The 72,089-nt window shown below is 41.6% G+C and overlaps 4 long non-coding RNA genes across 4 annotated transcripts; 2 read left to right on the top strand and 2 right to left on the bottom strand.

The window, feature by feature from the left end:
- Positions 1–42,932: 42,932 nt before the first annotated feature.
- LOC144988348 (uncharacterized) lies at positions 42,933–43,301 on the bottom strand. The gene is made up of 2 exons (XR_013652219.1): positions 43,201–43,301; positions 42,933–43,110 (listed from the first exon to the last, which is right to left on the bottom strand). It is a non-coding gene; the product is annotated as an uncharacterized LOC144988348 (long non-coding RNA).
- A 5,531-nt stretch (positions 43,302–48,832) lies between these two features.
- Positions 48,833–53,181, bottom strand: LOC144988340 (uncharacterized). Its single transcript, XR_013652211.1, has 3 exons — positions 52,751–53,181; positions 52,428–52,572; positions 48,833–52,214 (listed from the first exon to the last, which is right to left on the bottom strand). It is a non-coding gene; the product is annotated as an uncharacterized LOC144988340 (long non-coding RNA).
- Positions 53,182–60,296: 7,115 nt separating this feature from the next.
- LOC144988273 (uncharacterized) lies at positions 60,297–61,944 on the top strand. Its single transcript, XR_013652130.1, has 3 exons — positions 60,297–60,432; positions 60,550–60,662; positions 61,883–61,944. It is a non-coding gene; the product is annotated as an uncharacterized LOC144988273 (long non-coding RNA).
- A 97-nt stretch (positions 61,945–62,041) lies between these two features.
- On the top strand, positions 62,042–62,692 carry LOC144988276 (uncharacterized). Its single transcript, XR_013652136.1, has 3 exons — positions 62,042–62,094; positions 62,422–62,520; positions 62,648–62,692. It is a non-coding gene; the product is annotated as an uncharacterized LOC144988276 (long non-coding RNA).
- The last annotated feature ends 9,397 nt before the right edge of the window (positions 62,693–72,089 follow it).

Raw genomic sequence — 72,089 nt, 5'->3', positions numbered from 1 at the left:
GTGCTGGATTTGGGATGGAACCCTCCATGCATGGTAAGGAGCTTTCGTGTCTTAACATCCGTGGTCTGTATCTCTTCCTTTGGCCATCTTATTATTCCTGCAGGGTATCTGATAACTGGCAGTGCGTAGCTGTTTATTGCCCGGGTCTTATTTTTGCCATTGAGCTGGCTTCTCAGGACTTGCCTTACTCGTTGGAGGTATTTAGCTGTTGCAGCTTTCCTTGTTGCCTGCTCCAGGTTGCCATTTGCCTGTGGAATTCCAAGGTACTTGTAACTGTCCTCGATGTCTGCTATTGTTCCTTCTGGGAGTGAGACCCCTCCTGTGTGGACTACCTTGCCTCTCTTTGACACCATCCGGCTGCATTTCTCGAGGCCGAATGACATCCCAATGTCAGTACTGTAGATCCTGGTGGTGTGGATCAGGGAGTCAATGTCACGCTCGCTCTTGGCATATAGCTTGATGTCATCCATGTAGAGGAGGTGACTGACGTTGGCCCCATTTCTGAGTAGTGTAGAAAATGTATGTTTTAATATCTTATTCTTTATTATGTTACAGCTTTATCCTTAGTGTGAAGTGAACTTATTTTGAACTATCCAGATTTATGGTCGTGTGACATTCCTTTTTGCTTTATGGTTGCAGCATCCTGTGAAGACATAGGATGTTCTTTGTGCAAACTTAGGTGTTTTTCTTAGGTGCCATAAATATGCCATGGGCGATATCTGTACCATCTGGGTTGAAGATTCTTCCCCTGGGAAAGTGTGAAGATTCGTGTTCTCATGTGGAGGTTGAAGCTGACCTTTGCTCTGGATACCGGTAAAAGGAACCTTGAGTTGTCCAGGAATGATTTACTCTGACCAGATGGGGACTCTCTTGATCATCGGACTGTGTGCGCTGGTGAAATGGCCCCCCGAGAGGCGGAGCGGATCGGAAGCTGGCAATCGTCAGCTATTGGCCAGAGGAAGCAGGCGGGCTATCAGCTGACGAATCAGAGCGACCAGGGGCGGAGGACCAGCGACCATGATCTTTCCGGAAGGCGGAGATTCAAACACATCTTAAAAAGACTGTTTTCAAAGTTTTCCATTGTTCTTAGGAAAATCTACGAGTAATTCGCATGTAACTTGTGCGTCAGTAGATCTTTACTTGAGAATCCAGATATATCTGCATTAATGTTTTAATCTGTGCTTTAGAACTATTGTCAGGGAAATAAACTCCGTGTATTTTTAAACCGGTTGAATCCTTGTTTGTTTTACCACTCTCGACTATCGAACACGCATGGATGGAAAGAACCCAAAAACGGACGATTCTCTTTCCTTCAATTTGGTGACCTCGAGACGTGAAGTCGGGGGTGAATAGGAAACGCGGACCAGACCGGTTGGACCACATCATAGTGGCTTATTACGAGATTTCTGAGACTTTCGACGTAAAGTCTGGGGATGCTTCCTGCCATGCGGTCGACTTCTTCAGAGGCCTCATTCATAATCATGGTGAGCAGAGCCTTTTGTAAAGTCTGCGTATTGATGATCTCAAATTAAAGGAGAAGTCGATTGTATGGGTGGCACAGTGTACCCTATACGAACGAACGGGCGAGCGCACCCCAGTAAATAAGTGTTGGGTTCACCCTCCCTAGAACAGCGAATTGAACGGTGGCAAAATATACACTTTGGGCGGCAGTAAAAGATTTTGAAAAATTGGACAATTATAATTATGCAGGTTTTTCGTCTGTTCGGCCTGTACAAAATTGAACGTTGGCAAATTGGGAGCTTGTGATATTTGGAAAGCAGCAAATTGACTAGGTTTGCGTCTGTTCAACCTGTTAAAAAATCCCTTACGAAAAACAGAGTTATTATAGGAACTAATTTTGCGCGTCTAGGATTTTCGGAAACACCAAGGAGGCTTCGGCCTCTACAAATTATTTTTTTATACGCGGAGAGAAACCAAAGAAGGATTCAAAATAAACATGAGCGCTGAATTTGACAGAAGATGAGGAAAATTGTGCATTTTGTCAGGACAAAAACGACAACATGACTTGACGACTGACTGATGACAATACAGACGTGATCGCTGATGAACGGACTGAATGTATGAGATTTTGGAGACGTGACTGCTTATGAATGAAATGTATGCATGAGATTTTGGAAAGTATGGGATGAAAAACTGTTTGAAAGTAGCGAATTTTGGCTTTATTTTCCATGTTTCTGTGTGAAATGTTTTCTCTATGGACGTGGCCATCTTGTTTCGAATTAGCCAATAACGGGACGTTTTAGTTTCTTTCGAATGCGTCGACAGCTCTGATTGGCTTTGTTTGTACCATGTGGTCGGCGTGACGGCGTCCATGGAGACCAGAATGTTCAACCTGCGCTAAACTTTCACGTAACAAGGCTTAAGAGTTTGCGAACTAATTTGTGGTAAAATAACAACTGACATTGTAGTTATTGAGCGTGGTCATGACCTCGGTTGTAAGACGTCGATAAAAACAAATTTCAGTGGTCTTAGTTCGACGAAAAAGATTTTTAAGTAGAAAGGAGTCTATGAGCAGCGCTTCCGATGGAAGTTTCAGCCACAACAGCAGCTTGACTGCAGCCTGCAGCAACGGTCTCTGTTCTGCCTCTGTCGAACGTAGCCTAACTTTCTCTGGAATTTGCCTAAAGTTGGGCAAATCTTTCTAAAACACAGTAAGATAATATCGGTCCAATATATTTTGTGTAAAATGATTTTGCAATTATTTCGGTTTTCTTATTTTGAATAAATGTCTCTACTTTATTTTGTAATTCCTAATTACCATGATTTAGTTAAGTTTTGCTAAAAAGTAATGCTATTGACACTAATTGTAAGTAATTGTTGGTTTAGATCCGGACTCCCTTTAAAAGAATGTTTGCAATGTTTAATTTATTTTATATGTTTATATGTTTTGATATTTCTCAGATTACTTAGTGTTGGTGTTAAAGGATTTATTGGTGTTTAAAGATGAAAGTTGAAGCAGATCCCATGTTTTGATGTAATTATAGTTTGAAAACAGTGTAAGTGGATGTTGTACAGAATGGGGAAAGGACAAAGCAGTGAATTAAAGTAGAAATGAACGGCATTGGAAGTGATAGAGGGTCTGTGGACACAGATAGGTATGGTAAGGAAAGGTGCTGGTTCTAGTAGAACAGAAGAAGGGGGAACATGAATCTTAATGCTAGTGATAAACAATTCATTTCAGTGAAATGGTTTATCTTGTTTATCTGTAAGGTGCCTAATTTGTTGTGTTATGTCTTTTGGTGTGGTTTTGAGAAAACGGTTAAAAGTTATTGTCTGCGTATTGATTGTCTGTGTTTTAACGAACCTGTTGTGGTTTAGAGTGTGAATTGTGTTTTTAGTTAAATAAGGAAAAGCTTAAATTGTGGAATTTTGTTGCTTTTAGCACTTCTCAGAATTCTTTTTGTAGGACAGCAAGTCCTTAATGGTAAGTCAAAACAATTTGTCTTTGTTTCTGGATTAAAAGTGAATGATTAGCTGCCAGTATGCATCTAAAACAATGTATTTTTCAAAGATTTTGCTCCACATCCATCATATAGTTCAGAGAAAAGTTTAAGGTTTTTTTCCTTTGCTGATTTTCATCATTGATTAACCAACTTTAGCATCCATAGAGTTGGTGATGGTGAAAAGAAAGCATGACAGTAACAAATCTGCTTTAACAACATCTGCAGTAACAACATGTTTTTTTCCAAGCAGCACATAGCTTTAATGTTGCAGGAAAGGCGCAGAGCCGTCCTGAGACCTCATAAATCTTTACACAGAAAACCCCCTCTGCTTCATTGGGTGAGTGACAAAAAGAGCATTTCTCAGTTCTTTGGCTTCACAGGAAGGAGCCGTGTTAGGGGGGTCTGACCCTCAGGTCAGCTCCGCTAATCAAATGAAGCCATGACTGCATGCATGGAGAATGCATCGGAGCGTCTGCGAGGTGATAAGAGTCGATTTAAAATACATCTGATTCATCACTGCAGAGCACATTTGAAGAAAAAGGACAAAGGGAGGAGTTGAACAACTGAAAAACAGTTATTTATACTGCAGGAACAATCCACTCTGGATAATGAAGGTGTTTAAAAAAAAAAAAAAAAAAAAGCACATAACATGATGAGTTTAAATACCCTCAGGACCTCCCATGGAGGAGATGGAAGTAATTTCCTGAATTACGTTTGCTGTTATGTTTAACAATTCTGTTTTTCTTTTAGTCATCTGTGTGATTTTGTTCTGCCTTAACATGTCTCGCTTTCCTCCCCCTTAATTCCAGGTGTTCTTTTGCTTTACAGGAACTGTTATCTTTTTTACGGTTATGCTTTTTTTTTTACTATTTGACTTTGACTTACACTGAATTAGACTTTGAATTGGTTTTTTTACCTTGTTTACCACTTTAGTTTTTGTACTATGTAACTTTACTTAATGACATTGTGCCAAGGGGTTAGGTCGATCTTGTAAGCATGGGCATCCTTCGGGGTGGTTGTCGCAGGAGCACGGAACCGTCGCGAGACTTTTCCTGTCAGACTACACACTGAATGTTTAACTGATGCTCCAGACAGGTTTCGCTCGCACGTTCATGCATGGACGCCTAACTCCTTTGAAATATTTTGTGTTCCAGATTGTGCGGGCTTTAGACCACAGCTGTCAGGTTAGGTTAGGTTTGTAATGTTTTGTTGTTTTTGAGTGTTGTAGTGTTAAGTCTTTTAGGTGATCACATGCAATTCCATCCGGTTTGCGTTTAGTTGGACCATCATTTATTTTTCAACAGGACAATGCCCCAAACACACCTCCCGGCTGTGTAAGGGCTATTTTAACAAGGAGAGTGGTGGGGTGCTACATCAGATGTCCTGGCCTCCACAGTAACCGGACCTCAACCCAATAAGGATGGTTTGGGGTGAACTGGGCCGCAGAGTGAAGGCAAAAGGGCCAACAAGTTCTAAGCATATCTGGGAACTCCTTTAAGACTGTTGGAAGACCATTTCAGGTGACTACCTCTTGAAACTCATCAAGAGAATGCGAAGAGTGTGCAAAGCAGTAATCAGAGCAAAAGGTGTTTGCTCTGAAGAACCCAGAAAATGACATATTTTTAATTGTTTCACAATGTTTTGTTATGTATATAATTCCACGTGTTAATGCATAGTTTTGATGCCTTTAGTGTGAATCTACAATTTTCATAGTCATGAAAATAAAGAAAAATCTTTGAATGAGAAGGTGTGTCCAAACTTTTATATATGTGTGTGTATTATATACACACACATATATATACATGCAGTGTAGCTGCATGTATATATATATATATATATATAAGTGGCTGGGTGGCTCGGTTGGTAAGGTGACAAGCTACCATGCAGGAATCCAGGGTTCGATTCCCAGAGGGGGATAAGCAATGGTACTGGGGGGCAATTACCATATCAATGGCGAGCCCCCATCACCCAGTGGGGGTCCTTAGGCAAGGCCCTTAACACTACTGCCTCCCGAGCGCGGTTCAGCTGCAGCTCACCGCTCCCCCAGGGGATGGGTCAAATGCGGAGAAGAATTTCCCCATTGAGGGATGAATACAGTATAAATTTATTTTATTTTATTTATTTTATATATATATATATATATATATATATATATATATATATATATATATATATATATATATATATATATATATATATATATAAAAAACAAAAAAACGCCCCTCTCACCCTCCGCGGGTGGTTTTCTCCTCCAAGCTCGGGTCCTCTACCAGAGGCCTGGGAGCTTGAGGGTCCTGCGCAGTATCTTAGCTGTTCCTAGCACTGCGCTTTTCTGGACTGAGAGGTCTGAGGTCTTTCCAGGTATCTGTTGTAGCCACTCCTCCAGCTTGGGGGTTACTGCCCAGAGTGCTCCAATTACCACAGGCACCACTGTCACCTTTACTTTCCATGCTTTCTCCAGTTCTTCTCTGAGTCCCTGGTATTTCTCCAGTTTCTCATGTTCCTTCTTCCTGATGTTCCCATCGCTTGGCACTGCCACATCAACCACAACGGCTTTCCTCTGTATATATATATATATATATATATATATATATATATATATATATATATATATATATACATACATATATATATATATATATATATATATATATATACATACATATATATATATATATATATATATATATATACATATATATATATACATACATATATATATATATATATATATATATATATACATATATATATATACATACATATATATATATATATATATATATATATATATACATATATATATATATACATACATATATATATATATATATATATATATATATATATATATATATATATATACATACATATATATATATATATATATATATATATATATATATATATATATATATATATATATATATATATATATATATATATATATATATATATATATATATATATATACATACATATATATATATATATATATATATATATACATATATATATATACATATGTATATGTATATATATATAACTACTGTACTTTGAAAAATAGCTTTTTGGTAAAATAAAAACTATTGTAGAACTCCTTTACTGCAGTGACTTGAGTGGGAGCCAGCAGGGAAGAGTTAGGGATAATTGCATCCATCTATCACATACCAGGTCAGTGTCACTATTTTATATGACAACATCCAACAGTGTAGCTGCAGAGTAGAGTATTGTCAGCACTGTTAGTATATGGTGCTTTTTGACCGGTGGGTTTGAAATTGGCTCAGAGAAGGAAAGGACATGTGGACCTTGACTCTGAGCTGGCATAAAAGTAGAAACTGCAAAACAGCATCAGGAAGGTTAAAAATACGATGATTCATTTACAACACCAAGGTACTGGGTGGAAAATAAAACAAAAGACAACTAATTAGCATAAGACAGAATTGACAAAACGACAAGGGAAGAAATACCAAGGTCTGCAAAGGTATACTTAAAAAAATGAATGGAAGTATCATTAGCCTCCAATCTGCCTGATGAATAATGTAGTAGGTTAATATTTGAAGGAAATTATTTAATTTTAAAACGCATAGTGAATTATAAAAAGAAGCTGTGGTCTCATGAGTTGTTATCCAGTGTTCCTTCGCTGTATCACAGTTCACCTTTTGTAGTCTTGCTGTTTTTTTTTTACTGCCGTTCTGCATGCTTTTTTTTGGGTCTATTTTTACAGCGCACTGTTTTACGTCTTGATTGGCTGTAGTGCTAGTCAGTCATTATTCCCTGTGTCATTTCTCCTGTACAGAATGCTTTCAGTTTTTTAGATTTACAAAAATCTTTGATCGCAATCAGATCTCAGTTTTCATTCTATAATCCTGGACTTAATTTTTATGAAGGTTTGAACTTTGAGAGTTTAAACAAGAGACAAAAGTGTACAAATGTTTTTATCTCTAGAGAAAAAGTGTATAAATTGTGTAGTGAGGGATTTTATAGTGTGATAATTGTGATTATGATTTTTAACACATAACCTTATGATGTATGAAGTAACACTGCATTTAATTCTAGCTCAGTTATTAATAGGACACACTCACAACTTTTCAAATGCTGCTTTTGATCTGTTGCTAAAACACGTGATGAAATTTAGAATCTTAAGAAAAATGTTCAAAGTGTGCTACTAAACCAAAAGCAGCATTTAGTTAATGTGGAATTCAATTCATTAAAGAAGAGTGCATATTGCACAGATGCTTCAAGTGTAAATAAGGCACCTACTTTGTGTTTCCTCCCATTTGTTGCAAGGAGAAGACACGTGTTGTCCTTGCAAAAAATATAAAAAGATTAAATGAAAAAAAAGTAAAAATATTTCTGAGCTACGATAGCCGAAACCGTTTTCTTGAACAATTTCTTTGTGTAAAATGTCTTGACAGATTATTTCCTGTTGGGAGAACACAGTAGTTGTAATTATTTGGGATGCTAAAGAGTTAATTCTGGTCTACTTCCTTAAAGTTGTTGATTGCTTCCTTTCAAACATCCTTCTCAGTAGAACTGATAAAGTTGAAAAATGCTTCAGTCAAACTGTCAATGACTGAGCTCAAACCAAAAGCTTTCCAGAGAAAGGGAGGGGCAAGCTGGACAGGTCAATATTTGAAGTTATGCCAACCATAACTTAAAATACGAGCGACGGAAGCCCACTCTTTTTCTCAGAAGGTGTGATGCAACGTGGGAACCATATAGGAAGTTCCTCATGTTTTTATCAAATAAAAGTCATTTCAATACTCTGTGACAGTGTCTGGCAAGCCCATCCCCCAAACCAGCTTCAATTTCTCCATCATGAAGCACACGCTTTAAAGAAACATTTGCTTCAGCAACAGCTTCAATTTTGTCCATTAAGCAGCTTAATTGGCAGATTACAATCACTTGCTTTTCTACTATGTTTTTCTGCATTTGCAAAAAAAGTCAGTAGTGTTGGTTGAATCCTGGCTAAAGTATACTAAAGGAATGACATGTTCAATTTCATCTCTCTCTGTTGTTAATCGTCTGTGAACTGAGCATTTGCAGTTGGATCCATATGCAAAGTGATTAAAACTGCACCATCTTGGTCCACATCATCTTCCAAAGAGATGTAAATGAAAGTGTCAGTTTGGTCTTCTGAAGTCACATATAGATTTTCTCCAAAAAGCATAACTCCTATCTCACCTTCTGTAATCAATCTTACTGGCTGATAGACATACAGAAATGGAGAAGTAGCATTTACTTTTCAGATAGTGTAGATGTTGGTGAAAGACTCACATTAAAGATGTGGTAGTAGAATGTGTGTTCATTGGACAAAGATTAGATTGAGCACCTTTCACTTGCAGCTCTTTCAGGATTACCTAAAGTATCATATGAGTGATGTATCAAAGTCACAACCCTCTTTTTTCTATCAAAGATAAATTCTCTGCTGCTTGTGGTTTGTTTCTTCCTACAAAGGTCTAATTGTAATGTCATCTGATAGTGGGTCTGAGACACAACGTGAAGTCAAAGTCCTCAACACACCCTAGTTTTGATTTCCCATTTAGAAAAAAAAGCGTAACCCATGTCAATTTTGTTAACTATGATTTATCTTGTCCCACCACCAGTAGGTCTTGTCACTTGCTTAAATGTATGATTTTGGTAGTCCATCCAACCCATTTCAATTTTCCTTGTTTGTCTCTCTGCATTTCTGTTTCCCATTCTAAATCTTCTGTTTGTCAATTCAGTACCTGCATATGGAGATGGAAGTCTCAATTTACTGCTACTTCTACTTCTAAGTTGATTAATTACTTTGGTCTTTCTTTGTTCATCTGCTTTGCAGATGAGTGTGATTGACATATTTATCAGCCAATGATGACATTTGTTGACCTGACCTTAAATGCACATTCTGCATTTCACATAATCTGTGAGTTCACATTACAAATGTAACCAAAAATTTTGTTTTTGAAGCCTCTTTTGTGAATTTCTGAAACATTTATTGGGTTTTTGTGAAACAAAGCATGCACATTTGTGAGGAAAAGCATGCAAATGTATGAAACATTTTTTGTGGATTTGTGAAACGTTTAGTGTGTGTTTGTGAAACACAGGGTGTCCAGTGGCGGTTTTTGATATGGGCGATGTGGGCGGTCGCCCAGGGCGGCACTTCATAGGGGGCGGCATTTGCCGTGCCTGAGGCGTTACACGTAATGTGCTACATACTATATTCAAAGAGGAAGCTTGGAGCTTTTAATTTGAAATTGCTTCAGCAGCCGACACTTAATGCTTTAAGTTTGACACATCAGACTCTTAAGAATGTCTTCCTCCTATTTGCTCTTCACACTTATGGTGCAAAAAAGAACAAACAAAAAAAAAAGAATACCTCAGAGTGAAACAACGTAAAACAGGCACATGAAAAGGAAATAGGCAGAACAAACACCCGTGCTCAACCCAATTTCGAAAAAAGCAGGCAATGGAGATTATTTCCCACAATTCTTTTCTCCGACACAGCAGACCCGATGCGCACGTGACCACCGCCCTCTGCTGCAAGACGCTTGCGGCCACACCTCTTTGCGGTAGTCTTTGGAACATAAGTCAAAAAACTCGAGAGGGGAGCGCAGCTCGCCGGTGGCTGGCTGAATCACACTAACAGGTGATTGGGAGTCATTTTCTATCTAACAATCAACTCTGAGCCGCAGCTGCGCCTCCCGTCATAGAGACGGAGCCGCGTGTGTCAGAGGGAAGGGGAGGGGGAGGGGGGATGAGCGCGGACCATTTTTAATGGATTGAGGTTTTTTGGAGGATTTCTGCTGTTGGTGTTGCACAAATTTAGGGAAATGCCAAATATTTTTGGAGTAATCCCACTGATGTGTTCTAAGATTTAGTCTTTAATGTTTTATAAGACCTAAACATATTAATCACAATAAGTTTTATTTTTTAGATCTAATCCCTCTGATATGCTTCACAAAGACACACACAGGACGTCACACATTAAGAAATTATTGCTAAAAATGAAGCAGGAGTCCAGCTCTAAAAAAAATTCTCTAAAAAATGATGAAAGAGCAAAAAAAATGGAATTATTTGATATAATTTCTTATTAATATTTCCAGGCTTTCTTTGCTTTTTGTCCTGCAGCATGTTCATATTTGTATAATTTTGACAGAATATATTTATATGGAGAACAAAATATTACAAGTTATTTAAGGTTTAACTTGTGTTCCTGTTTTTATTCATATTTATGTTCAAAAAGTTCAGTTTAAAAGGTTTAAAAGTTTAGCTTTAGTGTGTTCAGTAAACATTTATCTTCTTCGGCCCAAAACCTTAAGCGTGTTTTTAACTTAGGCCCCTGTGTGACTGAGTTTGACCCCCCTGTAATACGAGTCTAGAAAATTCATGCATTTTTTGTGTAAAATGGCTAAATAGAAGATAGGGAACACAGCAGGATGTTGTCAAATTTTTTATGTGTGTGTGTGTGGGGGGGGGGGGGGGGGGCTGGTGGGGTTACTCGCCCAGGGAGTAAGTTAGTGTAGAACCGCCACTGAGGGTGTCCATTTGTAAACCTTTAGTTTGCATTTCCAAATTGATATTGCACGTTTGAATAGAATTACAGTTGTGAATCGGAGTGTGTGCATTTGTGACACAGACTGCGAGCATTTCTGAGTCACAAAATTTTTCTGGCCTCAAAAATAATTGATGGAAATTCCAGAAGCACATTACAGCATTTCCCGCATGTATTTTAAGTGTTTCTTGGTGGTGGTGTTGGCCTGATGTCCTAGAATGGTCAACGCGTTAATACATTGAATGAACCACGTCCTAAATAACCTCAGATATGATTTCTGATTTTGAGAGTTAGGTAAAAGCATTGTATCACTTTGTGACATTGAATTTTCCCTGATGGAATAAAGAAAAAAAGAAATCTCCCCCCTCCTTCAAACTTTCTTCCTTCAAACTGAAGCTTCAGAGTTTTCAAAAATTGCTGTATTGCTGTATTTTCAGTGCTACTTCATTGACAGCTATGTTCCAAATCTTTTTACATTTTACTTTTTTTGTTGTTGTTTGTTAAATTATTAATTCGCCATGGAAATAAGAAATGGATTGATAACAGAAACTCAGCACCTGTTTGTCACCTGGTCAAAACCTGGCTTCAGTTATTAAGTGTACCATTTCCCTAATGGTAAATGAAGTATACTTATATAGCGCTTTACTACCTTATGAGAAGGACCACAGCGCTCTACCGTCAAAGTCCCATTCACCTATGCACACACTCACATTGACACTGGCCCTAACCTATAACCACCAGGACCAATGTGGGGTTCACTGTTCACAGTATCACAATATCACTTGAAAACATGGGCAGGCAAGGCGGGAACCAAACTTATCACATTAAGATCTAAGGCTGACCCATCTACCTCTGCACCACGGCTGCCCCACAAATGAGATTTGGGTCAAAGACAGCCCTTATAGAAACCTAAGACTGTTTTCCAAACCCTGATTTGCATCAATATCAATAAACAATAACATACATTTTCTTATTACTAAGTCCTCCTGTGCTTGCTTTACAGTCTACTGTACAATGGCACATTGTATTTAAATAGACAACAATTGTTGCAATTCAACAGTCATTTGAATTCATGTATTATTTTTCAAGTTGACGTGTGTTTTTTTACAAACACAATAGAGGCCACTTCATTTTCCAGAGCTGGTTGTTACAGAAACTGAATCCTGTTTCCAGTCAAACTGGGTTTTTTCCTCTTTTACTCTAAATCTATTCTTAATAATGAGGCTCATGAGTTATTTGATTAGACAAGCCCTAAACCTTTTTAGATGACATTCAAACATGTTATTTTTGCAAATTCACACAGTTTTGAAGCTTTATTTATTTAAGGACTTAAAATTAGAATTTTTCCATTAACTTTGGTGCATCCTTTTTAAATATTTATATCACTACACTTGACCTTGAAATCCTTTGTGAAATATCAAGATCAAAAATTTCAGTTTTAGAGTTTCTAACCTTCTAAAAAAAGAAGAAAATCCCAGAATGAGAAACACAGTTCAAAAAAAGGACTTTTAATGTTGTGGATTCTAACTTACTATTCTACAATTTAACTGATTACCTTATCTAAATTATCATTAGGTTTTCACATGTTCATTTCTATTTGGGTTGAGCTATTAAAGAAAATGAAAGGATATTTCTGTATATTTACAGCACAGATATTCATCAGCAGTTACAATCACTGACATATCAAAGGAAGGAAATTAGCAAAGAAAAAGTAAGCAACTTAACATCACATAAATGGATACAAAGATTTCAAAGGGACTGGACAGCATACTTCATGATGTGAAATGTTTTATCATCTATGCCGAAATCTGAGTTGGCTGAAGTGTACCATAAGGGGAACCAGATCTGCCCTAGCCCGACCAGCCAGATCAGGAGGGACGGCGCAGGAGACCCCAGGACCCAGAGCACCCCCGGCGACGGCACCCACGCAGCCCGAGCAGGGGGGGACCTCCCACTCACTCAGCCAGGTGCATATGAGGCCCCCTATAGCGACGCTTCAGGCACTGAGGTGCATGGGCGACCCCGTCGTCGGGGCCCCAAGGCCACAGGACAGGCATGTTTGCCATACCGGGCAGGAGCCATTGGGCCTGTCAAGTAACAGACGCCGAGATGCAGGCCAAAGACGGAGCCAGGACGCAGGAGCCTTGTCACCGCAGGCCAGCACTGAGCCGCTGCCGCCACCGCCCCCGTTAAATTTGCGCCCCATGCAATTGCCCGCATGGGGAAATTCCTGGGAGGTCATTATTTTGTAAATATAAGGACCAATCTTTAACAAAATAGTTGATAAAGTTAGGGTCTCTGAGCAACAATGTATCGAACCTCCAGTTCCTTAATGAAGATAGTGATGTTTTGTTTTTTAGAGTCAGGAGAACGTGATCATTGACAGTAATGGGGTGGATCTGTGCTTCCGTAGTTATACTCAACAAGGAGCTGTTGACCAGGAAATAATCTAGCCTGGAGTATAATTGATGAACTATGGAAAAAAAAGTGTAGGCTCTCTTTGCGGGGTGGAAGGATCGGCAAATATCATAAAGATCAAAATCCTCCATGTACTGTTTAACAGTGTCTGTCCTTCAGGGTTTGTAACTATAAGAAAAAGCATAATACAAGCTGAAGGAATGTATGTTTTAGTCTTACTTTTATTACATTGAAGTTTATCTTTAAGGCTTAGTGTGTGTTGTTCCCATCCTTTGAACTTTGAAGGAACATCCCGAAGTTATATTTGTGAGGAGGTTTTATGACTGCAGCTCCAAGCTCATCAGGGGAAGAAGAGACTTTGATCTCCTAATGCCATTTGGAAGACTGGGCTGTAATTCTGTCATGGACCATAAATTAACCATCTCTGGGACAGATTCAATCTGTGGGAAACTCTTCAGGAGTCCGCTCACATGTGGAGTACAAAGCTTTATGACCTTGGGCCTCATTTATAAAACTTTGCGTAGGATTTGCGTCAGAAGTGGCGTACGGATGAAACATAGGACGTGCGTACGCACAGAAATATTCGGATTTATAAAACCGTGCGCACGCACATCCTACACATCTTTCCCTTAATAAGTCACAACCAATTCTAAATGCAGCGCAGCTTTTGCTGCTTCATGACACGCCCATAGTTGCCCATAAATAGTCCGTGAAACGGCCACAAATGAATATTCATTGATTGCAAAACCATGGCAAACACCGAGAGGAAATCAAAAAAACGTAACTTCACTCAATGTGAAGTAGAAGTTATCGTTGGCGAGGTGGAAAAGAGGAGAAAAGTGTTGTTCGGAGGGCACAGTGTGGGCATTACTAATGCCAAAAAGGCATTTGAGTGGCAAACGGTGGCAGACGCCGTAAATACTGTAGCCTCACAACCTCGAACCGTGGCCGAAATAAAAAAGAAATGGTCGGACATCAAAATCGAGGCAAAAAAACGTCTGGCACTGCATCGCCAGAGTGTGTCTGCCACGGGTGGGGTGGGGTGGGGGGAGACACCAGAGCTGACCCCTCTTGATGAGAGACTGGCGGCAATAATTGGGGAATCCCTTTTAAGTGGAGTGGTGACTTAGGCGCAGGGCAGTGCCGGCCCTGGTCTTCCGGGGGCCCTAAGCGAGATTTAATTTGTGGGCCCTCTAACTGATCAGCAGCACCAACAAAACGCAACTGTTGTTGTAATATAAATGAGATATCTAGTGCAGAATGTTGGAAAGAAGTGCCTTCACTGTTGTGCGTGTGTGCACAAATGTATGACTGTCCTTTAAGTAATAATGAAACAATAAGTTTGATTTGGGTTCCATATTGGGTAGATTTGAACTTACCAGCAGCAACATCAACATTTTCCCTTTCAACAGAAGATGTGGTGACAGGAGTTTCCTCTGCAGCTAAAAAACAAGAATTATTATACAATAATTATTGATGAAGTTAATAAAATAACTATAGCAGAATACTAATAGTTTAGTGGTTCAGTTAAAATCTGTGTGCAGGTTTTTCACAATGTCATGATCTTTTTATATATTTATGAGAAATAGTTTGATTATATATTTGCACAAGATCTTATTTATTAAGAACAGTTTGGGGCTCCATACTCTTCAGCCGCTGTTTATGGAAAAAAAGGGGTTATGCAGACACTGTTTTTTAAATTACTTTACATGCCACATGAAGGGATGTGGATGCTGCACCTCCTCCAATACTTTTTGATACTTTTTGAGAGCAGAAGAAAATGTTGGCTGACACGGAACTGTGCAAAACATCCTCATTATGTAAAACCAAAACTGTGAAATACAAATGAGAAAGAAATGTACCTATTTATAAATAATAAATGTGAATAATAATTTGAGTATACATGGAAATATAAGCATTTATACACTCTTATCTTTTATTTTGTATGTTCATAATTTTAAAATGAGTAAATTTATTTTATTTGTCATTAATAAATTAGAACCTTTATTTCCTCAGTTTTGATTCTCCATATTTCATGCCAATGCAAGATTTTAAGACACTTTGTTGAAAAAGTCAGACTACCAGACTGTCTATAACAGATAAACAGCAGTTTCTATACTGACATAAACCGGAAAATGCAGAACGCACTAAATATGTGTTAGCAAAACAATTAAACAATACAATAACGTGAGTTAAACATTTATCAGCCATCACCGTTGTCGTTATTTAATCTTCTCTTCGCCGTTTTGGAAGGTCCTGTCTGACCTCATCCAGGAAACTTGGGTATCAGAATTATTTTAGAGTTTTCCATTGGAAATTACGACAAACGGGGTCGTTTATGTGCAAACTTCACCTGTCTTTCTAACTTTACCGAACTTCGGATCAATTAGTATTTTAAATCGCGAATGCACAGAAATACTGGATAATGTAAAAAATATGGCCCCATCATCCTCCAAACTTACCTTGTGATTGATGCTGAAGTTGTTCATCTTTTTTCAGCTCCTGATGGATAAAGTCTCTTCGGCATGAAGTGCTCTTGTTGTCGCTTTGATCAGCGTGACAAAATGCACTCGTTTTTTTTCTTTTCTCAACTTTATTGAAACAAAATGCGCTCGTAAATGCACACTGTGCCAGGCTTAGATGCAGTGATGTTGGCCAATCGTTGCTGAGAGTGGCGTAACGTCATTATTTGGGTTGCCAGATTGGTTCAGGTGTGTTGACAAGGGGGATCATTAAAGTGCAGGCAACTTTCTTTTGCACAACATTCACAGCTATGAAATAGGTTGCCAGATTTGGGTTTTTTATTTTTATTTTATTTTTTTCGCCACTTCGGGGCCCTGGTGGTGACGGGGGCCCTACGCGGCTGCGTAATTCGCGTATAGGGAGGGCCGGCCATGGCGCAGGGGGAATACCGACCCGCCAGATGCACCGGGTGGCACACCCCCAAAAGCCAGCAGAGGTCTAACAGGACGGCTCGAAAAAGTCGGAACCGGCTCATAAGCCACTCGTCCTCATTTGCCAGCAAGTCTTCTTGCTGTCTAAAGATTGTGCGTCATTACGCATTGTGATGGGGGCATTTTATTTCCATCCATTTAATTGCATCTGACAAGCTACAGATGTCCGTAATAATTCACGTGGAAATGGGAAATTGATCAGCGCAAATTTAATTTCTCGTTGCTTTCTGAATGGTTGAGACATACGCCATACATTGTTTTCTCAAAAATAAAACAAACTAAAGGCATATGCATGAATACCATAATTCCGTAGCTTATGAAGAAATGTTTTACTGTGAGAACAACTTTCCCCAGTGGACAATTAATATGTCCCTCTGTCTGTCTGTCTGTCTAATTGCACATATTGCAATTTTCGTTTGATTTTTTTGTTTGTTTCACTGCTGATTGATCAAATGGGTGTTCGTGTAGGCTGTTAATTGTAAGACTTGCTTTGTGAAGTCTTCATGTTATCTATGAGAGCCAGTATTGTCATTTTCACTTTCACGTGTTTCTTCCATCTGCCGACGGTGTCGCTGTTTCTCATTTCACCCGTTTTTGTGCGTACGCCTGGTTCAGAGCTTGCGTGAAGGACCGCACATTTTCCCCTTCAAGTTTGCTTTTCATTAATCTCAATTATTGCGTAGAGAGTGGTGTACGCCTTCTTTTGTGCGTACGCAACGTTTATAAATGAGGCCCCTGGTGCCTGCGATGGAGTTCCTGCCGTTTATGGTGGACCACATGGGGATTCATTTGAGTGCCGTACCGTGTCCGTCTGTGAAATGGCCCCCCGGACAGGCGGAGCGGAAACCAGATGCTGTGATTCCAAGTATGGACTGAAGGACATAGGCAGGCTCCTCTGCCAGCCAATCCGAGCGTCCAGAGGAGGAGTTTGACCAAAATGTTGTCTCCAGGAGGAGGAGACTGAACCCACAAGTTAAAACGTCTGCACGGAGAAGATTCCTTTGTCTCTCAACAGGGCTGGCAAGTTAAGACGCAGTTAACTTTGCGCTTTGCAAGCTCTGAAGCTTTGAGAACCCGGACGTCCGATTTAATTTTCTTTTACTATGTTCTAGAAATATTGTCAGGGAAATAAAATTTTGTTTATCTTTATCCGAACGAATCCAGTGGTTTTATTCTCCCGACTTTTTTGAACACACAAGGAAAGGATCTGAAAAGCAAATAGATTTTTTCTAACAAAGCTCAAAGTAAAGCTGCAAGCAACATTGTATGGCCCACAGGCGCAACTCACCTGCCCGCCTCTATGCACCACCTCCGCTATCGCTGCCCACCTCTAGGCAGTACAGCCGCCCTCACTGCCCACCTGTGATCAAGGCTAGTCAAAGCTGTATATGCTAAATTTCCTAACTATGCTAGTTGTGCTAATGCTGCTAAAAGTGCTAGCTTTGCGATAAGCATCATCAATTCACTCAAAAAAACACATAACTTAAGCTGCTTATTATGCTAACTATGCTAGTTATATTAATGTGGCTAAAAGTGCTAGCATTGCGATCAGCATCATCAACTCACTCAGGAAAACATATTGCTACATTGGTAATGTAGCAATTATAAGTAATTGGTAATCATAGGTTGATTTTAAAAAATTCCACTTTTTTCAAAATGGTTGCTTTTCTGTTGATTTTATCTCCATAGCAACCATTTTATGTTTTGGTCGCCTGGGGATCACGAACAGATTGACATCAATTTCCACTAATTGGAAAAAGTAAACTTATTCCTTATATAGCCATATCAAGTGTGTTTGAATATGTTCAGTTCCAGACATGGATGCACACATTACATTTTCACAGTATTCCATTGAAAAACATAAGAGTTATAACAGTACGCCGTTTAAAATCTAAAACTTATAATTGCAACATTTTTTCTATAGTAGCATGCCATTGATGCCTAAAAAGCTACAAGATGATCAATAAAAATACCAGCGACAAGTTCACGTTTGTTTCTGATATTAAAAGTGCTTTTTTTTTTTAAATTCAAGATGGCAGCCTTTTCCCAAACTCAAAGGTTTATGAAACTCCAGAGGTGGTTGTAAACTTACACTAGCAACATGTGCATGCAATTTCGTGAACATCGCTCAAACAAAAGTGTCGTTTCCCCATATTGTGGAAAAACACAAAAATCGCCAATTCTCAGAGTTGGCCACAAAATGGCTGCCAAGCCGTAGGTCATGTGGCCATCCCATAATGATTTCAAAACTTTCTTGGGATAACTCCAACACGTGTGTTTTGGTTTCGTAACTAACTTTTTTTTGACACCCCATACACGACTTTGTACTTCATCAAAGTCGTTGTACTTTTATGTTAATTTGAGCTCGTATTGTGGCATTATGTTTAATGTACAGTGTAATGCTGGACATGTTAAGTATCTAAGTGTGTTGTTCAGATCAGTGCTAATGTAGTGTGACGGAGTTATGTGGCAGTTTAGGTGAAGGTAAGGGTAGAATGTGAGAAAAAAGAAAGGGAGGAAAGGAGTTAGCTGCCAGGCAAACTGACTTGCCTGGCTTGGTGGTTTTCCCCATGACAAAGTGGTCATATTGTTGTTGATGTAGCACATCGCTATCCAGATCCTCCTCGCTGCTCTCCAGGACGGTCTTGATCTTCCCTCTGTAAGTGCGTTTATTCCCAAAGAAGAAAAAAAAGGGGGGGGGGGGAGAGATGCTACTTGTTTCTTTTTAGTTTTCAGTCATAGATCATCTTATTTTCCTCCTAGGTCTGCTTGAAGCCTTCCTAATTAATGTCCGCAAACTGTCTACCTATCTACTGGCTACACGGTGGCATAGTGGTTGCATTATTGCCTCACAACACGAGAGGCTTGTGGTCTAAATTCCACCTGAGACCGTTCTTGGTGGAGTTTCTTCTCTTGCATCCCTTGGTTTTCTCTGAGCACTCCAGCTTCCTCCCAGAGTCCAAAAACATGGTTCATATGTTACTCAATGAGTTTTCCCTTGTGCTATCCTAGGCACTTTAACATTGGGAGTTGGGTCATCTAGATCCCACAAGACAGTGTGTTGAACCTTTTTTCTTCAATGATTTGTGATCTTCACTGGTGTCCAAGAATTACATGAAATCCTCTTCACCTTTATCCACCTTTGTCATGGTAGGAATAACACGTCAATGTAAGGGTGGGGTCATAGCATAGCACAAGGGTTAAATTTTCCCTAGGAGTACATGTGTGTGATTGTGTGGCCCTGCAATGCACTAGTGACCTATCCAAGGTGTAACCCACCTTCACCTAACAGTAGCTGGATTGGTTCCCCAGTGACGCCGGAAGGATTCAATGGGTTCAGAAAATGGACAAAAGGACTGTTCTTTCCCAACCTATGGCATATATGTCTGTATCTGCACCTAATGCCTTTGTCACATGCAGGTTTTTTGTTTTTCTGGGCCTGTGGAGGGTTGCAAGAGGTGCAGCAGCATTTTTAAAGGGAGCACAGGTGTGGCTTTTGGGTTCATTCAGCCAACTCAAGGGACGTCATAAAAATGGAATGTACCATTGTCATGCATGTGGTGACTGTAACGTGAAGTATTTGTAAGGATAAGTTACACGCACTTTAAATGTACAGGTGATACTGTCGTACAGAGCAAAAGTACTCTGAAACTAGGAAATTAGACAATCAATCAGTCGGACTGCATGCATAGAGGGTGCACTTATCTCTTGAATTGCCCTAACTGGCCCCTTGCGCAGTACCTGGGTATTGGGAGGGGTTGAAAAATTTGATTTGATTTAGAGGTGAAAACTGAAAAAAAGAATCCCCCAGTTTGGTGACTTTTGAAATGCTCTAATGCAGGGGTGGTGAATAAGTTTGACACCACGAGCCGAAATTTTTTACTGTGAGAGTCAAAGAGCCACACCACACACTGAGCTGCCAAGACGCACACACAAACAAGCAATTAAAGCCATATTATTTCCATAAAACACTCCTCTCCCTACAATACAACAGCAAGTGTTGCACTTGTGTTTATTTCAACGAAAGTGTCCACCCTCAATAATTCAAATTCTGCTTAGCCAGAGTTAACACAATGACTACCCTGGACGTCAGATACTCCCTCCACACACACAGGCACCTCTCTTTCATCTCATTCACACATACACTATGTCTCTATCTCTCCCTTTTCTCTGCCTCAGTCTGACACACACAACTCCTCGGAAGTCAGATTTACGATTATAAAACTGAATATTTCACCATTTATCCTACAGTCTTACACCAACAAATACACAAACATCTGGACAGAGCATCCTTCTGGTGTCTAAGTAATTCATATTCACAATAAACACATTAAATACATTACATTTCAGATGTGTGTAGCATACATTAAATTTTGACCTTCTGTAAAAATGTTTTCCTTTTATAACTTTTCTTTTTTATTTAAAAACTAATGATTGACTTTTGCATGAAAAACTGATAATTGATGGAATGTTAAAATATTCACACAACCATGCTCAGTTAAGTGTGTTTTCCAAACTACATCTTAGAATTTCTTATCTTGCTGCAGTGATGGAATGATGATTTCAGTGGGATTTCTGGCATCTCTTGTTTCTAGTAATCCTCTGCAGATCAGGTTTATATTCAGTAGTAGCCTCTCTGAGCAGTTCCTTTATGTGAGTGTCGGACCAATGGCTTGATTTCACGTGTTTAAAGGTAATAAATAGGGATCTAGCCACAGGGGTTGCAAGCCAGTAACTTCTGTGCCGGTCCCAAGCCCGGATAAATAGAGAGGGTTGCGTCAGGAAGGGCATCCGGCGTAAAAAATTGCCAAAATAACCATGCGAATCATCCACAACACTTTAGACATACCGGATCGGTCGAGGCCCGGGTTAACAACGACCGCCACCGATGCTGTTAACCTACAGGGTGTCGGTGGAAATTTGACTACTGTTGGTGGAAGAAAGAGGGGAGGCAGAAGGGTCCGTGGCCAGAGAGAGAAGGGAAAAGGCAGGAACATAGGTTTGAGAATAGGGACTCTTAACGTTGGCACAATGACAGGGAAAGGCAGAGAGCTGGCAGACATGATGGAGAGAAGGAAGGTAGATGTACTGTGTGTGCAGGAGACAAGGTGGAAGGGCAGCAAGGCACGTAGTATTGGAGGAGGATACAAACTGTTCTATCATGGTGTTGATAGGAAGAGAAACGGGGTAGGAGTGATTCTGAAGGGGGAGTTTGTAAACAGTGTTCTAGAGGTGAAAAGAGTCTCAGACAGGATGATGAGCCTAAAGTTAGAAATTGAAGGGGTGATGGTGAATGTAGTCAGTGGGTATGCGCCACAGGTTGGCTGTGAGTTAGAAGTGAAGGAGAGATTCTGGAGTGAGTTGGATGAGGTCATAGAGAGTTTTCCCAGAGGAGAGAGAGTTGTTATTGGAGCAGACTTTAATGGGCATGTTGGTGAGGGCAACAGAGGTGATGAGGAGGTGATGGGCAGGTTTGGTGTGAAGGAAAGGAATCTGGAGGGACAGATGGTGGTGGACTTTGCGAAGAGGATGGAAATGGCTGTAGTCAACACTTACTTCCAGAAGAGAGAGGAACATAGAGTGACATACAGAAGTGGAGGTAGGAGTACTCAGGTGGACTACATCCTATGTAGACGAGGTCATTTGAGAGAGGTTAATGACTGCAAAGTGGTGGTAGGAGAGAGTGTAGCCAGACAGCACCGCATGGTGGTGTGTAAGATGACTCTGGAGGTCAGGAAGAAGAAGAGAGGGAAAACAGAAAAGAAGACCAAGTGGTGGAAGCTACAGAATGAAGAAACTTGTGAGGAATTTAGGCAGAAGTTGAGGCAGGTCCTGGGTGGTCAGGATGAGCTTCCAGAGGACTGGGAAACTACAGCAGAGATTATCAGGGAAACAGGTAGGAAGGTGCTAGGTGTGTCATCTGGAAAGGGGAAAGACGGTAAAGAGACTTGGTGGTGGAATGAGGAAGTACAGGAATGCGTCCAGAGGAAGAGGTTGGCTAAAAGGAAGTGGGATGTAGAAAGGACTGAGGAAGGTAGACAGGAGTACAAGGAAGCGCAGCGTAAAGTGAAGAGAGAGGTGGCAAAGGCCAAACAGAAAGCTTACGATGAGCTATATGACAGGTTAGACACAAAGGAAGGAGAGAAGGACTTGTACAGGCTAGCCAGACAGAGAGACAGAGATGGGAAGGACGTGCAACAGATAAGGGTGATTAAGGACAGAGATGGAAAGGTGCTAACAACCCAAGAGAGTGTACAGAAAAGATGGAAGGAGTATTTTGAGGAGCTGATGAACGAGGAAAATGACAGGGAAAGAAGGGAGGAAGATGTGGTTGTTGTGGAGCAGGAAGTAGCAGAGATTGGAAAGGATGAGGTTAGGAAGGCTCTGAAAAGGATGAAGAGCGAAAGGCCGTTGGTCCTGATGACGTACCTGTGGAGGTATGGAAGTGCCTAGGAGAGACAGCAGTGGAATTTCTAACAAGGTTGTTCAATAGGATTTTGGAGAGTGAGAAGATGCCTGAGGAATGGAGGAGAAGCGTTCTGGTTCCGATCTTTAAGAACAAGGGTGACACGCAGAACTGCAGCAACTATAGAGGAATAAAGTTGATGAGCCACACAATGAAGCTGTGGGAAAGAGTAGTGGAAGCCAGGCTTAGGAAGAAGGTGGAGATTTGTGAGCAGCAGTATGGTTTCATGCCCCGTAAGAGCACCACTGATGCCATTTTTGCTTTGAGAATGTTGATGGAAAAGTACAGAGAAGGTCAGAAGGAGCTGCATTGTGTGTTCGTAGATTTAGAGAAGGCGTATGACAGGGTGCCGAGGGAGGAGCTGTGGTACTGTATGAGGTCGTCTGGAGTGGCAGAGAAGTATGTCAGAGTAGTTCAGGACATGTATGAGAGAAGTATGACGGTGGTGAGATGTGCTGTAGGTCAGACAGAGGAGTTCAAGGTGGAGGTGGGACTACACCAAGGATCAGCTTTGAGTCCTTTTTTGTTTGCTATGCTGATGGACAGGCTGACAGACGAGGTAAGACAGGAATCTCCCTGGACAATGATGTTTGCGGATGACATTGTAATTTGCAGTGAGAGTAGAGAGCAGGTGGAGGAACAGCTAGAGAGGTGGAGGTTTGCTCTGGAAAGAAGAGGCATGAAGGTCAGTCGTAGTAAGACAGAATACATGTGTCTGAACGAGAGGGATCAAGGTAGAAGCGTTAGGTTACAGGGGACTGAGGTGAAGAAGGTGCAGGAGTTTAAGTACTTGGGGTCAACAGTTCAGTGTGATGGGGATTGCGGAAAAGAGGTGAAGAGGCGAGTGCAGGCAGGTTGGAGCGGTTGGAGGAAAGTGTCAGGAGTGTTGTGTGACAGAAGAGTGCCAGCAAGACTCAAAGGAAAGGTGTACAAGACAGTGGTGAGACCAGCTCTGCTCTATGGGTTAGAGACGGTAGCAGTGAGACAGAGACAAGAGGCTGAGATGGAGGTAGCGGAGATGAAGATGTTGAGGTTCTCCTTAGGAGTGACCAGGTTAGACAGGATAAGGAACGAGTACATCAGAGGGACGGCTCATGTTGCCTGTGTCAGCGACAAAGTCAGAGAAGCCAGACTGAGATGGTTTGGACATGTTCAGAGGAGGGATAGTGGATATATGGGTAGAAGGATGTTGGAGATGGAGCTGCCTGGCAGGAGGGCAAGAGGACGGCCAAAGAGGAGATACATGGATGTCTTAACAGAGGACATGAAGTTGGCTAATGTTAGGGTAGAAGATGTCCATGATAGAGTGAGGTGGAAAAGGATGATTCGCTGTGGCGACCCCTGATGGGAAAAGCCGAAAGAGAAAGAAAGGTAATAAATAGGGACTCACAGACATATATAGAGGAGAACATCAACAGCTCTTTTACACGGGTATTTTTCTGTTGGGACAGTTCTCCAATATGTAACAGGGCCTTCTTTCAAACAGGTTTCAGCTCAATCATTTCCGGTTCGCTCGCTGCCTCATCAGTGGCAAGCTGGGATCTCGGGAAGTCAGTCTCTGTATTAAAGGATCGATGAGAAAAGTGATCTGTGGTCGTTTCTGCTGCAGGTCCTCAAACCGCAAAGTGAAATTTCCGTCCAGTTGCGCAAGAAGTGTCACGTACTGCGCTTTATTCATTTTGATTACAGCCTTCTGCTGTGAGCTCCGCAAAGAACGAAAGTGCGACAGATTGCCGTTTTGAATGTGCACTTTGAAAAGCTTCAACTTCTTAATAAAGTAGACAATTTATGTCAGATTAGGAAGTGACTTGCCATTCCGTTCAGTAAAAAAGTAAGAATCTTTCCATTCTTCCTGAAACGTCCTGTGTTCATCTTTATACTCTGAATTTCGTCATTTTGACCATGAGGTTAACCGTCTGCAGGCACATGAAATGTTTATTTATTTTTTCTGGCATTGGGCGTAACCCGCGCAAATGATTGGCGGTCACCTATGTGTCGGGAGCAGCATCAAAACACACACACTGCCAAATTACTTTTATTATTGTTTTTGATTTATTTTTGATACCCTCTGATGGAATTTGAGTGTGGTTTAAGAGGGAAATAACTATGAAATGAAACACATTATAGAAAACATAGAGAGCTGAGCTGCTAATTAATTGGCTGCACTGGAGAACTGTCCGTGCCCCATACACAGCACAGCTGCGAACAATCTCAGAGAGGGAGAAGTAACCAAAGGAGCACATAACATATTCTCCTCTCTGGCATCAACGCCCATGTATTTGCTCACATCCCAAGCAGCCAAACAGCATGGAGTTCACTTCTGCTTACAGCCCCCTCACTCATGATGAGGAACTTTACACCCAAGATTCCCCATTTCCGATGAGTCTTAGGTGCTAAGGGGGGGCTAAACCCCAGGTCGCCACAATGTAATGAGACGCAAAGAGCCGCGTGCTTATTGGCCGCGTGTTCGCCACCCCTGCGCTAATGCTAATACTGAGGCTGGACGCAACGTTAACCACAATTTAACAGCTTTTCTAATTTTACTAGGAAATAAAAGTAATCTCAAGCATGGTGGTGGAGGGGTCATGAGCGGAAATGGTTCACCAGCCACAGATCCTGGAAATGTAAAAACCACTGCTTCTCCCTGCATGCTTCTGTCTATGAGGGATCAAATGTCAACCCTTCTGTATGGCAGCTAAATCCTCCCAGACTGACAGTAATGAAGCAAGATGTCACAGACTTGTGTATAAACATTTAGAAAACCTCAGTGAACTGAGATGCCAGAATTCAACCACAAAGATCTGAAGAAACGTCCAAATATAATTAAATTATGGACTAATCATATGGAAACTGATCAGTGTCACGGTCTCCAGCCAGTCAATTAACCTGCTTCCGCTTCTGACGACTCCCATCTGCAGAAGCACCGAGCGGGTTCTTTTCAAAACACCCACATCTTCAAGAATCCTGAAATGATCAGATAATTAGAATATATATTTTTAGGTTAGATCAGGTAAATAAATGAAAAGAGTCTGCTGTCAGTAAAGGAAGGGCTGCATTTGTAATCGGTCCAAGTGATGAGGCTAATAGGCTCCCCTGTGAACTCATCAAAAAACAAAGTAGAGATAATGAGACTGTTTTTCTTTTCCAGCTCATAATCATTTTTTTTTCTTTTCTTTTTTATCCTCTTGTGCTATAACCTTCAGCCTATCCTCTTCCTTTCTCTGCTGTAGACAAGCTAACCGAGGTGTGTGACTGCATAATTATCATCAGCTTCAATATTAATATGGCTTTTGAAGAGTCATTCAGATATTCCTCATGTGCTTAACTGGCATAGACTATTTTTGCTGGTAGTACAGATATTCTGTTCTTATAAGAGTTTTCTTTGAAAGAAATAAAAGACTTTATGGCTTTTTCTGTAATATGCATAGATTACAGTGTTTACTCACTGGCAACTAGGGGTGTATATTGGCAAGAGTCTGGCGATACGATACGAATCCTGATATTGTACCAGAACACATTTTCTTTCTTTTTAAAAAAAATATGACTAAGAAAAAAACTCTACCTGATTTTCAATACGTCTTCTATTGTAATAACATTGAAATGGTCAAATTATGTTTATTTAATGATCACAATGTTAAGCACTGTAACTGTGTCTCATATATAAGTTGTTTTTACTCAAATTCATAGTGCTTTATTTTGGTAACTTAAAATAGTCAACATTGTCTGATTTCCACAACAAAATATATTTCAGCATTAAAAAAAAAATCGAATGAAAGTGCCTTAACCAATAAAGTTCTAAAAGTATGATTAAGTTATTAATCAATATTCCTTAATGTAGATTCTTCAGTAGTTTTAAACAGTTGAGGAGCCTGAAGGGTACATCAAAAATAAAGGGGGGGGGGGGGGGGGACACTAATTCTTTCACAATAAAGTGTGACGCTGCATGACATGGTGAAGGAGATCTCATTAATGTGGCAAAGATGCTTTTTTTACATCACAGTCTGTTCTGCACTGTTGCAGCCACGCTTTCTCACACGCAGAAGTAAACTAGTAATGGTCATCGTCACGATGTTGGCTTTTTTTCAGAGCGTTGAACACATCAGTCGGATCAATCAGGTCACTAAACTAGAATCTATTGCAAAGTTCCTCTGCAGAACTTTGGCCCGCTTTGCCGATAGCACTTTAGCCGATGCTAAGTGCATTAGCTGCTGTACTTCACTCGTTCTTATCTGAGCCTCTAAAAAGCACTGCAATCCATGTTTTTATATGTTACTGTCAGCAACATGGCACAGAGTTTCGGTTCGGTTTCCATCCCAAGTAAAAACTAAGTAGTTCATGTCTCATAACAAAAAAAAGCTGCCTCTAGCTGAGGTCTTCCTGTTGTTTTGTGTGGTGTAGAACTGCTCATAGAGGCTCTGTGTGCTCTGCTGCCAACTAGTAGTCGGAGGTTGAGGTGGAACACAAGAGTAGATGCTGAAGGGCACTCATGAATAATTAATTAAATATCGTCTTGAAAGCATTTTGAATCGATGCAAGTATCGCCAAATGAACCTAGCGATGCAGCCAGATGGCTTCAGCGCAACAGGATCTATTTCGCCGCATTGACGGTAATTCGCAAGCTTTAATGGACTTAAAAGGGACATATTTCTTCTACTCCAACTACTACAGCTTCACTTCCGCCTATGGAAAATTGTCTCGAGTCTGCCCTCTGAAGGAATTTATATTTTTGTGGTCTTTATTTCTCTTAGGCTTTTTATCTTATCTTTATTTCATTGAAGGTTCTCTTTCAGGTTTACTGTGTGTGGTTCCCGTACTTTGAATTTCAAAGGGGCTTCCTGAACATTGCATATGTAAAGAGGTTTTAGGGCTGGAGCTCCAAACTCATCTTCCTTCAGCAGAAACAGTCTTTGATCTTCTAAGACCATCTGGGAGGCTTGGCTGTAGGTCTGACATGGATCATAAATCAATCATCTCTGAGACTGATTCAATCCCTGGGAACCGCTACAGGCATCTGCTCACGTGTGGGGAACAAAGGTTTATTATCTACTGGATGATAGGAAGTTCCGGCCAAATGTGGGGGACCACCTGGGGAGCCATTTGATTGCGGGACCATGTCAGTCTGTGAGGTGACCTCCGGCGCGGGAAACGGATGCTGACTCCAAGTATGGACTAAGGAAGTAGGCAGGCTCCCTGCCGGCCAATCCGAGCAGCCAGAGGCGGAGATACAGCAGCCATTTTGCTTCCAGAGGAGGGGATTCTGACCACCTGTTTAAAAGTCTACACTCAAGGACCTTTCCTTTGTTCTCAACAGGCTGGCATGTTAAGACGTTGGTAATTTTGCGCTGTGCAAGCTCTGAAACTTTGAGAACCCGGATGTCTGTTTTATTTTGTTTTACTCTGTTTTTAGAAATATTGTTAGGGAATAAATTTGTTAAACTTAATCCGGTGGAATCCCGTGGTTTCTTCTTCTCGACTTTTTTGAACACGCAAGGAAAGTAATCTCAAAGCGACAGATTATTTCCTACATTTTTGGTGACCCTTGAACGTGAAAAGTGAGGAAGGAACGCGGATCAGACGGGTTGGACCGGAACATAGTGGTGTATTACGAGATCTCTGAGACTTTCGGCGAAAAGTCGGTGACGTACCCTCCCATGTGTCTGACTTCCCTCAAGGCCTCACAAACGAAGGTAAAGAGAAACCTGTTCTCAAATTCTGCATATTGATTAGGTTATTGTCTTAGTGAATAACTCAAATTGTGGGGAAGTGGAGTATGTGGGCGGCGTAGCGCACCAGAATAGGTTTGTGGTTCATAGTGTCCCTGGAACAGAAAATTTGGGCATAAGCAAATTGGACATGTTTCATGTCTCTTGAGCCTGCGCTATTGAACATAAGCAAATTGAACAGGTTGGGCGGCCATCAGCCTGTGCACTTCGGGCATTAGCAAATTAAGCAGGTTCTGTGTCTGTTCAGCCTATGGAAATTTGGGCATTAGCAAATTGGGTAGGTTTGCATCTGTTGAAAGCCTGTACACGAGCCCGTACTAAAAACAGTGTTACTATAGGAACTAATTTGCGCGTCTAGGATTTTCGGAAACACCAGGAAGGCGGCGACGGAATGAAATGTATGCAATTTTGGAAAGAATGGGATGAAAAAGTGTTTGAAATCTGTGAATTTTAACTGTATTTTCCGCATTTCCCTGTGTATTGTTTCTCTACGGACGCAGCCGTCTTGTTCATCATGTTTACGTCGAACGGACCAATGACGGGACGTTTTAGTTGCTTCAAATGTGTCGACGACTCTGATTGGTTTTGTATGTACCACGTGGTAAGCGTGACGGAGTCCTAGCCAAAATGGCGTCGGCGGCTATGATTGGCTTTGTCTGTACCATGTGGCCGGCGGGCCGGCGTGCCTGGAAATCGGAATCTACAACAATCTACAACTTCTGATTGCAACATTTCTTCCAGAGTAGCTTGCCGTTGATGCCGGAAAAAGTTTCGAGACAATCGCTGAAAATTCCGACGACAAGTTTACGATTGAATCCGGCGGTAAAGGTGTTTTTTATAGAAAATTCAAGATGGCGGCCTTTTCCCGAGGTCAAAGGTCAACGAAACTCCAGAGGTAATTGTGGACTTGCTCTAGCAACATGTGAGTGAAATTTCGTGAAAATCCCTGGAAAAAAAGTTCATTTTTTCATATTGTGTAAATACGCGAAAATGGGGAAATTGCAGATTTTGGCACAAAATGGCCGCCAAACCGTAGGTCGTGTCACCATCCCGTAATGATTTCAAAACTTCCTTTGGATATCGCGAACAAGGGTAGATTGGTTTCGTTTGGCGATTCTCAAAAAAAAAGTTCCGAATGTTTTCGTTTTTGCCGAGTCGGCACATTTTTTTGCGACGTTTTTTTGCTTACCACGCCCACATTCCTTTATCGATCTTGTCGTGCGTGACATCGTTTTGTTCAGCGCGGGCCAGGGAATTGCATATTTCCTCTTCACGACATTCGGATGAAAAATGTGCGAGCTAGCTAAGATGGCAACGGTTGCGAGCTCGCCACACACACGCCGTTCAAATTCTACAACTTCTAATTCCAACATTTTGTCCAGAGTAGCTGTCCGTTGATGCCCGAAAAGTTACGAGACGATTGATGAAAATTCCAACGACGAGTTTTCGTTTGTATCTGGTGCTAAAGGTGCTTTTTTGAGAAAATTACAGATGGCGGCCTTTTCCCAAGGTCAAAGATCAACGACACTCCTGTGGTGTTTGTAGACTGGAGCTCACAGCAAGTGTGTGCAATTGCGTGAAAATCGCTCAAACAAAAGTGTCGTTTCCCCATATCGTGGGAAAACACGAAAATCGCCAATTCTCAGAGTTCGCCACAAAATGGCCACCAAGCCGTAGGTCGTGTGGCCGCGCCGTAATGATTTCAAAACTTCTTTGGGATATCCCCGACACGTGTGTTTTGGTTTCGCGACTGTATTTTGAAGTATATTTTGTTGGGCCCCATACGCGATTTTCGGCCCATTCATTTTTTTGACGGGATCGCTGGCCGTGATGTCATCGTCTTCGGGGGGGTGACGTTGACTTTGTGGAAAATTCATTTGCAATTTATCCCAGGTGTGTGCACGTTTTGGTGACTTTTCGAGCATGCGGCGGGGGTCACATTCTTGCTGAAAGGCGGCGAAGTCGTCGTTCCAACTGCGAAAACAATATGGTCCTTGCAGTCAGTGACTGCTGCTGCGGGCCATAATAATAATAATAGTAAAATAAAACACAGTAAAACGTGGTAAAACTAGGACTAAATCAACTAAAAGCTCTCCTAAATAAAAACGTCTTGACCTGAGATTTAAAACACTCAACGGAATCGATCTGACGCAACGACAATGGGAGGGAGTTCCAAAGACAAGGAGCAACAGCTTGAAATGACAGATCTCCTCTAGTCTTATAGCGGGTTTTTGGAACGCTTAAAAGATTCTGGTTGGAAGACCTCAATGATCGGGCCGAAGAGTGTGGGGTTAAGAGGTCAAATAAGTATGTCGGAGCTTGACCATGCAAGGCTCTAAAAACTAAAAGTGGAATTTTAAAATCAATTCGAAATTTGACAGGTAACCAATGTAAAGCAGACAAGAGAGGAGTGATGTGTGTCCGTTTACTTTTTCCTGTTAAAAGCCTCGCTGCAGAGTTTTGGACAAGCTGAAGACGGTTTAGGGAACGTTTGTTAAAACAGGTAAGAAGAGAGTTGCAGTAATCTAAACGAGAGGAAATAAAAGCGTGGATAATTGTTTCCAGGTCTGATCGAGACAAAATACTTTTTAATTTTGCCACGTTCCTCAGATGATAAAAACAGTTTTTCACTATCTGTTTTGAGTGACTTTCCAGAGACATAGACACTTCAAACGTCACCCCAAGATTTATGAGGCTTGACTGGACAGAAGAGCTCAGACACCCAAGGCGTTGACTGATGGACGGGATTTTATGTTCAGGGGCAAAAATAAGTGTCTCGGTTTTCTGAGTATTTAGGACTAAGTGATTACTGTTCAGCCATGTTTTAATCCTCGTTAAGCAATTCAGCAAATTTTGTAGTTTGTAGTAATCATTTTCCGTGAAAGAACAGTAGAGCTGGATGACGTCTGCATATAAATGATATGAGATGTGGCTAAATTGATTAATAAGTTTCCCAAGAGGAATCATATATAAAATAAATAAAATAGGGCCTAGTACAGAACCCTGGGGAACGCCACAAGTTATTTCTCTAATTTCAGAGCTTGAAGAACCGACAGCCACATTAAATGTTCTTCACTAAGATACGATATAAACCAATTTAAAACTGACCCAGAGAGACCATAGTCATTGTGAAGACGTTCAATTAAAATGTTATGATCCACAGTGTCAAATGCAGATTTCAAGTCTAAAAGCACAAGGACGGTATACTGGCCTGAATCAGCTGCCATAAGCACATCATTTGAAACTCTTAGGAGAGTTGTCTCTGTTGAATGGTTCTTCTTAAAGCCAGACTGAAAAGAATCTGATATATTGTGTTCTTCCAGGTACATATTTAGTTGGACAGCGACCACTTTCTCCAAGATTTTGGAAATAAAAGGAAGCTTCGAGATTGGTCTGAAATTTTTGGGATCTGACTGGTCCAAATTAGGCTTTTTCAGAACCGGATTTATTAAAGCATGCTTTAAGAACTTTGGGACTGATCCTGAAGTCAAAGAAAGATTAATGAGGTCAACAATAGTAGAACCTATACTGTGGAAAACTTTCAGGAAGACAGAGGTGGGAATTGTGTCAAGAGGGCAAGACGAAGGTTTGATCCTTGTCAGCAGAGAATGAACGTCCTCCACTGTCACAGGAGAGAAATTAGACCAAGACTGCGGACACTGAAGGCTCTGAGAGAGTTTGACACTGGCTAAAGGAAGGATGTTTGCTCCAACATCCAAAACCTTAGCTAAGAAACCTTGAAGAAATAAGCTGCAGTCAGGCTGGGAAAGCTTTGGGAATTTAGAAGCACAAGGTGAAACTAGAGAATCTAGAGTGCTAAATACAATCTTAGGATTTTTCCTATTTGTAGAAATAAGTTTGGAAAAATAAGCTGATCTGGCCTGTCTTATCATTTCATTTAGAGAACAGATCAGATCTTTAAGATGTAACCTGTGTACTTCCAAATTGGTTGATTTCCACAAACGCTCCACCTTGCGACAAAGCCTTCTGGAGCAGCGGATTTCTTCATTTATCCATGGAAAAGAGATTTTAGAAGAGGCAATTTTCATTTTGACAGGAGCAACCACGTTCAAAATGGACTCACAGTGACTGTTAAAAGATTGCATAAAAGAATCCACATCATAAAAACTCTTAAAAGAATTCATGTCAAACAGGTCAATAAAACCATCAGCAACATTCTGACCTAGAACCCGATGTTGAGACATAAATGGAGACAGAGAGGGTAAAAGAGGGAATGTCATATTAAAAGAGATCCAACTGTGGTCACTAACATGACTGTCTGTCACACTGAGCTGATGGATGTCTAGGCCTAGAGAAAAGACCAGGTCCAAAGTGTGACCTTTGATGTGGGTGGGACCTGTAATAAAATTAAATGACTCAGTTAAAAATAATGATTCTGATGCAAAAACACAAGAAGAATCATCAATATGAATATTAAAATCACCCACTAAAAGCACTCTATCAAATGTGATAATAGTAGATAAAAACTCAGCAAACTCATCCAAGAAAACTTGTGCAGGGCCTGGAGGTCGCTAGATTATAATGCAATAAAACAGCGGATTAGATCCAACCTTAATGATCTGGAGTTGGAATGAGGCGAAAGAGTCGAAGTTCAGTTTGGTGCTGGGGAAAAGGTCCCGATGGATGAGAGTCAGTCCACCCCCGCCCCGTCCAGAGGAGCTGGGGGTGCTCAGCGCGGAGCAGTCCGGGGGCACAGTTCGTTCAGGTGGATGTGGTCCGTGTCCCGCTGCCATGTCTCCGTGAGGCACAGGAAGTCCAGACGCTCCGATGTGAAAGTGTCATTCAAATAGAATGACTTGTTTGAAATGGACTGCGCGTTTAGTAGCGCAAACCTGAGCGTGTCCGTGGTGTTTCTTGAAGGTCCAGACCGCAGAGATCCCCGAACATCCCGGCACAGAGGTTTGCGGGGGTTGATCCCTCGGCGGCGTGGGCGGGGAGAGCAGGGCCTGCGGGCGTTTGACAGCTCCTCGAAACCGATGACAGGTGACAGCCAGCTGACTGCAGGCTCCAGCGAGCGGCGTGAAGGGCAAAAACTTTTAAGCTCAGTAAGCTTTGCCTTGGTTTGTCCAGTAAAACGACCTAAACAAGTCTTTAGGTTCACGATTTTGCCGCTTTTTTTACCTCGGCGACGGTGGCGTCTTTTCCAAGGTGGAGGGGCACCGGCGGGAGAGCGGCGGAGGAATGCTGGAATTCCCTCCAGAAACGGTGGTAAAGATTTTTGGCCACCGGAGTGATGTGAATCCAAAACTTTCATTAAAGATAGGAAATCCAGAAGTGATTGTCGGTCATACACCAGTAGGGAGGTTGTTCTAGGTGTAAAACTTATCAAAAAGAGCAGAAACAAACAAACCCCAAGAACGGGCAGACGGCAGGCCACACACACCGGCGCCATCTTACTTAGCCTAATTAGCTTCTTCCACAAATTAAACTCTTCCTCAGAAAAATTTACATTTGAACAAATGTTCGACCTGTCTCAGTCTATCAGGGTTGCATTTCAAAATGGGAAAATTGGAATGATTCTTCCTTAATGTCAAATTGAATGCTAAGAACAGGATGCTAACTTTAGCCGCGTCCATTTTTTAAGGTGTGACGAATAAATAAAGCAAAATGAAATGACACAACCACTGTAAAACTGGTATTTTCTAAATATAATATAAGCCTGAATCCATCATGTCCACATCTTTATTGTTGTGAGATTTTGTGAAACACTCGACAGTCAGTCGCCGCTTTGACTTGGTACATGGAACCAACTGCCTCCATAGACTGCTGGTTTTGTCTGTAAAGAGCAGCTTTATGTTTCTTTTTTTTAATGCTCTACTTCAGTTCTCTCATGGCTCTTTTCTTCCCAAAGAAACTTTCCAAACATCTTTTTGTTTGGCTTTTGTTTACATTTTATCTTTTGGCTTATAATTTAAAATAAAATAATTTAGCTAGCGCTTTGAGCGAGCAGCCATTTTATGTCTCATGATGCGGCAAGACAGGCGGATGTGGTGAACAGAATCCGACAGTTTTCCAAAATAAAACTTCCTTCTGAAGTAGAAAATAAAAAAGAATCAAAGTTGGCGTATGCATTTTTTTCCTGTCTGGGGCCTGGTACAAAGCAGTTCTTGTACCCTTGAAGCCCTAATTTAATGGGAATAGGCAGCATGTCGAAGAACTGCAAATAAGCGGAAGGGGCCCTAAAAATACGTCTATATATAATGAGTTGGGAGTGAGAATGTGTTGGTTCCAACGACAAGAGCTGCACCATTTTAAATAGAGGCACCCATCGTATTAATTTTGCATCAAGTTCGAATCTGGGTCTGGGTCCACATGACCCAGTGTCTGGGTCCGGATCCAGACCACGGTCTGCTAGTTAATGACCTCTGCTAGAGAGGGTATGGAGCTGGTCCACTGTTCCAAGACCAGGACCGGAACCACACTGTTAGTCCTCGATCTGAGGTTTCACTATCAGTCAAACTCTTCTCTTCAGTACCCTGACATAGACTTTTCAGTCTGTCACACTAACAGACTTTACAAATCCGCCTTCTGGGTGAGTAACAGTAAATTTGATATTTTTAATAATTAAAACAGCAACTCTTTTTTTGTTTGGAGTTGTGACTAGCAGAAAAAATGAACAGACATTTTGAGCAGCACAGGAGGTAATCAGCTGATTTAGATAAGTGGGTCTCCTCTAGTAAAGCTATATCTGCTTTTAGATCAGTCAGGTGATTTAACACTTTCACCCTCTTTGCACCAGAGCCAAGTCCACGCACATTCCAGCTAATAATGTTTAGACTGGACACAATTACTCTAACTGGGAGAGTTTTAGGCTAAATAATGCGTGTGTGCCAGTTCCTGTGCGGGGGCCGCAGCGCAAAAAAAGGCTGTGCATTTGTGTGCGTGAAAGTTTCCTGGCTGTGTGAGCTGCGTGTTGCAGAGGTCCTTTGTGAGCCTATGTGAGGTGTTAGCAGGATGTTACAAAGTCTTCAGCACAGCCACAGGGTGATCTCTGGGTCCCAGAAGAGCTGGCCATCCACAAACAGCTTTTCTATGGCGACCAGAGCTGGGGACCTGGCGGTGAGGTGCTTCCTTCACAGCTCATTTTCCTATCCAAAAGTAAGACAACTTCATCTATGAAGCAACAGCCTTTGGTCCCTGTGGGTGCCGCCCATTTCAACCTGGAGTCGGCCTCAGCATTGTGTCTGTGTCTCTGTTACACCCCTGTCTAGGAGTTTCTAAATGGGTGTAACATAAAGGTAAAAAAGAAAATTAAACTCAACAATGATTCATAAACTCTCACGGGACCCAGACATTAAGCTGGGAATTTATTTACAATGAAAAACTCAAAACTATTCAAAAACAACCAAACCCAAATTACAAGGACCAAAGCCTTTAACAATGTCTGTCAAAATGCTCTGCTGCTGTCAGCTGGAGAGGAGGGGACTGGGGGTGGGGGTGGGGGGGTTCCAACAGATGATGTGGAAGGTTTTAAAGCTGCTGGTGGAAGTCCACAGCCAATCAGGTTTTTCGGACACTGTGGAAACCAATCTGCACACTATAGGAGTGAAAGAAAAAGGAAAGAAAGAACCTCCCACTGCAGCAGAAAACCAAAGAAAACAGGTACAGAAAGACACTCCGAATATACAAATAAAACAATATTACTGCCACAGCCGTAACACCCCCCAACCTAAGAGAAAACTTCTGCCCCCCAGAAGCCATCTCTTGGGTTGAGTGGATGCTCCGCGAAAGATCATCTCTGCACTCAACCGGAGGCTAACTCCTCCGAGGATTTAGTAGCGGCCGCCCTGCGCTCAGACATCAGGCTACGTGAGCGTAACCGTGACCGGATCAGTAAGACCCGCCCTGAACCCTCGCGCAGAACCTCCGATGAACCCATGCAAATCGGGCATTCTAAGCTCTTTGTGGAGGAGCGACAAAGACGCCGTAATGAAGGTGCGTGTTTTTATTGCAGGGAATTAGGCCATCAGGTAATTCAATGCTCTCTTCGTTCAAACTACAGAGCCCCACCGCTAGGTGACAGTCCGCGGGGGGAAATTTCGACCATGATTAACGATTTCTTGTTTGTTCCTGTCAAGTTATGTCATCTGTCCAAAGTTCTTGATCTCCAGGCTCTGATCGATTCAGGCGCGGAACAAAGTCTAATTGATCATAGCATAGTCATTAGTTTGTCTTTACCCACCGAGAGACTCACGTCCCCTGTCAAAGCCGCTGGCTTAGGAGGTCAACACCTCTCACTCATTACTCACCGCACCAAACCCATTCTGCTCGTTACTTCCGGTAATCACCGTGAAACAATTCAGTTTTTTATTACGTGGACCCCCCAAACTCCCGTGGTTCTAGGGTTCACTTGGCTTAAGCTCCACAACCCCCAACGTAATTGGAGCCGCCACAGTATCACTAGTTGGAGTGATTTTTTTTTTATGGGGAACTGTCTCCAGTCCACTTTGCCATCTGTATCTACTTCCACTGTTTATGAATCCGAAACCATCGATCTGTCGAACATCCCCGAATGTTATCATGATTTAAAGCTCGTATTCAGCAAATCCAAAGCCGCTTCCTTACCTCCTCATAGGCCCTATGATTGTGCTATCAATTTGTTAGACGGTGCTCCGCTCCCCAAGGGGAGATTGTTTAATCTTTCGGGTCCTGAGAAAGCGGCCATGGAGCAGTACATTCAGGAGGCCCTTTCTCTTGGACACATCCGTCCCTCCTCGTCTCCTGCCGGTGCTGTTTTTTTTTTTTGTGGAAAAAAAGGACAAAACTCTCAGACCCTGCATTGATTACCGGGAACTCAACCAGATTAGTATTAAAGATAAATACTCCCTACCACTCATCAGCTCAGTTTTTGACTCCATTCAGGAGGCTCGCATTTTTTCTAAACTCGACCTTCGTAACGCCTATCACCTGGTGCGTATGAAGGAAGGTGATGAATGGAAAACCGCATTCAACACCCCGGTGGGCCATTATGAATATCTAGTAATGCCCTTTGGCCTAACCAACGCCCCTGCGATTTTCCAACGTCTCGTAAATGACGTCCTTAGAGACTTCATCAATCGTTATTTCTTCGTGTACCTTGACGACATCCTGATCTATTCTAAAGATCCCGCTCTACATCAAAATCACGTCTGCTTAGTCCTCCAAAGACTATCAGAAAACCAGCTGTTTGTAAAAGCAGAGAAATGCCAGTTTCACACTTCCAGCATTCCTTTCCTCGGCTATATTTTCGACGCTGGCAGCATACGCCCCGATCCCGCCAAGATCGAAGCAGTTTCCCAATGGGAGCCTCCCACCTCTCGAAAAAAATTACAACAGTTCCTCGGTTTTGTCAACTTCTATTATTGAAAATCTGTGGTGTGATTTAAAGCAGGCTGTCCATGCTCGGAAGCCATCAAATCTGACTGAACTGGAGATGTTTTTCAAAAGAGGAATGGTCCAAAATACCTTCAACCAGAATCCAGGCCCTTTTGGAAGCTATAGGAAGTGATTGGAGGCAGTCATTTCTGCAAAAGGAGGATCTTGTCATGATCGGTAGGCGGGACAGACCCAGACGCTGAAACCCAGAATGATCACAAGAGTGTTTTAATGTCAATTCTGTTTTGGCTGTAAGATGATCCTTGGCGAGAGCGTGGCTCGTGGCGTGGCTGGAGGCAGAGTAGCGGCAGAGCGTCTCCGGATTTCGTCGTAGCAACAGGTAAGCAGCCGAGGTTTTCCACACAGGTGACCTTCGTCGTGATGAATCCTGTGACAGGGATACACAGGGTTAGAACGTGGCAAGACGAGAGTAAACAAGGCATGAGCAGGCAGACCAGGCGTAGTCACCATAAGGGGTAACGATCTGGCGTCGAACGGATGGACTGGATCTCCTTAAGAGCAGACGGGTTGATGAAGGTGAAGTGGTCACAGCTAGTGGAATCAGGAACGGAGCAGGAGGAGGCGGGGCAGACAGGGGCACCGTGACAGTGCCCCCCCCCTAACGACCGCCTCCAGGCGGTCCAGGCTGACGATCCGGATGAGCGCGGTAGAAGTCGGAAATGAGGGAGGGGTCCAAGATGAGGGAACGGGAGATCCAGGACCGTTCCTCAGGACCATAACCCACCCAGTCCACCAAGAACTGATGGCCGCGACCCCGGCGCCGGACGTCCAATATGCGGCTGACCGTGTACGCCGGAGCGTCATCAATGAGCCGGGCGGGTGGCGGGGAAGCGGAAGGCGGGCACAAACTGCTGTCCAGAACAGGCTTGATTTGAGAAATGTGAAACGATGGGTGTACCTTAAGGGCTGCGGGAAGACGGAGACGGACACAGGTGGGATTGATGATGCGGTCGATGGTGTACAGACCGATAAACCGGGGAGCCAACTTGCGTGATGTGGCCTGAATAGGGATGTTCTTGGAGGAAAGCCACACTTTCTGGCCAGGTTGGTATGTGGGGCCGTCAACACGATGGCGGTTGGCTGCGCGACAGTAATTCTCCGAGGTGCGTAGGAGGGCTGCCTTAGCCTGGTGCCAGATGCGTTGGCATCGCCGAAAGTGCTCTTGCACGGAGGGGACGGACAAATCAAGTTCCTGAGAGGGAAACAGAGGAGGCAAGTAACCGAGTGAGGCTTCAAAGGGGGACAAACCTGTGGCCGAGGAAGGATGGGAATTGTGGGCGTACTCGACCCAGACTAAGTATCGGGCCCAATCTGTAGTATTCTGGGCGGCAATACAACGGAGGGAAGTCTCCAGCTCCTGGTTGGCCCACTCGGCCTGCCCGTTGGATTGGGGATGGTAACCCGAAGAGAGGCTGACGGTGGCACCTAGGGCAGAACAGAAAGCTCTCCAGACTTGAGATACAAATTGAGGTCCGCGGTCGGACACGATGTCGGAGGGGATGCCGTGGTTCCTGAAGACATGATTGACCAACACGTCATCGGTTTGGGTGGCCGAGGGCAGCTGAGGGAGAGGAACAAAGTGGACAAACTTAGAGAACCGGTCAATGATGGTGAGTACGACCGAGTTACCCTGTGACAGGGGCAGGCCGGTGACGAAGTCTAGTGCGATATGGGACCAAGGGCGGTTGGGCGTGGGCAGAGGATGTAACAACCCTGCTGGAGGAGAGGTCGAGGACTTGAAGCGCGCACAGGTGGAACAGCCGGCTATGTAGTCTCGAACGTCTCGATTCATGGAAGGCCAGAAAAACTGTCGACGCACAAGGTTGAGAGTGCGTGTAACTCCGCCGTGACAGGCGATACGGGAGGTGTGAGCCCAAGTGATGACGTCTGACCTTAGTGAGAGGGGAACATAGAGAGTGCCGTTAGGGGGTGTGGGATGGTCAGGTTCCTCACCTTGCGCCCTAATGACTCTTGTCTCTATGTCCCAGGTCAGGTTGCCAATGATGCAGGTCTCCGGAATGATGCTGGTGGTGATTTCAGAGAGTACAGAGTCAGAGAATTGGCGAGATAAGGCATCCGGCTTGGTGTTACGGCTGCCAGGTCTGTATGTGATAGAAAAATTGAACCGATCGAAGAATAAACACCAACGGGCTTGACGTGAGTTGAGGCGTTTAGCTGAGCGCAGATATGCAAGATTTTTATGATCAGTCCACACTATGAATGGATGCGTCGAGCCCTCCAGCCAATGTCGCCACTCTTCAAGAGCCAGTTTGATAGCGAGGAGTTCTCTATTTCCCACATCGTAATTCCGTTCAGCTGGGGATAGCTTCTTGGAAAAGTAGGCGCAAGGCTTGAGTTTTCCTGATGATTCTTCACGCTGGGATAGGACAGCCCCTACACCGGAGTCAGAAGCGTCCACCTCGACCACAAACTGTCTGGAGGTGTCTGGCTGTATGAGGATGAGGGCAGAGACAAATAACTTCTTGAGCGTATCAAAAGCATTCTGAGCTGAGGGACCCCAGTGGAAGGGCTTGGATGTGGAAGTAAGCTGGGTGAGAGGTGCGGCAATAGCGCTGTAGTTTCTAATGAACCGACGATAAAAATTGGCAAAACCTAGGAATTGTTGGAGTTTTTTGCGAGAAGAAGGGGGTTCCCACTGGGAGACTGCAGTGATCTTGGCGGGATCTGGACGTATGCTGCCGGCTTCAAAGATGTAGCCCAGAAACGGGATGCTGTTGGCATGGAACTGGCATTTTTCAGCCTTCACAAATAACTGATTTTCGACTAATCTCTGTAGGACTTGACGAACATGGTTCTGGTGGACGACAGGATCTCTTGAATAGATTAGGATGTTGTCTAAGTATACGAAAACGAACTGATTAAAAAAGTCCCTAAGGACGTCGTTAACGAGACGTTGAAAAATAGCGGGAGCATTAGTGAGACCGAAGGGCATTACGAGGTATTCGTAATGGCCGATGGGGGTGTTAAATGCGGTCTTCCACTCATCCCCCTCTTTCATGCGCACGAGATGATAAGCGTTGCGGAGGTCGAGTTTAGTAAAAACGCGCGCCTCCTGAAGTGAATCAAACACCGAACTGATCAGGGGCAACGAATATTTGTCCTTCACCGTAATCTGATTGAGTTCACGGAAGTCGATACAAGGCCTGAGGGTTTTGTCTTTTTTCTGAACAAAAAAAAAACCCGCTCCGGGGGGAGACGAGGAGGGACGAATATGACCAAGGGTGAGAGCTTCCTGAATGTAGCGTTCCATGGCCACTTTTTCAGGGGCTGACAAATTGAACAATCTCCCTTTAGGAAGGGGGGCCCCCTCTAAGAGATTGATGGAACAATCATAGGGCCTATGAGGTGGTAAGGAGACGGCCTTGGCTTTACTGAATACCAGTTTCAAATCATGATAACACTTAGGGATGTTAGATAGATCGATGATGTCAGATTCAACGCTAATGGGAGCAGTGATAGAAGGAACCGCAGATTTGAGACAATTACTCAAGCAGTAATCACTCCAACCCATGATATTGTGGTTACTCCAATCGAGATGGGGATTATGGAGCTTAAGCCAGGAAAACCCCAAAACCACGGGTGTTTGAGGAGTGTGCGTAACGAAAAATTGCAAGAATTCGTGATGATTCCCCGAGGTAACTAGCATGACAGGTTTAGTGCGGTGCGTAATGAGCGAGAGGTGTTGACCACCGAGGCCGGCCGCCTTAACAGGGGATGAAAGGCGTTCGGTGGGTAGAGATAACCGATTGACTATATTTTGATCTATGAAACTCTGTTCAGCGCCAGAATCGATGAGCGCCCGAAACTTCTCCATTTTAGACTGATGACATATTTTGACGGGTACAAAAAAAAATTCATTTGCTGAATTAGCATTATCCCCCCGCGACCCGTCATCTAACGGGGGGTTCTGGACTTTTAAACGGCGATTACACTGATTGACCTGGTGACCTAGTTCCCCGCAATAAAAACACGCACCTTCGTTGCGTCGTCTCATCCGCTCTTCCGCGGTGAGCTTCGAATGTCCAACCTGCATGGGTTCATCGGGGGTAACGCATGGGTTCTCTGGTTGAGAACCAGGATCGGGACAGACTGGCAGGTTAGGAGATGTCCATACTGGAACAATACGGGGCATATGACTTCGTTCAAGATTGCGCTCTCGGAGCCTGATATCGGAACGAAGGGCCGCAGCAACCAACTCCTCGAATGAATTAGCTTCCGGCTGGGTGCATAGATGGTCTTTGATGGGTTCGCTGAGAGATTGATAAAACACGCCCCGGAGTGCCGGGTCGGTCCAACCAGCCTCTACCGCTAAAATGCGGAAATCAATGATGTGTTGACTTACGGGGCGGTTACGTTGCCTGAGGGCTAACAGTTTGCGGGCGGCTTCCTCCTGTTTCCGGGGTTGGTCAAACACTAATCTCAATTTGTCAATGAAACGCTCATAAGTTAGGTGAGTTATGGGGTTAGCTGTCAGAAAGGCTTGTGCCCATTGCAGGGCTTTACTGCGTAATGAATTTATGATCAGTGTAACCTTACTGTGGTCGGAGAAGTAATAACGTGGAGCTTGTTGGAAAAGAAGCTGACATTGGAGGAGGAAGCCTCCACACGCCTCCACATCTCCGTGAAATGGTTCGGGCTGGAGGCGGATATTCTCTGACGTCAGGACTGGTGCGGAAGCAGGATTGTTGCCGGAAGCGGTGACAGGAACTGTGGGAATAGAAGCGGAGGCTTGACCAGTAACTTCCAGTAATGTTTGCGACATACCGTCAAGGCGTCGGAAAAGCTCTTGTTGGACTGAGGCGAATTGCGACAGAGCATCAGCTTGACGTCCCAGGGTGATCCCTTGCTGATTCACAGCGTAGCGAAGACCATCTGGGTCAGCTGGGTCTGGATTTTGGCCAGATCGTTCTGTCATGATCGGTAGGCGGGACAGACTCAGACGCTGAAACCCAGAATGATCACAAGAGTGTTTTAATGTCAATTCTGTTTTGGCTGTAAGATGATCCTTGGCGAGAGCGTGGCTCGTGGCGTGGCTGGAGGCAGAGTAGCGGCAGAGCGTCTCCGGATTTCGTCGTAGCAACAGGTAAGCAGCCGAGGTTTTCCACACAGGTGACCTTCGTCGTGATGAATCCTGTGACAGGGATACACAGGGTTAGAACGTGGCAAGACGAGAGTAAACAAGGCATGAGCAGGCATGAGCAGGCAGACCAGGCGTAGTCACCATAAGGGGTAACGATCTGGCGTCGAATGGATGGACTGGATCTCCTTAAGAGCAGACGGGTTGATGAAGGTGAAGTGGTCACAGCTGGTGGAATCAGGAACGGAGCAGGAGGAGGCGGGGAAGACAGGGGCACCGTGACAGATCTACTAAATATTGATGGCATGTTTCTGTTGGGGTGCCCAAATTTATGTTTAAGTAATTTAGTAAGTACTTAAACAATTACTAATTGTTTAAGTAATTATTGCACAGTTTCTATTTATCCAATAAATTTCATTTCACTTCTCAAATATCACTGTGTTCATCTGCTATATGATATATTTAACTGAAATTGAGGATGCAAACAACCAATGATTTATGAAGAAATATCTTGAAAATTATCAGGTGTGCCCAAACTTTCTCATACCACTGTATATCTAAACAAATCTTACCAAGCCATTCTGTGTTTAACATTTCTTTTTTTATTTTAATTTCAACAATCTTAAGCATGTCTTTTTGTACATTTAAAACACTAATTTCACATGCAATTTAAAATTCACCCAACTTTGTATTGCCTAAACAGCAGTAACAGTATTCTTGAGTGCAAATTACATTTGAAACCTAAAATATATCACTACGGCAGTTCAACGTTCACAGAACTTTTGAGTAAAATAACAGAGAAATGAGCAAGCAATAGTCATATCCACAAGTGCAGGGCTCATTTTAAATATGACATATCAGTAAATATAAATATTAATTGAATTTTTAAAAGTTTATTCAGGAATGAAACTGAAAACTCATCTGACTTTATGACCGATCTTAATCTTAACAAAACAAAATTAATTCAGAGGCTAAATGACACATTACTTACCTGCTGTTATGTTAAGTGGTAGGATCCTCAAGCAGAGTCTGATGTCAAGAACAGATTAACAGTGTATTACTTGTCAAACAAAACCAAAATCAGACAGGCAGCTGAATCAGGGAGCTAGACTTGAAACACTGAGGTCAGCTTGGTCAGGGGAGAGGCCATGGAGATGTAGTTCCTGATAAACCTGGAATAAGTTTGTAAACCCCAAAAACCTTTGAAGCTGCTTCTTACTAGTGGGTGTAGGCAAATCTGCTACAGTTTTAATTTTGGCAGGATCTGTTTTGAGTTGGCCCTTCTCAATCACAAACCCAAGAAAACTGACAGTAGAGGCATGAAAGTCACATTTTTGTCCTTTAGCATAGAGTCTGTTTGCTAGCAGCCGTTGTAACACAAGCCTGACATGTTGAACGTGCTCCTTAAGAGTCAGGGAGAAAATAAAAATATAATCAAGATAAACAAATACAAATCTATTCAACATGTCAAGCAGCACATCAGAGATGAGACATTGAAACACCGCCAAAGCATTTGTCAGTCCAAAAGGTATCACCAAATACTCAAAATGTCCCAGAGGAGTATTGAAATCCGTCTTCCATTCGTCACCCTCCTTGATTCTCACTAAATGATAAGCCTTTGGAGGTCAAACTTGGGGAAGACGGTTGCAGTCTGGAGGGAGCTGAAAGAGGAGTCTATGAGTGGGAGAGGATATTTGTTTTTTACAGTTATGTCATTCAGACCTCTGTAATGAATGCATGGGCAAAGGAACTTATCTTTTCTATCCACAAAGAAAAATCCTACTCCAACAGGGGAAGATGATGGGCGGATAAGTCCTGCAGCCAAACTCTCAGTGATATAGGTCTCCATCACATCCCTCTCATGTTTGGAGAGGTTGTACAATTTACTAGAGGGCAGCAAAGCACCAGATATCAACTTTATTCCACAGTCGTAGAATTGATAAAGGGGGCAGAGAGGAAGCACAGTCCTTAGAGAAAACTTCCTTGAGGTCATGATACTCCAATGGTACACAAGAAAGGTCAACAGGTTTAGGAGGCTCAGGAGAGGTGGAAACAGGTGTTACAGCAGCATGCAAACAGTGATAGTGGCAAAGAAGGCTCCAATTAACTATGGATTGTGAAGACTAGTCTATGCGAAGTGTAGGCCAGGGTAGACCCAACACAAGCAGAAAGGATGGAAATGGAACAATGTTAAAACTAATTATTTTGCGGTGGTTGCCAGAAACCAGCATGGACACAGAATGTATATGGTGAGTTACACAGGCCAACAGTTTACCATTCAGAGCAAACACTTTCTTAGGGCTAGGTAGAGGTTCAGTGGGGATTTTGGATTGGGACACAAGGACACAAACTGAGAGTCAACAAAGTTGTCATCTGCACCGGAGTCCATTAAAGCCTGGATCTGTAATGTTATGGTGTCATAAGAGATAGTGCCTTTAAGATGGCAGCTGAATCAGGGAGCTAGACTTAAAACACGAACAGTTACATCGAGCAACTGAATAGCAATCATCTGGCAGGGAGAAAGAGAAAGGCTCAGGCTTTTAAAGACAGTGATGAGATGACCATCAGGTGTGCAATGTAGAGAGGGACCAGGGAAAAGGTCAGCCACACACCCCTGCTCCACACTGCTCATTACATCTGCATTAATGTGATGGGTAATACTGAGATTTGGACTTTAGCACAAAGATCAGGTCTGCCTAAAAGCCAGTGGTAGTAATGCGCAAGATGTCTCGCAGGTGAGAGTCTGTTAGTAGTGTCCTCACATGGCTCTAATTTATGTTCATAACCAAGAATGTCCTCTCGCACAAATACATCGACCCAAACGAGCTCAGCATTTTCCTAGCAAATGCTTGAATCTCTCGAAACATGTCCTTATCTAGCTGTCGGCAAAAGTTGGCAAGAGAAACCTGCTGATGCTGATTGCAGCTCTCTGCGTCACACCTCAGCTCAATGAGCTCCAGCTGCAATTGGTCTGGAACATCATCTGTGTCCACGGAGAAAGGTGAGGATAAAAAAGCTATGTCCTTCTTGATAGCTGGACAATCCTGAAAGCGTTGCCTGAACTCTTCAGCCACAGGTAAAATATCTGATGTGTACCTCCTTGTTTGTGCACTGACATTGCTCTGTGGGAATCTGGTCATGATTTCTTGCAGCACTGAAAAGTGTGCAGTATAAGTTTTGGTCTGTGACAGGTGTCTTTTTAACAGTTGCAGCTTGGTTCCAAAGGCTTTGATGTGTAAATATAGTTGGCTTATGACTGCGTCTGGTCCCTGGAGACTGGCCTTGAGGACATTAAGGTGCTTTGTAATATCAAGTAGAAAATCCAAATCAGCCAGCCACATAGAGTCACTTAGTTCTTGCATAGGTTGTCCCTTTTCAGCCAAAAACACAGCGATTTGCTGCCTAAGAGAGTAGAAGCGCAACAGTGCAGAACCCAGACAAAAACAACGTACATCAGTGTGATAGACAACATCTCCATATTCTGCATGAATCTCGCTTAGAAACTGTTTGTCAGATAAATGCATCTAGACATTAAAGAAAAACACAATTATAAACAACAGACCACAACAAGAATCAAGTTTCTCATGCACAAGGGAGAAGAAGCCAGTGTGACAGAAAACATCCACCACGCTTGTCTTCTCAAAGGTCTGCTTCTCCTCGTGCTGCTTTTATTAAGAACACAAGTAGGAGGTCACTATTCCAAAACAAAGAGAAAAGTTCATTAGGGGGTGTCGTATAATGACCCATTTGGTGGATTCTAAGTTCAAACAGTATTCCTTATCTGCTAGGGACAATGTGTCATAAAACCCCCTCTTCCTAGCTGGGATGAGAAGCAGATGAACAAACACACAACTGTTTCTAAAAAGGTAAAAGCGTCAATCTGAGTTAACATTTAAACACACATTTAAACGAATACATTTAAAAAATGATAATAATAAAACAATTTCCTTCACACTGTTGAAACTGATGGTGGCACAGTGCTCTGGAGTGGACATAGTTAATGGCCTTTATCACTGGTTTCAAAACATGTTTGTATTGGAGATGTTTAGCACACAGAACTTGCTGATGAATGATGCAATGGAGTTTTACAGCTTTACTCCCTTCACTTACTTTGTTACTTATTAGTGTTGCTAATCCACTTCATTTGCCAGTCATGGATGGTGCGCCATCGGTAATAATCCCTGAAATCTTTCTACGAGAGTTTAATGTCATTATGGTAGCACAAACAGAAAATAATAAGTCTGTTCCTCTCGTTTGGTTTTACAGGCTCTGGAGGTAATGAGGATCTTCGGTAACGTTCATTTCATTGTCCACTCCCCTCAGAAAAATAAGTGAATGAGCAGTATCAGAGGCATCTGTGCTTTCGTCGCAAGCCAGCAAAAAAAGTCAAACTCCTTTCCTCTTACTCCCAATTGTCTTTTGATTTCTGATGACACTTCTTCAATCCTGCGGGCAACAGTGTTACGTGCCAGGCAGACTTTGGTGAACTCTTGCTGCTTCTCAGGACAGATTTTCTTCACCATAGTCAACATGCAGTCTTTGATAAATTCACCCTAAGTGAAAGGTTTGCAATGCTTTGCGATTAGCGCTGCTACATCGGAACTGGCCTTTGTAGCATTCTCATTTAACTCTCTGGCTCTTGCAAAATACTACTGCTTTGGCATAGACTGATGTGTTTGGATCCCCCTTCCGGGTTACTGTCTCAGATTCAGTCCAAGCTTGTCAACTTCTTCTGGGACAGTCTACACTGGGTGCCACAGGGAGTGTTATTTCTACCCTGGGAAGAGGGGGGGCAGGGCCTTGTGCACCTGGCCAACAGAAATGCCACCTTCAGGATCCAGTTCTTGCAACAGTTTTTGATTGGTTCAATGTGGAGGGAGCTGGCTCGCAGTATCTTAAGGCGTGTGAGTGGTTCAGGGCTGGATGATACTCTCTTTTTACTGGAAACCAATTTTTTAGATGTGGGTTGCCTCCATTTTATCAGAGTGTTTTTACGTCTTGGCATCTTTTTAATGTTGGGAAACGAAAGAACTCTCCCTCTCTGCTTTGGCTCTTGAAAGAGCCTTTGATTTTTGGTTGGCGGATTGATCCCCGCTCTCCCCAGCCAGCTGTCGCCCCCCCGAGTCCACAGCTCACCGCTCCCCCCAGGGGATGGGTCAAAATGCGGAGAAGAATTTCCCCATTGTGGGATAAATAAAGTATCTATTATTATTATGATTATTATTAATATCTGTATTTGCTCTTTTTAATGTGATTTTTTCCGTTAGTTGTTTTATTTATGGGTCCGGGTACAAGAAGAAAACAAAGAGAAGTGGCAACTGCGTAATTTTATTGTTGGTGAGGCGAAACTTGCGATTCACATAAGCAGGAAGTGCAGGATAGCAGGTAAACCTCTAGCTCAAGGCCCACGGTCCAAATGCGGCCCGCCATGTCATTTTATGTGGCCCGCAAGAGCATAAAAGTTTTTAATTTCTTAAAATAACAAATAAAAATTGGTGTGCATTTATTCATATCTAGGGGGAATCGTACTAAAAAAATAGATGGGCAACTATACATTAAGACTTAAACACTGTCCATATAACCTAACCTGACAGAATAAAATTTAAAAAGATTTATGGTAGAGTAACAAGCAAACATGTGTTTTCATGCAACTGTAATTGTCACTTAAAAGAGTTATAATAAATTAATACATAATGAGTTATTTAACATTAAGGAGTAGTTACATTTATTTTTTATTACATTTAGTTACATGTATAAATTTAATCTGGCCCTTTGTGGATAACCACTATGTTGATGTGGCCCTCAGTAAAAAAAGAGTTTGACACCCCAGCTCTTGCTGATGTTGTTAGTATCTGGAGCTGCAACGTCCACTCCAGGCTAAAATTTGAATTCTCCTTTTTCAGACTGTGGAAACTTTTGTCCTGTTTAAAAAAAATCTGGTGCTTTGACAATGTTCTATGTTATGTGTCAAATAGTGAACTATGTTTTGCTCTTTTTTTATGTGACTAATTGTTCTTTTTCTTGTTATCTGTGATCCTTTATTAAACTGACGTATTAAAAATCCAATAAACTCTTCTTCTTCGTCTTCCTATTCCTATTGTGGTGTAAATGGCGGGAGGCACCAAAAACAAGGTGCAATACCGCCACCTACTGTGTTGGAATGTTAGTCAAAGCAAAGTGTCACATGGGGTGATGTTGTGTAAAGTGCTGCTGCCCTCTAGTGGGTAAATGAGGAGTAGCAGTAGTGCTGGCCAATTTATAAAGTCTAAGTGATTTTATGACAATTGTACCACAGGCCACATTTGGCCCACGAGCCGGACTTTGGACATGTCTGGTCTAGGGTGTACCCATCTCCGTCTAACAGTAGTCGAGATGGGTTTCTGAAACTCCGCTGCCCCAAAAGGGATACAGCAGGTTAACAAAATAAATAGAAGTTATGGAGAACTATGGATCAATTCACTGTACTGGATGTGTTTTGTACCCACAGTCACTGGTTGTCACTGAAACTGTCACATGCCCAAGGTAATGATTGGTTAATGCTACGCAGCAAACTCCCAGGAATTCAGATTTGTTTGAACTTGTGGCTGTCGCCGACTTCACACCGCTGAAACTGCGCCGCTGCCAGACCTAAGAAATACATTTTTTTTTTAAAATTCTCTAGTTACCTTAAGCTAATATCACTGTCAATCACAGATCAGGACCACACCTCCCCCGCTATTTTTTTATTTATTTTTTTTGGGTTGAGAGTGGAGTCAGCTTTCAACTGTGCTGTTGTGTTGCCCTTAAAAAGTAGACCATTCATTGACGGTGTACCTTATAATCCAGGGCTCCATATAGCGCAGAAATTACAGTTTGACATTATTATAAGCTTGAGTTTGTTTTGTATCTTACTAGCACCCCAGATTTATACATCAAAGCATGTAAAGAAATTTTACATTTGTGTAAACTTTTGTGTGATCTGTGACAATCAGAAATGCATTTAGAGGAAATCAAGCTGCTGGAGCACATTAACATGAACAAATACATCAAGCTTAGGGCAACCTACAGTAAGATGACTTAAGGTACAGTATCTTGTAATGAGACCCTACCCTCCAGGGTGAAAGGCTGCTCCACACTCCAGATTGTACCTATTGTTTAACTTCCTATAATATATTTATAGTACAATACACCTTTAACTTTTGTAAACCAATAGGTATCTTTACTTTGCAGGGTTTATGGTACACTTGAAATGCACAGAAGAATGAATTTATTTAAAAACCATTTTCCCCTTCTCTGCTTCCAGACAGTTTTTTCAGAGAAGAGAACGAAACAGTTGAATAGAAGTCCCTTTCAATTTTAGTGTGGCATTTCAAATAGGTTTTCAAATACAACGATCTCCTTTTTTTTTAAAGAAAAAATTGCTGCAGGGATTGAAAAAAAAAGCTGAAAAGTTTTATTTGATGTCCGCAATTCCTGTAAAATAAATAAGTTCAAGGCAATCCTGAAACCAGTGCTGGGTAAAGTACTTCTAAAATGTAATTTATTACTTTACTTAGTTGCTGGATCAAAATTGTAATAAAATACAATTTCTCATTACCTATTTCATTCATTCATCTTCTACTGTGTATTCCCTTTCGGGGTCACGGGGCTGCCGGAGCCTATCCCGGCCACTTGTGGGTGAAGGCAGGGGGCACCCTGGACAGGTCGCCAGTCTATCGCAGGGTCTCTTTACCTATTTTTACTGTGTTTTAGTTTGTTTTCCTCTTGTAAAGAAATTCTCAAGGGAAAAAAACGGTTTGCACAAACAAGATCCTCATGTCTTTCATTTAACTTTATTTTTAAACCAATGACCTTGTTCAAAGTATGAACCTGGTTCAAGACATAATCTGGTTTTCTTAGAATTTAGACAACATTGTAAAGAATTACACAAAGTGAGATGTGGAAAAAAAACCTGCACTACAAAAAGTCTGCTTTAAAAAACAAGAAACAAAAGTACAAAAATATGGTAAATATCACTTAAAATAAGAAAAATTATCTGCCAACAGAACAAGAAAATCTGGCTTATCTAGACTTCTCAAAACAAGAAAAAAAATCTAACCTCATAGGACTCACATATATCTTAAAATTAGTATATTTTTACTAATATCAAGCAAATTTCTACTGATCTAAATAGAATTTATAAGATTCTTTTTCTCAAAATGTTAAAAATATTCTTTAATTAAAGATTTTGCTAGAAAGGTTTACTTGACATTATGCAAACCACTAGGGATGCATTTCTTGAAACCAGCCAAATATACTACAAAAAACTATAGTACTTTTCTGAATACTAAGGGAACAGTTAACACTATTCTTTTCTCATTATGCATAATAATTTACTTGAAATTCTTGAAATAAGGCAAAATACCTCCATTTATATTGACCATAAAAATGTCACAAACGTGTCTAAATGATGATATGAATCCAGCTCCTTTTAACTGCTTTATTGTAGAGAAGCACATGAGCAGAAAGAAACATGACTATTGCTTGTCTGGGTCGAAAGACAGACATGTGATGACTACAAACAGTGCTGTAAATTGCATAAATGAGTATCACACAGGAACGTGTAAAATGATACTGCGAAATGCCAAACAGGCTACATTTCAACACAGTAACATTGTAATATTGTACAAGTCTACTCAGTAATAAACTTTTTCCACTCTGCAATAGCTTCTTTGTAAGAGGAAGTCATGTCTTGAGCATGGATAGTGTCCATAAGAACTTACGTCTGCGGCACAGATAGGAGTGTTGCACTTGGAATACGTCAGATGAAAGGTGTAGTAACATGCCATGATATACATCACACTATCAGATATGTCCTCCTTTGGGAAGATCAGCACAGGCATGGTTCCAATGGCTACTATGCAGTTGGTTTCACAGACTATCACCAAGGGACTCAGGAGAGGTCTTGATTGAAGAAAGGTGTTGGGGTGTTCTGCAGACTCAAACACAAAAATAAAAACAATGCAAAAATAAAAAAAAACTATAAATCAAGTAAGACTAAAACCTGTTGTTTGCCCATAAACATCTTACCTCAAGGATGTGAAGGATCACTTCACTCGAATGTTCTAACTTCTTGGGTGAAGCGACAGGTGATGGGAACATGTCTGGCAAAGCCTTCATCAAGGCAATCGTTTGCTTTACTGTGAAAAACAAACAGCATAATTTCATTTAGTGCAAAAAAAAAAATACAAATATAAAAACCGAAGACAAAATAAAATTAAGATTTAAGGATGTTACACTAAACACATTTTGCCACCAGTTAATAAAAACACTGATTTTACCACATATTTTTATACAATTATTATCTATAAAACAAAATGACTGCTGCACATATACAACAGCACATAACTGACCTTTATGTCCCTTTGGAGGCCTCATCATTTTTTTGAAAACTCCATAAAACTGAGCCTTTTCAAAAAAGATTTTCCAGCGATTCATGAGTTCAGGAATGATGGGGGGCTTTCCTTGATTGAGGATCCGATGCATTCCATCCATTATCTGACATAAAGAAAAAATATATATATATTTTATTTCGATCAAACTCCTACTAATCATAAACTTATTAACATGATTGCCAAAATCCTATGACTTTTATGAATAAAAGTCCAACATTTTACGATGAGTACGACTTATTTTACTAATGCAAACACGAACCATCTGAAAATGATTTGCTCACATGATCTAGATCTCTGAAGCAGGGATATGCCTGAAGAATTTTGGTGGTTCTGTCCTTTTCCTTTATAACATCAGAGTCAATGTAAGCCTGTCTCGATTGGTATTCAAGGTCCAGCAGCTGGGCGACATCCTTTTTGTTGGGTGTGGGCCTAGACTTTGTGATGTCTTGCCTGGTTCTGTCGGCTGTCAGGCGTTTCACGCTCTTCTGATGAAACGTAATTACAAATCGATGTTTCTGTTTGAAGAAACAAATGTCTACAGTTACAAACTTTTAAAATACAACAACTATTATACCACTTTTAAAATCAAACGTGATTAAAACTGGGCTGAAGTTGTTATCATAGCAAAATTAATTTTAATGATCAAAAATAATTGATAATACAAGTAAAGTAAAATCTAGGTATTTGTTTTGTAGTGAGTCAAAGACACATTACCCCATTTCTAAATGGTAAATCTTTATTTAGTTGGTTGATAGTTAATGATGTATTATTAACAAAGCTATGAAGCTGGCCAGAAAAAAAGGTTTATATTAGCATACTTACTTATGATATATTTTTAAACTAGGTTTTAATAGATGAAATAGTAAAATGACACGCATTTCCCTTGTCAACATTAGTTTTAGTTGTACAACAAAACACAATATCAATATGTGATCTTACCAACCACCTCCGTAGCCTCTGCAGTTCCTCTTGATTCTTGGGGGGAATCTTTCCAAAATCAAAGTAGAGCCACTTGACTGTGTCATCAGCAAATGTCTCCTGACTGCTGCTGCTACCAATACGTATGTCCCGGCTCCTCTTTCTTAATAGAGTTGCTCCCTGCTTCTTTTTGGTAGAAGTCACATTCTGGACCCTTTTCAAAAGCTGCTTCTTGACAGATTCCTAACAAAAACACAATGTTTAAAAATAGTTTTATTCTAAATGAAATTAACGAGCACTGATCTAAAATAAATCATATGATCCTATCCACTCAGCCCCATAAGCTGCAGATTTGTCCTGCAGCATTGGAAAATACTCAATGAGACATTTAGCTATCGCGGTTATCTCACGGCTGCATGGATATTGGAAGTCATCTCCTGCAGCTCTTTTGATTGCGATCATGCTTGTTACTGTATTTCTTATCAAGCGACAGCAAAGTTCTTTAGAGAGTGTACAGTCTCCTTCTTGGCCATCACTCTGCTTTTCAAAATAAGCTAATCTTGCATGTTCCAGCTCTGTGTCAGTGTACACAACATATCTCACAGATTTGACTCACAAGCTGTACAGTTCTGCTGGTGCCATGTTGGTCTCTTGGGTTTGAAGATGGGTTAATGATGGAGGATGAAGATGGGCTTGAAACAGGATTTGTTGCAGAAGAAATAGTGCTTGCATCGCAAAGTCCAGAGGAGGTGCCTGGTTGAACCTGGTCTGACTCTTCACCCTTAAATCTCACAGAAATTACAAGTAAATGGCAGTGCTCTAAAAACATTCAAAAGAAAAGCTTCACTAACATTATATATGGCATGATTAAATATCACCACAACATTAAAATTAATTAAATATCACCTCATTTTCAACATGTGCAATTCTCCAAATGGCTCTCCTTCTGAAAAAGTGCTCTGGCCCCAGAAAGAGATCAAGCAAGTCTTCTTCAGAAAGACTGGGAAGCATGTCCGTGATAATATTGGCAGCTCGAAAAGACATAGAACCATATTGAAAATAATGTCTAAACACCTCTGAAACAGGAACAGACTTAAAGATCAAATCTGCCTGCCATTTACATTAAATGTATAAATCTGATCTTATATCAACAATGCTAACAACTGATATTTAAATAGTTTCTGTTCAGTTTAACACATGCAGACACATAAAAGCCTGTCTGTGTGGCTTCAGCTTCCAGGCTGTCCAAAAAGAACTCAATTCGTTTTCTGGGTTCACTGCTTCCCATCATCAAAAATTTTCCTCAATTTTTTTTCCAAGTTATCTATTTGTTTTATCAAAATTTCCTTATGTCACTAAAAAATATATTTTGAAGTATAGTTTGATCTAGCTGGATTTCAGGTGATCTGCTTAGGAATCTGCTCACAGGTGGAGGCGTGTCTGCCTCCTCCTCTGTGTTTGAGTATAGGGTGAGAATTCGAAATGCATACAGAATATAAAAACATAGATTATTGTAACAAATTAATCCCATATTTATTTTCAAATTGTAAAAAATTAAAAGTTAATTTGTTAAACTACCCTATGCTGTTAGATAATGTAGTGACTTATGTAGAAAATGTATGTTTTAATATCTTATTCTTTATTATGTTACAGCTTTATCTTTAGTGTGAAGTGAACTTATTTTGAACTATCCAGATTTATGGTCGTGTGACATTCCTTTTTGCTTTATGGCTGCAGCATCCTGTGAATAAATAGCATGTTCTTTGTGCAAAGTTAGGAGTTTTCCATAGGTGCAATAAATATGCCATGGACTACATCTGTACCATCTGGGTTGAAGGTTCTTCCCCTGGGAAAGTGTGAAGATTCGTGTTCTCATGTGGAGGTTGGAGCTGACCTTTGCTCTGGATGCCGGTAAAGGAACCTTGGGTTGTCCAGGAATGATTTACTCTGACCAGATGGGGACTCTTTTGATCATCGGACTGTGTGCGCCGGTAAAACGGGCCCCCGAGAGGCGGAGCGGATCTGAAGTTGGCAACCTTCAGCTATTGGCCAGAGGAAGCAGGCGGGCTATCAGCTGACGAATCAGAGCGACCATGGGCGGAGGACCGGCAGCCATAATGTTTCCGGAAGGCGGAGATTCAAACACAAGTTAAAAGGACTGTTTTTAAAGTTTTCCATTGTTCTTAGGAAAATTTACGAGTAATTTGCATGTAACTTGTCCGTCAGTAGATCTTTACTTGAGAATCCAGATATATCTGCATTAATGTTTAATCTGTGCTCTAGAACTATTGTCAGGGAAATAAACTTCGTGTACTTTTACTCCGGATTGAATCCTTTTTTGCTTTACCCCTCTCGACTATCGAACACGCATGTATGGAAAGAACTGAAAAGCGAAGATTTCATTCCTACAATTACGGTGACCTCGAGACGTGAAGTCGGGGGCGGATAGGAACGCGGACCAGACCGGCTGGACCAGATCATAGTGGTTTATTACGAGATTACTGAGACTTTCGGCAAAAAGTCGGTGACGTACTCTCCCACGTGCTTGACTTCCCTCGAGGCCTCATAGAGTACGGTAAGCAGGAGCCTTTTATGAATTTCTGCGTATTGAATAACTCAAATAAAGGGGAAGTGGAGTGTGTGGGCACCATAGCGCACCCGAATAAGTTTTGTGGTTCACTCTCCCTGGAACGTCGATTTGGGCAGCAGTAAATTGTACACATTGATCAGCAGCAAATTTTGAAATATTGATAAACAGCAAATTATGCAGGTTCTGCGTCTGTTTAGCCTGTGAAAATTTGGGAGCTTGTGACAAGTAGGTTTGCGTCTGTTTGGGCCTGCGACGCATTAAGGCGGACAACAAACAGTGTTACTATAGGAACTGATTTTGCGCGTCTAGGATTTTCGGAAAACACCAAGGAGGCGTCGGCCTCTACAAATTATTTTTTTATACGCGGAGAGAAACCAAAGAAGGATTCAAAATAAACATGGACGGTGAATTTGACAGAAGATGAGGAAAATTGTCCATTTTGTCAGGACAACAACGACAACACAACATGACTTGACCACTGACTGACGACAATACCGACGTGATCGCTGATGAACGGACTGAATGTATGAGATTTTGGAGACGTGACTGCTTACACTGCGCGAAAAGAGCCAGAATCCTCAATATCTGTTGTGGATACTTTCTTAAATATCTAAAGAATCTGGACCATTTCTAATGCATATCCAGACATGCAGCATATCTGAAGATATCCGGGCAAAAGATACTGGTTGTGTCTTATTTTGGTCATATCCAAGTTCCGAATATGACCTGAAGTCAAATCTGGAAATATCTGGAGTAAAGATACTGAAGAAGGTAAATATCCTGTAGTATCTGTAGTGCATACTTATCTAAGTGTTGAGGCATTTCTGGTGCATATCCAGACATGCCGCATATCTGAAGATATCCGGGCAGAAGATACTGGTTGTGTCTTATTTTGGCCATATCCAAGTTCCGAATATGACCTGAACTGAAATCTGGGAATATCTGGAGTAAAGATACTGAAGAAGGTAAATATCCTGTAGTATCTGTAGTGTATACTTATCTAAGTGTTGAGGCATTTCTGGTGCATATCCAGACATGCAGCATATCTGAAGGTATCCGGGCAGAAGATACTGGTTGCGTCTTATTTTGGCCATATCCAAGTTTCGAATATGACCTGAAGTCAAATCTGGAAATATCTGGAGTAAAGATACTGAAGAAGGTAAATATCCTGTAGTATCTGTAGTGTAAACTTATCTAAGTGTTGAGGCATTTCTGGTGCATATCCAGACATGCAGCATATCTGAAGATATCCGGGCAGAAGATACTGGTTGTGTCGTATTTTGGCCATATCCAAGTTCCGAATATGACTTGAAGTCAAATCTGGAAATATCTGGAGTAAAGATACTGAAGAAGGTAAATATCCTGTAGTATCTGTAGTGTATACTTATCTAAGTGTTGAGGTATTTCCGGTGCATATCCTCCGCAGTTACCATTGCCGCTGTAGGTACCATAACCGTTCGGCCTGGAACTTCCCTTTGGGGTCCTACGACTAGTGCTGACGTCACATTATGTGATTGGCTGTGTTGGTCTGATGACGTGTCAGACAGTGATTGATCTGGACAATTTACGATACTATCTATCTATTTACCAAGGCTGTGTCCCACCAAGGTGGGGTAGCGTAGACAGGGCACACAATTTTAACTCCCTCCTTCTCTTCCCCAAACCCTCCGCCTTCAGTGTGTGCGTGTGTGTGTGCGTTGGTGTGTGTGTGTGACACTGGTCTAAGGCCTGGTCTAAGCCACACCACACTGCACCAGGGTCAGCTGCACACTCCAGTGTGGGCACCTCCACAGCAGGGCCTCAGCCAAGGCTGGTTTCCCCTTGCCGCTTCATCCCAAGACCAGACCTCTACCACACCCATCCATTCATTCATACACAAACTCTCGCCACCCATCCCTGTCCTGAGCAGCCTCTCTCCCCTGCACCACAGTCATCCCTCTTGCATTCAGCGCTCTCCTTACACCCTCCGTCCATCCCATTCGTGGTCTTCCTCTCATTCTCACTCCACTCACATCAGATTCATATACCCTTTTCACCAAACGCTCCCTTTCCATTCTTTCAACATGTCCAAACCATCCCAGTGCCTTTTGCTCTGCTCTATAAGCCAACTCTCGCATCACACCAGTTCTCTCTCGGATAACTTCATTTCTCATACGATCCATACGCGTCACACCACACATACTCCTCAAACATCTCATCTCATCTACATTCAGCTTCCTCTTTTCCGCCACTTTCAGACTCTGTTTCAGCCCCATATAACGCTGCAGGCACCACCACACCCTCATAGAATCTCCGTTTCGCATGCTTTTCCAGTGATCTACATTCAATCACTCTCTTCATCCCCCCCATATCTTTCGTACTTCGTTCATTCTAAACTCTACCTCTTCCCCTATTCCACCATCCACACAGACACACGACCCCAAATACTGAAAACACTCTACCTCTTCCAACAACTCCCCATTTAATGCCACATTCAATCTACGTTCACCCTTTAACCTCGTACACCTCATCACCTTACTCTTTCCCTTATTCACCAATTTACGATACTAATATTAATAATATTAATAAATAATGTTATGACGTCTGTTGTAAACGAACAGAGCTGCGAGATAGTATTTGAAAGGTGCCTTTATTATTGTTATGATTATTATTGAATTCATGTTCTCTTATAGTTCTTTTAATCTGTGCACCCATTGCTTTATTATTGACAGAACGGACCCGGAAGGGCAACATTTAGCCGTGCTGACAAAAATTTCAGCCACGGCTGAACTTAAACTGGAGTAACGAGCGGATTGTGACAACATGTCTTTATAAAAATGACAAAGAATATTGTCATACACAATTTATGGGGGAAAACTCCTTTAGGTTACAAAAGGGAACATGAAATGAAAATACGTAGAGCCCAAGCAGATGTCAACGCTACGTAGTTTGTCCAAATGGGGTTACCGTAGTGTGACGTTATACTCAGTCGAAAGGACCCCGAACGGAAGTTCCAGGCCGAAAGGTTATGGTACCTACACCGTATTTTATGATTTGTGCAAAGGCGATACTGCATTAGGACATGTATTGTCTCTGGATATTATATGTATCACTTGTTTGATAAGTGCCTTGCCTAGCAATTTATGTGCACAAGATACTTCAAAAGCACATATATTTGAGAGTTTGCTCTGCACTTATATTTTCCCACAAATTTTTAAAAACAGGTGTGAAAAGTATTGACAAGTCAACCCAAGTTTGATTAAGATATACAGTAATATCCTCATTGCTTCATCAAAGGTAATAAAAACAATGGCACTTCGGGCATACAACAAATTTTGTCATTTTCAACAGCCAATTTCTTCCTGAGCATGTATCAAGTGGCAGGAAAGTCTTTTGTAATGTTTTGTAAAACAGTATCTCATATTATACCAAAATAAACCATAAGAAACCTTTTAAAAAACTTTAGGATCGTTTTTGGTAAGAAATCAATGATAACTGCTGCTCTGTTTAGTGTTTTCAGGGAGTGGGTGAAGAAAGTTTATTTTTTTTAACTTTATTGTTCAAAATGTAGGTACAGCCAGGAGAGCAAACATATTACATGCATTTTACACAAAAACATTCAGGTTTCCACAACTTTCATACAAACATACAGCTTTCTTAAGGCTTTTAGAGATTTAACTGAGATACATTTCAATTTGTTTGATTAACACGGGGGGGGGGGGGGGGATAGAAGATGAATAGAATAAGCATTTATGAATATACAATTTGCCAAATATAATAATAACATTAATTATTAGTTTTTATTTGAGTCCAAGTTTTTATTATAAAACCCAAAAATTATATATTCGAATTTCAGAGTGAAGTTGGGGTGAATATGATTACTGATAAATTGTAAACACTTCTTCCAAAAAAAAATCTAATTTCAGTACAATTCCAAAAAAGAAGATTAATTGCTTTTGGATGTTCTTTGCAAAAGGGACAAATCAATTTTTTAATGTATCTTAGCATGAATTGATTAGTGGGGTAAATTTTGTGCATGATTTTAAAAGAAACTTCTTTCATTTTTTATTTTATTTATCATAGATTTTTGGGTCACACTCCAGCCCTTTCTCCAAATGCTGCCGGGAACAAAACGTCTTCAGTAGTTTCGAAGCCGCTAAACAACACGAGGAGAACGAACGGCCGTGACGTCTTACCCGAGCTCCAGTAAAGTGAAATTTGATTGGTCACGTTCTGCAACGCGACAAATCAGCTGTCAAGTTACAGCGCTCCGCGCCGCCATGACGCAGTCTGTTTGAAAACAATGGCGGCACGGAGCGTTAGGTCCGAAGATGAAGACGGAAAAAAAGAATAAAAGTTGACCGTAGGAGACATGGAAACCCTCTAGTAAGCGAGGCCGACCGCGTCCTCACAACGAAAAGACCTCAGAGGATCCGGGAGTTGGCGGCAGTGACCCGGCCGAGCTGATAAGTTCAGGTAAAACTTTTGATCTATGGGCATGTTATTCGGGGCTTGGAGGCTACGGGGTTATATTTAACCAATTCCGGGGCTATTTTAAATAGCAAAAATAACCACATCATTCCCTTTTTTCAGGAAAATAGTTTTCATCTGAAGCGATTGAAACATAATCACAGAGGCTGGACGACGTGGAAAAAACCAAGAAGAAGCTACAAGAACACCGGATACTACCCCCCCTCGAAGTTTCCGTATGTATCTTCCGTGTGTAAAAATATTTTGTGCTGAAAAACTTCGCTTTTGTATAAAACTTCAAGGAACCCAGAAACATGTCATCACCTAACGGACAAACGTCGAGCAGAGACTTTGACGCGGTAAACAGCAGGACGTGACCGTAAAGATTAATGAAGTGCGTGGAGGGGATGGGGGATTGGGGGGGTGGAATCCGCGGCACACGTCTGTGCAGAACCGGGGCCTGTGATCCGTATGGATCATGGATCATCCGCGCAGCCTAGTAGCTTCTCCTGGGATTCGGTGTCAGACCGTAAAACCTCATCACGCGCGGGACGTCATCACCGCGGACCCACACTTTATTTATTTATTTATTTGAAGACACAGAGGACTCATATGGTGTGTGATTTGAACTATAAACATATTCATCTTCAGCTAATTATTGTGTATTCTCGTGCGGTTATGGACAAATGTTGGATACCCTCAGCACTATGTCAATTAGGTTTCTTTTAGGTTCTACGTGTTGGGCGGCCGCGGCGTCACTCCTCCCGATTCCCCCGCTGGAGCGGCAGACGTCGCCCCCCACCGCCGTGGGGCCTGTGTAGCGTGAGCAGCACGGAGACACGGGGGTCCACCGGCAGTTGCGCCCGAACCGGCTGCACAGGGTCCGAACGTCGGCTCCCCTCTCGCTAAGGGCGCCGGAGGAGGGAAAGGAGAGGCGAGGAGCCTGGGGGGGCGAGGGTGGAGCGCAGGCCACCCGATGTCTCTGCACTTCTGTCAAAAGTGGCAGGAAAATATACGTCTGGAGGCGCTACGAGCTCCTCATGGCGTGACTTCAGCGCGGCAGGAAACATCGTCACCCCGTTAAGATCCTCACTGATAGCTGACACGGTTAATATGTTGGTGTTCCGGTCACGTAACATGAAGACGGACAAATAAAAGCAGCAGCACGATTCACTAAAGCAGCCAAACAGACAAACACGTGTTCACTTTTTTTTTGCACTTTAAAAAAGGTTGTTCATGTTTAGCCTATGTTGAACCTTTCCTGCGAGGACTTTTCTCTTTCTGACCGTGGTCGGAAAACGTTGGCGGATCTCCCTTTGGGGTTATAAGCTACATGCGTTCTTGAGTTTGCCACTCGGCTGCTGGGGGGTTTTGTGTTGGGCAGGTGCCTTTATTCTAGAACATTGGCCAGAACAGCAATGTTACTGTAACCTAACAGACTTCTTCTTTCTTTCAGATTCTTGTCCATCACAAGAACCTCGGAGAGCAGCTCCAGTGGAAGGTCCGGGCAGATGATAAGTATGTTTCTTTCTCACTATCATTTTAGGAAACTTGACTAGAACTCCAGTCAGTTATAAAATATTGTCTTTTTTTTAGCTTCAGAACACCACACAATGACGGCGGCAGTGAAAGATGTGGAACCAAATTGGAGTTTCCACCAAGTTAGAAGTAAGCGCCAACATGAAGTTGGATTTACACAACTCGCCATAAGTTAGAGATAATGTGAGAGACTCAATGTCAATAATCAGTGTTACTTTCTTTTCAGAGATTTTTTGAATAGGATTGCAATTGTATTAGTGTGATAGACAGCTCATTTAGTGTTTCCATGTCTTAAGACCAAACACTAAGTTACATTAACGATATAGCATTGACAATGGATAATTAAGATAAGCCACTGTGACAGTCTGCATGGGACATTTTGAATATTCCACTTTGGAAACATGTTTGCAATATGTTGACCTCATCTTCTGTACATTTCATATTTCCATCGACTAGGAGCTTGCAATCAAGCTATTGACAGTCTCAAGTGCAAAGAGAGAGAATGGAGATAGAAGCAAGGAGGAGGTCAAAAGGAGGACCAGTCAGCATGATCAGGTGAGTTGTCCTATTTGTGACCTTGTTTCATTTACTCAGGTCATGCATGGTCCAGTTGAACTGTGTATGTGTGTGTATGTTGTTTCCTCTAATTAAAATAATATTTTCCTTTCCTGTTGGTCCATAGCTCTTCAAAAAGAGGGTCAAAATTGCTGAGAAGATTCTCAATCAAGAGGATCTGTCATAAAAAAAAGAGCCAATGCAAACTATGTCAGCGACGAGGAAAGTGACGAGGACAAACATGTTATTATCAAGCCTCGCCAAAGTGGTGCTCCACTAGGCTAACCATGGTGATGCTGAAATGCCATAAAGCCTGGGATGAAAACTTGAGGAGTGGAATTGAGCCAAAATTACGCACGAGACACTCAGCTGGCTTTACTGAAGGAAACCCACCACCAGTCAAGAGCTGCTATCTGGCAGAAGAGAAAAAAAGGATGCATGTTTGTTTGTGGTTTTTGACTTATTTATTTATTATCTAATAAAATATTTTTGAGTAATACCGGTTTTCTGTTACCTTTTATTTCTTATATATTTTTGAGATGACTGGTATCTTGAAATATCCTGACTTACATCACTAGTATTTGTTCTTCAGATATGTCTGCTGGCCATATGTTCCAAATCCTAAATTCAGATATGACTGGTATACGGACATCAGATATCAACAGATATGACATGGATAGAATCTGGAAATATCCTGAACTCAGATATCACTGGTGTTAGTTCTTCAGATATGCCTGCTGGCCATATGTTCCAAATCCTAACTTCAGATATGACTAGTATACGGACATCAGATATCAACAGATATGACATGGATAGAATCTGGAAATATCCTGACCTTGGATATCACTAGTGACGCATCTCATATCTGGAGAGAATCTCATCTCCAGATTCTATCAGAATAAAAGTGTCCCATACTCGGAGTTGATATGCTCAGGACATGAACTTAGAGACAGTCATGTCCGGAGAGTATCCACCGTAGATATCACCAGATATGGGGTATTTCTGAGGATATCCAGACAAATATATGTCCTGATTCTGGGGGCTTTTGCGCAGTGTTAGGAATGAAATGTATGCATGAGATTTTGGAAAGTATGGGATGAAAAACTGTTTGAAATCGGCGAATTTTGGCTTTATTTTCCATGTTTCTGTGTGAATTGTTTTCTCTATGGACATGGCCATCTTGTTTCGAATTAGCCAATAACGGGACGTTTTAGTTTCTTTCGAATGCGTCGACAGCTCTGATTGGCTTTGTTTGTACCATGTGGTCGGCGTGACGGCGTCCATGCAGACCAAAATGTTGGACCTGCGCTAAACTTTCACGGTCCAAAGCTGAAGAGTTTGCGATCTAATTTGTGGTAAAATAATGACTGACATCGTAGTTATTGAGTGTGGTCATGACCTCGGTTGTAAGGCGTCGATAAAAACAAATTTCAGTGGTCTTGGTTCGACGAAAAAGATTTTCAAGTAGGAAGGCGCTAGTATGAGCAGCGCTTCCGACGGAAGTTTAAGCCACAACAGCAGCTTGACTACACATGCAGCTGCAGCCTGCAGCAACTGTCTCTGTTCGAACGAAAATAACTTTCTCGGGAGTTTGCCTAAAGTTGGGCAAATCTTTCTAAAACACAGTAAGGTAATATTGGTCCAATATATTTTGTGTAAAATGATTTTGCAATTATTTCGGTTTTCTTATTTTGAATACATCATGTCTCTACTTTATTTGTATTTCCCAATTACCATGATTTAGTTAAGTTTTGCTAAAAAGTAATGTTATTGACACTAATTGTAAGTATTTGTTTGTTTAGATCCGGAGTCCCTTAAAAAGAATGTTTGCAATGTTTAATTTAGTTTGTATGTTTGTTTTAATATTTCCCAGATTGCTTAGTGTTGGTGTTAAAGGATTTATTGGTGTTTAAAGATAGTTTGAAGCGGATCCCATGTTTTGATGTAATTATAGTTTGAAAACAGTGTAAGTGGATGATGTACAGAATGGGAAAAGGACAAAGCAGCGAAGTAAAGGAGAAATGAAAGGCATGGGAAGTGATAGAGGGTCTGTGGACACGGAAAGGTAAGGTAAGGAGGTGCTGGTTCTAGTAGAACAGAAGAAGGGGGGACATGAATGTTAATGCTAGTGGTAAACGCTTCATTTCAGTGAAATGGTTTATTTTGTATATGTGTAAGGTACCTAATTTGTTGTGTTATGTATTTTGGTCTGGTTTTGGGAAAACAGTTAAAAGTTATCGTCTGCGTTTTGATTGTCTGTGTTTAAACAAACCTGTTGTCGTTTAGAGTGTGAATTGTGTTTTTGGTTAAATTATGAAAGGCCTAAATTGTGGAATTTTGTTGCTTTTAGTACTTCTCAAAATTCTTTTTGTCGGACAGCAAGTCCTTAATGGTAAGTCAAACAATTTGTCTTTTTTTCTGGATTAAAAGTGAATGATTAGCTGCCAGAATGCATGTAAGACAATATATTTTTCAAAGATTTTGCTCCACATCTGTCATATTGTTCAGAGAAAAGTTTAGGAATTTTTTTCTTTTGCTGATTTTCATCACTGATTAGCTGACTTTTGCATCCATAGAGTTGGTGATGGTGAAAAGAAAGCATGACAGTACTAAATCTGCTTTAACAACATCTGCAGTAACAACATCTTTTTTTTCCAAGCAGCGCATAGCTTTAATGTTGCAGGAAAGGCGCAGAGCAGACCCCTCCTGAGACCTCATAAATCTTTACACAGAAAACCCCCTCTGCTTCATTGGGTGAGTGACAAAAAGAGCATTTCTCAGTTCTCTGGCTTCACAGGAAGGAGCCGTGTTAGGAGTGACTGACCCTCAGGTCAGCTCCACTAATCAAATGAAGCCATGACTGCATGCATGGAGAATGCATTGGAGCATCTGTGAGGTGAAAAGAGTTGATTTAAAATAACATCTGATTCATCACTGCAGAGCACATTTGAAGAAAAAGGGCAGAGGGAGAAGTTGAACAACTGAAAACGGTCATTTATACTGCAGGAAAAATCCACTCTGGATAATAAAGGTGTTACCAAAAAAAAAAAAAAAACATATAACATGATGAGTTTAAATACCCTCAGGACCTGCAGCAATGTTCAGGTATCGGAGGCCAGGACAGGAGGACAGGTATCCACCTCCTGGGAGGCGTGAGCCACCCAGGGTACCCACAGCAGCAGCTGGAAATGGCATCTGTGGCGCTCAGGACAAATGGCAACGACTGCCCACAACAAGGTACCCAACAGCACGGCGTGGCGGACATGAACAGCACCCACGTCCGCTCCAAGCTCTTCCACCGTGGCGAAGACCACAGGTGGCAAGTCGGACAATACCACTTGGTGATGCAGGAGCCATGGTCCCTTTCAAGCTCAGAGGTAACCCATGATGGGTCTAGTGGACACTCCATCTGCTCTGACAAATGAACATAGGATTCCACGAACCTGCAAAAGACCATCCGACTGACTTTTGACCAGATGATGGAACATTCATTTGTGCATTCACCACACACGCCTATGAATCTGTTGGGACGGAACATTTTTGTCAAAACAGGAGCCAGCATTTTTCAGACTGGATGCCATGCCACACACCGCAGCCAACCCCCACTGCAGACACTTGCTGGATCCAGAGGCCCCTGAAACGCCAGGTGTGTCCATGACTTTCAGGTATGGCTGCCATGAGTCCTGTCCTGGAAGCCATATTTTTCCGCCTCCGATGACCTGAACTGCGCACTCTATTATGACAGAGAGGATGATCAACTGTACCAGGAAGCATTTCATCAGGTAGACGGCCATACGTGGCATTTAAACTACACTGACATATATTGGTCAAGAGGGTGTATAGTTTATTTTGCATTCACACACTCACGTTTGCAATGGTACCGGAAGTTAGACACAGCTGTATCGCCCATTGAATTAGCACCCACCTGGTCACGAAGCTCGGCAACTCAGACCCATGACTAAAAGGGATGTAGACAACACAAACTGTCTAAACTGTGATTTTCAGGTGTTCACGTCTCTCCCTCAATAAAAATGTATAGGATAACTTTGCCTTCAACAACTAACTCCTCAGTTCTGGAGCATTTCTGCATTGTCAGTCATCGCAACAGAGAGAAGACAGATCATGAAGATGCAGAAGTGATGTTAAAAACGCTCTCTGATGCTTCATGGTCAACAGGTTCAGTTGATGTTTGTTCATGCTCCACCGTTCTCCCGGTGGAGAGTCAGGTAACTGCAGGAGCACATGTTTCTAGATCTCAGTGCAGCTGAGTGACGGATGCAGATGAAGGGATGACGAAAACTCAGTTTAGTTTGTGGAACTCTGGTGTCATTGAGCATTCGTATTTTTCCCGGTGTACTCCTTTGAGACCGGTTTTACAAGCAGGTAATAAAACTTATCGCATGGCACATGATTTAAGGGCTGTTAGTGAAGTCATCATTACTCCAGTCCTCCCTGTGCCTGATCCACATTGCATGCTGTCAACTTTGACCCACAATGTGTGTTGTTCACTGCTATTGATTTAGCAAGTGCTTTCTTTTGCATTCCATTACATGAAAATAGCAGACATATATTCGCATTTCAGTATAAAGGTTTCCGTTTGCAGTACACATGCTTTACAGAAGGATTTAAAAATTCTCCTGGCATTTTCAATCACTGTTTAAAGTTTCTCCAACAGGATATTATGCTACTAGAGGGTTGTGTTTTTGATGTAGGTTGATGATCTCCTGCTAACAGCACCGATTGCTGAAACCTGCCTGCAAGTAATGAAAGATCTTCTGTTGTAGTTGTTTGATTTGGGTTTTGAAGTGTCTAACAGGAATTTGCGACGTTGCAGAAGGGCAGTCACATTGTTAGGTAGAACTGTTTCCAGCACAGGATCATCAATGTCTACGGAACATAGAATGTCTATTTTGCAGCATAAACGTCCAGAGACAGTAAGAGAAATGTTGGTTTTCTTGAGTCTTTGTGGTTATAGAACACATTTTCTTCTTTGTTTTGTGGAACCTACTGCCCCTTGAGGTCAATACTAAACGACAAGGGTTTGACTGACCTCACGGCTGCAGGGCAACGACAATAAGTGGTTTCATTTCTTCAGGTTGTGATCTTGCTTTTCACAGGACCATGGACAGGACGCCTGTTAATCTAAATGGTGCACTGAACTGTTTGTTGTTCTTCTATTTTATGTTCAAGTTCTATTTTTATTCAATTTATATTTTTCCTCAAAAATAGTCTCACTGATTATCTCAGTGAGATAAAAAGTTTTGATGCTGCAACAGGAAAACAACTAAGTAAATTTACAGTAAAAACTATTTTATTAAGCCACTTGAAGTTTTAGTTTAAAAGGAGTTGTAATATGTTCTTAAATTAAAATTGAAATCCATAAAAATCCCATTTTGGTAAAACTTTTTAAAATATATTTATATTCTTTTCTCTTTGTTATATTTTCCTGATTATCTTTGGTAATCTTTGTGTTGTGGCTTCATAAGCCCTCCGATGTATTATGTCCTAACGCAGGGGTGTCAAACTCATTTTGGTTCGGGGGCCACTTTTAACCCGTCTGATCTCAAGTGGGCCGGACCAGTAGCGTAAAGGCAAAACAACAGCTTTATTCTTGTTTTTTTACCCAATTGGAAAACATGACTCAACCAACATGGTAGCCTAATCATTTCTTATTACACATTCATTCACAGAGGCCAATGGATCTTAAATAAAATTAATTTCACTTTAAAGAATATTGGTTTATTCCATTTTATACAGCCTGAATATTTTAAATCTGACACTGAAGCAATCCTGATAATAAATTCAAGAGGGGCTACAGAAAAAAATGAAACCTCTTCCTAAAATGTAAATGTCCAATTGATGACAAAATTACACTAAATTGAACTTGTAAACATTTGTGAACATAAGAGTTTGGAGTTAACTACCTTTCTCTCCTGAACTTCACAAGACCGCGAAGACCGTCATCTGGACCCCACTAGACAGTGCTCTGAACCTTTGTCTTCAATGATTTGTGATCTTCACTGGTGTCCATGAATTACATGAAATATCTCCACCTTTATCCACCTTTGTCATGGTAGGAATAACACGTCAATATAAGGGTGGGGTCATCTAAGATAGCACAAGGGTTACAGCACACATAAATAATATTCAGGTCAAGAATATTACCTTCACATGTTACAAATATAACACACACTGTTTAAATATATGGATTAAAATGATTTACGGCTTTCAGGATTTCTTTTGGTGGGGGGTAACCTATTGATGTCTATTGATACTAATATACATCAAACCACTTTAAAATTGGCTCCAAAGTTACCTTAATTTATAATGTACTGTATTTTCCACACTATAATGTGCAGTCAAAAAAGGTTTCTTTTTTTTTTAAAGACATCAGTGTGACTTTTTAGTCAAGAGCACCTTATATGGATTAATTGTGGTTGTGTTTACCAATGTCGAATCGATTTTTGGGTAAATGGCGCTTTGTCAAAATGTCAATCTGTTTATTTCATTTTTTATGATTTTCAAAGAAGGGTAGGTGTTGTAAATATACTAACACAGCTAAAGTGTAGCAGTGTTGGACTGTGTTTTTTTAACGAGTTACTTACTAGTAAAGTAGGCCATTAGTTTTGTCACAGCATCATTTGTTTTCGCTGTATGAATCAATTTTTTATGGCTGCATATAAATTGGGATTTACAGCTATTTTAAATACTATAAAGCGGCTAGCGTGTAGTGTGTTACAAACAAGTTCTAAAGTTACTTTGAACACGTTAATAAACTCTGACTTGACTGACAGGGGTTTGGTTCTTGCTTGTCTTGCTTAATGCATCTTGAAGTTCGATGTGGCTTATATATAACATATATAACATAAGTTTCAAAACAGACCATTCATTGACAGCCTTAAAAACAGGTATACTACACCTTATAGTGCAGAAAAACAGTACATAAAAGAAAAAAAAGAGTTGTGTAACCCACATGTTTTCCTGTCACTGTCCCTTTAAAGCACACGCGATTTCCCCACCTTTTCACCATTCTTCCTTTTACTCTCTTCCCCCCCCCTCACATTCTTCCCCTCTCCCTCCCCACACACACTAAATGTAACAAAACAAAACAAAATAAATAAATAAATAAATAAAAAATAAATAAAGCACACACGATCTGACCAATCTGAGTCATTAATGAATGAGAATATTTCTAGCTCTGCTGAGGTGCTTAATGATCAAGCAGACGCAGAGTTAACCCTTAAGACACTCAACTCGACAACGTCAATTACCACGCCGACTTAATTATTCAGTGCCTGGTAACTCACTTATTTCTGTTGTACAGACACTGTTTAAAAGCGTGTGTAATGCGTATACAGAAGCCCTAAACCATGCCGCTCCGGTGCAATCATCGAAACCCAGCTAGGGTCCCATGCAACGTGGACGTGCAATGTCTACAGCGGGGAGGATGTAACCCACATGTTTTCCTGTCACTGTCCCTTTAAAGCACACGCGATTTCGGGAACTCTCGCGAAACTTCCGAACGTGACGTCATACGCAACTTCCGTGTTCTATGAGTTATAAATAAGTGGAAGGCTGACCAAGATGGCGGCTTGAGCAGACGTTACTTTTCAACCTGTTGCGCCTAACTTTGAAAAATACTGCGGAAAACTACAAATTGAACGCTACTTGCTGTTATAACCAAAAAGGAAACAATTTTGCTGTCCAATGCCATCTCGATAGCGGAAAAGAACCTCTAAGGAGAGCAAAGCCATGGCTAACACTAACAGCAGCGGTGCCGTTAGTGGTGCAGGACACAACTATACTCCGAAGACAAATCCTGAACAAGACATGATCATCCCGGATGAAGAAGATTTTCCAGCCCTGCCTATTTCAGCTGAAGGGACCCCATGTAAAGAACCAGCTTTAAAAAAAGCATTACTGGCAACACCGCAAGGTGAGGGGAGAAGCAGCAGCGCTGGTAACAACGATGTTATTGATGTTCTTTCAAGCCTGATTAACATCCGCTTTGACGCCATGGAGAAATTAATCAATGACAATTCGCTCAAGATTGAGGGCCTTAAAAAATCCGTTGACTTTGCTTTTGAAGAAATAAAAGATGTAAAGACAAGAATGGACATAGTTGAAAAGAAAACAAACAGAGATGAAGCTACTGTTCTGCGGCTGCAGGAAAGACTCCTGGAATCTGAACGCTACTCAAGACGCTGGAATTTAAAATTATATGGAGTACCGGAAACAGTGTCCAGAGAAGATGTGAGAAGAGAAACCATCAACATTTGTCAAATGATTTTCCCGGAGGGAAAACAGAAGCTTCCAGATGTGATCGACACTGTGCACCGTTTGGGAAAGCTGAAGGAAAACGAGAGGAAGCCCAGAGGGATCATTCTCCAGTTTTCATCCAGAACCTACAGAGATGCCGTGTGGAAAGCCGCAAAAAACAATCCCATCCTGAAGGAGCGGCATCTCCGCTTCACGGAGGACCTGTGCCCAGCGGACCGGGACACCAGAGCAGCGCTTTGGCCCTTAATACAAGCAGCAAGAAGAGAAGGGAAAATCGCCTACTATGTGGGTGCCCGAGCCTATATTAACGGTAAAGAAGTGGGTCTTCCTGAGAACTCAGACCCTCAGAAATGACTGCATCCTGAGCAGCTTTTGCTGTTAAAGTCTTGAGGAAAACACTCATTCTGTTCTCACGCGTTCTGCCCTTTATTTCTTTAAGCCACGTTTACAGTTAATAACATTGAGATGTTATAAAAAGTTTTTATTTGTCTTAAATCCAGGTTGGCAGCTAAAGCAAGTTCTGAATGTGAGATATATTTGCACTATTTTTTTTGTATATTTTAATTTAATTCTTCAAAGTGGCGTAAAGATTATTTAAAATATTTTTTCCCCACTCTACGTGCAATTTGGCGCACAGATTGAAAGTAACAACACTCCTATTTACTCAGATTTATCTTTTCTCTCTTTTTTATTATAAATCTTGTCTTTATCTTTAGGTTCTTTAAATGTCAGGGGATTAAGAAATGCCATAAAAAAAAGCACTGTTTCTATTCGCTAAACAATTGAAAAAACAGATTTTTTTTTCTTTCAAGAATCACATTCTACCAGTAATGATATAAACTTCTGGAAATCTCAATGGGGTGAAAGTCAGCATTCAGCTGGAACTCTCACAGTTAAAAATACATTTGAGGGTGACATTCTTCTGAGCAAATGTGACAGTCAGGGTCATTATGTTTTTCTGATAATATCCACTCAAAATAAGATCTTTATTACTATTAACATATATGGTTACAACTCCAAACTTGAAAACGTTGAGCTCCTTTCTTTGATTGAAAATGATGTAATTTTTGGTCTAAACAAATTTCCTGATGCAATTATTATAATAGGAGGGGATTTTAATATAGCTTTAAATAATCAGCTGGACAGATGGCCCCCACGTGCTCTTTCTTCTGATAGTCCCTTACATTCATTCATGCAGAGATATAACTTGAAAGATGTCTGGAGAGAAAAATTCCCATCAGATTGTGTTTTCACTTGGAGTAATAATGATGGATCCAAACAATCTCGCA

The sequence above is a fragment of the Oryzias latipes genome, chromosome 20, assembly GCF_053564925.1.
Source record: "Oryzias latipes strain Hd-rR chromosome 20, Olatipes_Hd-rR_3.1".
NCBI lineage: Eukaryota > Metazoa > Chordata > Actinopteri > Beloniformes > Adrianichthyidae > Oryzias > Oryzias latipes.
Note: the sequence above shows the minus strand (reverse complement) of the source record. Positions and strands in the feature narration are given on the sequence as shown.